This window comes from Sarcophilus harrisii, chromosome 2, assembly GCF_902635505.1.
Source record: "Sarcophilus harrisii chromosome 2, mSarHar1.11, whole genome shotgun sequence".
NCBI lineage: Eukaryota > Metazoa > Chordata > Mammalia > Dasyuromorphia > Dasyuridae > Sarcophilus > Sarcophilus harrisii.
Genome location: NC_045427.1, coordinates 38,468,048 through 38,540,136, shown reverse-complemented (window position 1 = coordinate 38,540,136; position 72,089 = coordinate 38,468,048). Strand labels below are relative to the sequence as shown.

The following is a 72,089-nucleotide window of genomic DNA, read 5'->3' as shown; positions in this document are numbered from 1 at the left end:
TTGTACCTATTTCTTCAGATCAGGAATTTGATTTAACACTGTCAACCACTGAAAGAAGGGGAATATAAGAAAATCTAACTTGTAGGATGTGCCTTCTTGTTAAAAATATTTTTAATGTAATTATTTCAGCTAATGTTTAAGAGTTTTTCGTAATGGCATTTTCTAAAAAATACACTTACCAATTAATCCATTTATTTACACTCACTATTCACTTTGGCTGTATTCCACCCTAAGGAGGATAAGAAAAGTAAGATATACTTCTATATACCAATGTTCTATATGTTTGCACCTAACAACAGTGCACTTTGCTGGCCAAGATGACTTGTTGGCCTAAGTCTGATGGCCATGTAAATAAAGTACCCAAAAGATGGTAATTTTACTAAAATTGTAAGAAAAGGCTCTGATAAACTTTCGAATGGACTAAGGATATTATTCCAGATTGTATTCAATGAATTTTCATAGCAAATACATTTAGTGCCAACTCCTGCTTGTTTGCTGGGGTTAGGGCTCACTATTTACCTTCTATAGTTGCATTGGAAACTCACAGCTAGTCTGTTGGATCCACTAGCCTTGGAACTAGGGATGAAGTTGCTGTATTTGTCTAAGAACTTCCCACTAGATTCCCTAGGAGCATGGAAATGTCTCTGCTCTGGGTCTCCATGAGCTACATGAGCTACACTGTGCTGAGTTGATTTGCCTTCCCACTTTCTCCACCCCACCCCTGCCCAATTGAGAAAGATCTTTCCAGTTCTTCTAAAAATACATTCTCTGGAAATTTGTTCACTCCAAATATTTGTGGGTGTTGTACCCAAAACTAATCAGACAGTTGATCTGATGTTGATTCTGAGGAAGTCAGAAGAACAGACCTGTCTACTTTGCCATCTTGGATCCATCCCATGGATAAAATTTGAAAGTTCTGAATCTTAAAATCAATTAATTAATTAGACTGGCCAATAATCCACAAAGTAATGGTCAATGGTCTTCTCAGTGACCAAAGACAAAAGACACCATTTCATGTCACTTAATCTGTTTTGTTTTGACCACCCTGGACAAGCAAATGCCAACCAACCATGATTGATGCATATTCCATTAGGTTCTAAAAGTCTTCAGCCCTTTCTCCATTACTTTCATTAAAGGAGGAGGTCTGGTCATGAGATTTAATAGCCTCCAAAATCTAGTCAGGAAAACCATGTTTTGGTTTAATTTCTCCTTTGTGAGCCATATGTCCAAACTTAATGATGAGAATAAGGTCACTGGAGTAGTTTCTAGATAGACATTGACCAGCTAGTTTGGCTTTTGCATATGGGAAAACAGGCCAGAGAATTTCTGATGGTTGGAATATGATCCCAGCCAGTTTCAGGAAAGTTTTACTATGTAGCTAAAGGAAAAAATAAGAATTTAAGAGAAGGGAATAATTGTAAATTAATATTAATAAAATAAATTTAATCATTTCCTTCATCACCCACCATATGCCCTTGGATTCACTGAGAGAATGCATTCTCTTCAATAGATAACTGTAGACGAATATTCATTAGAGACTTTAACTATCAGGTTAACTATTTTACAAGTAGAAGGTCAAAGGTGACGAGAAGAGAGATTGACGAAATCGACAGAAGATGGGGCTGCCCTTTGGCAAGCTGATCTCAGAGAATAATGATCTATGGGGAGGAGAGGAAGGTCAAGTGGCTCTTGCTCAGTACCCCATTCTTACTGTCCATGTCATCAGTCCATCATATCTCAGGGCTCAGACACCTCAATCACCTTTGTGATTTCTGAGAGCATCTCCTAATGAACCTCCAATGCTCTGAAGATTCTTCTTGCATTCTGATCAGACTGATCCTCAGAACAGCTGCTTCTAGCAGATCTGCTTTCCAGTGGTCAATTGCAGAGATTCCTTTTTTTTTTTTTCAAATCTCGCAAAGCAGATCTCAAAAAATGTGATACATTTGAAATTTGCTTTGACAATAACTAGATCCTGTGGTAAGAGCTAACTAAAATCTAATAGCTCATAAGATCAGTTTCCATGCCCTGCTGCATCTATTCTTATTTAAATTAGAACTTGATTTAGACACTGCCAACCAATATAAGAGGACTGACTTAGAGAATGTGATCTTTAAAAAAAAATTCACTCTAGCTATTCACTCCAGTTATTTACTCTAATTCATTTTTTGGCAACTATTCCTGCCTTAGGAGAATGAGATGGGTAAGGATCTAATTTCAGATGCATCTAAGTAACAAAACTCTTTGTAGGAGGATAATTTGCAGACTATGTTTGATGTCAACATAAATGAATGACCAAAAGATGGTAGTTTATAGAAATTGTAAAGAACTCTGTAATAAGCTATCTGAATGGACTAAGGAAATTATTCCAGATTGTATTCAATGAATTGTCTTATAGCTGAACACCATGTTCAACTGAACTACATTCCTTTTCTTTAAGACAAAATTGAAAAACTTGATTTAATTTATAAATAATATAGTAATGAGTTACACATTGGTCCCAAAATCACTATAAGGACCCTACCTATATATCATAATAATAATAGGCAAACAAGGCCAAGAACTTATATCTATTTAGTTGTGTAGGGTATTGAAAGAAGTATAATTCCAGACTGAATCATTTTGATCTTACTAGGTATACCTACATCATATATTAGCTTAGATGGCTTTAGCCTTGGTCTGTAGATAAAAAAATTGAATAGTGTCATTTTTCTAGGCCATCTCCAGATTTTAGAAATTTGCCTAGAAGCAAAAATCACAATTATAATGAGGAAAATGATCTCCTAATTTTGTTAGTTATATAGGCCAAAATTTCTGAAACTGTGGGTTGCTATCTGATATGGCTATATAACCAAATGAGGGGTGGAAAATTTGAATTAAAAGGCATCAAATATTTGACCTAGATTTAATTTTGATGTAAAAGTAAAAAGCTATATTATCTGTTTGTATGCAAATTAGCATTTGTCTTAATAAATGGTAAAATTATTATACAAAGAATTGTTTTCAAATAAATTTGTATTACTTATTATCAGCATATGTTTCCATTATATACCATATACTCAGGTGTCTAAAAATTTCTCTGGTGAAAGAAGATTGAGGGAAAAGTTTAAGATACTTGATGCAGAGAGCAAATTATATTAGTAAAACATCATAGAATCCCCACATGGGAAAAATTTGCTATTCAAGAGGAATGCATATTGGGAAATTGAGTTAGGAGACTATCTCAGGCCACCACTGAGTCACCTCCCAGATTCCCTTGAAACAATAGAACTCACTGAAAATCATAGAGGCTCACTTAGCATTTCTTGATTGCAGAATTGAGATAAATGAAAAGCCTGAGGGAAGAGTTTCTGGAATTAATAAAAATTTAGTAGTATTTGATTACAAAAAATGATTGCCAGTGGCATCTTCTGTAACCAAAAATAAAACCATGGAGATCACTGAATGCTTAAATACTTTTGGAAAGGGTTGCCCTGAAATCAACTCTGATGGTGGGGAACCTTCAAATGAGGAGGAGGCCAAACCTTCAGCTCCTGATGCTGATCATGAAACTCACCTCCCCAGACAAAAGGGACCCATCCATCCAGACCACCGGATGCTCCTCACCTCCATTAGCGATAAACTCAGTGGAGAGCCAAGGATTAGAGCTACCAATCATCCTAATTACTTTCTGTTTATACTCTAAAGAGCAGTAAAATCTTCCAGTTTGATGAGGTCCTGCCCAAGACTTAGGAGTATATTCCTGAGGATTTGGGGCATCTCATCTATTAGCAATTTGATTCAGAAACTAATTGCTTGACCTAGAAGCTGATTGCTTAATGAGGAAATAAAGAGAAAAAATAGGACAATCCTAATTTAATAATGTTGTTAAAAATAATAGAAAAATGATCACTCGTCTCACTACTATCACTACTATTGCAGTCCCATAAAATTTTAGTTTACATAGCAAGTTGTACTAATAATCCTTAGAGACTAATTTAAATTACTCTCATATTGCTACAATAAAATCAGTTTGTCAACTGATTAAATAATATAACATTTTCAAATATTGTTTTTCTTTTCACTCTTTTCCTTCTTTCAATTCATTCATAATGTAATCTAAAAGAAGGTGCTTTCCTTACATGTGTTACACTAATTTACCAACTTTCACGATTTAAGAAAATGTAAAAACTTGACAATATTTACAGTATCATGAAAAAGAAATTCAGTACTAATCAGATGATATTAATTTAATTTAATATATTTCCAAATCTCCTGGCACAGTGTGAAGATCGTGTATTTTTAAATCAGCAGGAGTCAGAAATTCAGGTTAGGGGAAAATCGTCAGTCTTTATTCCTCAGTGAAGAAGGATCGGAGGGAAGAGAATCGGGCGATAGCAATTGTGCAGCTGAGTCAAGAAGCGCTCGAACCGCAGCTTCACACAAATCCAGCAGCTCGGAGTCTCAACCCAGGCCCAATTCTCTCCCAGCTTCTTCCTGTCCTCTCTGCCTCCACCCACCAAAATCGTCATTTCCTATACAACACATCAGGACTTGCACGGAGAGTGGGCAGGGGCCATTCTTTATCCAATCATGTATATGAATAGAGTATAGCCCAATTACTATTTGGCCTCACGTACTTGGGACCTCAGTGCATCAACTCAAACCTCAGCCCATTACACACAGGAAATCATTCATCCTATCACTTGGAGTTACTCTCCAGTTGAGATGGAATCCTTCCTTGACAGAAGCTGATTTGTACTATGAGCTGATTTACAAACCTCCTTCCAGTTAGGTATGAAGCTATCTTTTTCCTTCTCTGACTCTTGTAACATTTGGATTTAAGTATGAGAGTTCTTACATTATCTTACCAGCAGAGCTAAAACAAACTGCAAATAATAAATCTTAAACATTGTATCAGATGAAGCAACAAAGAACACTTTTGAGATCTTATTTTAATCCCATGAAATTAAAACTTCCCCAAACAGTATCTTTTAAACTGCTCTTGAAAGCTGATTTCTAAACTAATCGAATTAGGCAGATTGTTTTTCTGTTGTTACCAGGTTTCAATATAAGTATCCAATTAATGTTACAGGAACAGTTCTAGAAAATACATCCAAAGCTTGAATAACAGAGATTCATAATGTAATTATTAGGTTAGGTCAAAGTTCCAGGGAGCAGCCACTTTTCCCCAGGTGAAATCTTGAATTTTCCCAGAAGAGAAAAAGAGTTCATGATTCTCAATTTGTATAGAATATTCAGTGAACATCACACTAATCAGCCTGTTCAGAGGGCTTAATGTACATAATGTGTTTAATAAAAAGATATCAAAAAACATCAGGAAAGGAGGGCAAGCATAACTGCAGGATGTTTATGTGGCCTCTCACATAGAAGATGGGAGAAGGGTCATCAGCCCTTCAGCACAGTTACAAAGACTATAAGCCTGAGGTAATTCTGCCTGACAAATTCCTATGTAAGGAGGCAGGATGGGGAGCCCTAACTGCACAGGAAATACCTTTCCTAAGGTAAGATTTAGGGAAACTTGGATACTGTGTCCCAAGGCTTGCTTTGTTGAGGGTGGCAGACTGGCTGATTAGTTTCTGGGGGGAAGTAGAGATGGGGAGCAAGAGAGTCAAAGGGAGCACTTATCAGACTCTTCAGGGTCTGCTCTGGACCCGATTTCTTCCAATGGTAGCTCTCTTAGATGCTCAGCGAGTTGTAGGATTGGTCCTGATGGCACTAAAATTCAGAGAGCAGGAGCCCTGGTTCCATTGACCTTCTCCAGACCTTCTCAACATGGACTGACCAGTGGAACCCAGGGGCCTGGATTCAATATTCCTGGATCTGTGGGCTCAGAGGGCCTGAGGGCTGGGCCAATCCAAACTCTTCCATTTGCTACCAGGTGGTCTGAGCTCGTCCCATCTGCCAGATGAGGGTTGGTCATTATTGCTCCATCTCCTCATCTAAGATCTTTTCAGCTGGGAGCCTGGGATATCAGAGAGAATTATTGGCAAGTTGAGGGGTGACGGCAGCTAGGGGCAACCGTCTGCAAGGGGCGACGGTCTGCAAGGGGCGACGGTCTGCGAGGGGCAATGGCAGTGAGGGGCGACGGCAGCGAGGGGCGACCGTCTACGAGGGGCAACCGTCTGCGAGGGGCGACGGCAGTGAGGGGCGACCGTCTGTGAGGGGCGACGGCAGCGAGGGGCGACCGTCTGCGAGGGGCGACCGTAGCGAGGGGCGACGGCAGCGAGGGGCGACGGCAGCGAGGGGCGACTGGCAGCGAGGGGCGACGGCAGTGAAGGGCAACCGTCTGCAAGGGGCAACGGCAGCGAGGGGCGACCGGCTGCAAGGGGCGACCATCTGCGAGGGGCGACAGTCTGAGAGGGGCGACAGTCTGAGAGGGGCGACAGTCTGAGAGGGGCAACCGGCTGCGAGGGGCGACCGGCTGCGAGGGGCGACCGGCTGCGAGGGGCCATGGTCTGAGAGGGGCGACGGTCTGAGAGGGGCGACGGTCTGTGAGAGGCGACGCTCTGAGAGGGGCGACCGTCTGCGAGGGACGACCGGCTGCGAGGGGCGACCGGCTGCGAGGGGCGACTGGCAGCAAGGGGCGATGGCAGCGAGGGGCGATGGCAGCGAGGGGCTGCGAGGTGTGACCATCTGCGAGGGGTGACCGTCTGAGAGGGGCGACGGCAGTGAGGGGCGACAGTCTGAGAGGGGCGACCATCTGTGAGGGGCGATGGCAGTGAGGGGCGACCACCTGCAAGGGGCGATGGCAGCGAGGGGCTGCGAGGTGTGACCGTCTGCGAGGGGCGACCGTCTGCAAGGGGCGACTCTCTTCAAGGGGCGGCAGTCTGCAAGGGGCGACGGCAGTGAGGGGCGACGGTCTGAGAGGGGTGACCATCTGTGAGGGGCGACGGCAGTGAGGGGCGACTGTCTGCAAGGGGCGATGGCAGCAAGGGGCTGCGAGGTGTGACCTTCTGCGAGGGGCGACCGTCTGCAAGGGGCGACTGTCTACAAGGGGCGACCGTCTGCAAGGGGCGATGGCAGCGAGGGGCTGCGAGGGGTGACCGTCTGCGAGGGGCGACCGTCTTCGAGGGGCGACCATCTGCAAGGGGCGACCATCTGCGAGGGGCGACCGTCTGCGAGGGGCGACCAGCTGGGAGGGGCGACCGGCTGTGAGGGGCAGCTGCAGCATTTGTAGGAGATTCCTGCCAAAGGAATGGGACAAATGTTAGGAATTTTCTCCTGCCCTGTGAAAAGCTGGCACTAACTCAGTGTTACACACACAGAAATGAGAGCTACAAAAACATACAAAAAGATCCCCGAGGATATCGACTTACAAAACCACAGAACATCATATATTTCATCATACTTTTCATTTAATTTGTTACCTATTTCCCAGTTTGACCAATAAAAGTATCATTTACCTTCATTGGAATCTAAGAAAACCTATCCTAGAGATCCTTTAAATAATTGCCCCAAAACTCAAGAAGGAGAGAGATCCGGGACTGATAAAGGGTCTTTGTGTGCACAACTGCTAGTCTTTAACTAAGGGGACAAGTAGGCTGCCAATAGGGATTTCTGAGATCAGGTGAGAACTCCCATCCCAAATCCTTTCCAGAGCCTACAAACAAACCCAGTCTGAGGAACTCCTGATTGGAGGCAGCTTCGGCAGGACCAGCTCCAGCCCATTTCTGTAAGGCCAAAGGTAAGGGGAAGCCCTGTTTAAATTTCTTGGGCTTCAATGAACCCACCTTGTATATCCTTGGGGTTAGGAGGTTGAGGATGGTTGGATGGCAATCCAGTTCCTGGAGGACCTTGGGGTTGGAGATCAGGAAGATGAAAAGGAGAATGGTTAATTTCCCTTAAGATTCTGACCTAGACTTGAAGCTGTGTATTTTATAATGGAAGTGTTTGCTGAAGAGCTTGCCGCAGGGGACTGCTAAACTGAAAGGGAAGGAATTGGGATCCCTGGGTCTAACAAGAATTACCTGATCAAACATTTCTTCTCCTGCACTTCAAGTTCCCTGTCTGTAGAATGGATGATCAGCCAATGTTGTTTGTCTTTCTGTGACCTGGAGCCAATAAGCAGGGGACCCAGGTGTACATCTTACCTCTGCGCATTCTTTTGTGTCACTGTGACATTTTAAGTTTCTGACTTGGGCATGAAGTAAATATGCTCCCTTCTTGACTGCAAGGGAGTCTGTGGAGCTGTCTCTAGATGTGGAGTCGTCTCTGGATGTGGAGCTAAGGAGCTGGTGGTTCTTTTGATGCTTACTATTTAGAGGCTCTCAGATGTCCTTTGCTTTCTCTAAGGATCAGATTTCTCTTCATAAATGTGGGTGTGGGAGAAGTAGGTGGACCCAATAGGGCTTCTAAGGCCCCGTCTGGATCTTTCTCTGTGTTCCTTAGGAAAAAAGCATTATGGCTGATTGCCATGGGTAGAGAGACAGAGCTCACCTGCAGTAATATGGAAGGTGCCATATTTTAGTACTGAGAGCATTAGGGCATGTCCGGAGGAGGGCATCTACAGGAGCAGCACCTCAGATTCCTGTTCTAGGGGTTGAAGGAGCATAGGATCTTTACCTTGGAAAAGACTTGTAGAGACACAGCTATCCTCAGATTGTGTCCATGAAAAGCAATGTACTTCCTCCTTCTGTCCTAAGGGCAGAACTAGAAGCAACAAAAGGTAGAGGGAAATCAAAACTTGATGTCAGGGGGAACATTCTGTGTCTGAGACTTAAAGTTTTACATACCTTCAGGACCCTTCAGATCCCTTCAGGACCACAAGAAAATGGATGATGTACTTTACAAAATGAATTGTTTGGTTCTTGAGGAACAAACAAGTAGAACAGCCCTACCAAATTCTCCTGCAGAACCTTCAGATACCATCTCTTCTCTTTGTACATTCTGGATTCCTTGATACTCAAAGGGATCCTCTGGCCTACCCTCCACATTTCCATTGAGTCCTCCCTCCTCAGGGGCAGTGATGGAAGGCCAAGGCATAGAAAATGTGCTAGCTCTGGCACTGATGAGCAATGAGCCTGCTCACCCATTTGCATGAACAAAGCAAAGAGCACTCTACTGGAAAGAGCCCACTTCAAATCCTTCCCTGATTCCTGGCACACCCATGAATGTGGAGAAGGCATTCCCCTCTCGGTGGAGCCTGGGGCTCCAGATGTCCTTTGACATCTCAAAGTCTGAAACTACTGAGACTTTCCAGTTTTAGAAAAGGTGCCCAGCTGTAAGGCAAGAGCAGAGAGAAGTGCTAGTGTCAACGAGATTCCATTTTCATACCTCTCCCTAAAATTTTGACATTGGTCACATCAGAATTTTCTTGGGCGTAAAGGTGTGTAATGATGCTCCTGAAAGTTCAACTCTGATTATTCCCTTCATGTCAGACTCCAAAGGAGGAAGGCACCCAGTCCAAAAGGTGATAAGAAATGAAAGGCAGGCTAAATCACTGTTTACAACCTAGCTTCTTAACCTGTGGTTTGGGATCCCGTATGGGTTCTCGGTGTGGGGATTGGAAGATAATTTATCAATGAATGTTTAATTTGTATACCTATTTTATATACCCGTATCTATAGAATCACAAAAATTTCTCAGCCAAAAAGGGGTCACAAGTCAAAGTTTAAGAAGCCCTGGTTTAGAGAAATGGACATTAAACGAAGTCTGAGGTACTACATTAATCCTTTTGGATTGGCTAATATGACAGAAAAGTACAATGATAAATGTTGGAGATATTGGAAAATTAGAATGCTAATCCATTGATGGAGTTGTGAAGTGATCCAGCTAATCTAGAAAGCAATCTAGAACTGTGTCCAAAGAGCTATAAAACTTCATATCCTTTAATACAAAAGTACCACTAACTTGTTCTGTATCCTAAAGAGATCACCAAAAAAAGGGAGAGGCCCACATTTACAAAATATTTATAGCAGCCCTTTTTGTGGTAGTAAAGAATTGGTAATAGAGGAAATGCCCATCAATTAGGTAACAGCTGAATAAATTAGAGTATGTGCATCTAAATGGAATACATTTGTTTTATAAGAATGAGCAGGCAGATTTCAGAAAAACCTGGAAAGATTTAGATGAACCTCCTTCGAGTGAAGTGAGCAGAATCAGAAGAACATTGTACACAGTATAAAGCAACATTGTGTGCGATGATCCATTATATGGCTAAGAGCTAAATCTAATACAATTCCAGTGGACTCATGATGGAAAATACCAACCACATCCAGAAATAGAGCTTCTAAATTCAGATAGAAGCATACTGTTTTCACTTTTTCTTTCTCGAATTTCTCTTTTGTTCTGATTCTTATTTGATAATGACTAAAGTAGAAGTGTTTACTATAATTCACATATAATTTATACCAGATTGTTTACTCTCTTAGAGAAGGGAAAGGAGGGAGGGAGGAAGAAAAATTTGGAGCTCAAAATCTTTTGAGTTTTCAACAGTCATCTTTATATGTAATTGGGAAAAAATAAATAAAATAAAAAAGGTTTAAAAAATGCAGAACATGGCTCAAGGTGGAACCCAACATATCTGACCTGTTTCCTTGAACCTTCATCTTTCCACAGGATCAGAGGATAGCACCCAGGCCCTGGGTATACCCCCTTCACAATCAGTGTGGGGTGTCCAGAGTGCTAACCATTTCTTTTGTCTCCTACAGCCCGTGGAAGAAGGCAAGGACCTTAGCCTTCTATACCCCAAGGGGATGCATGGAGCCCAAAGTCCATTTGAGTCCTACCAAGTATTTGAACCTCCTCTGATACCCAGATTATGAGGGAAGCCAAATAGAGACCCTGTAATTTACAATATAGACAATTGTTTACACAAAGCAGCTTGCAGAGAAACTGCATCCAGTATCAAAGTAGGCTCTCTTTGGAAGACTTGTTCTGATCTAGCAAGGAAGTCGATGAGAAAAGACAGTATGACCCCATTCCCTGCCCATTTATGAGGGTTTGGAAAAAGTTCTACCCTGCACACCTGTCTAGTATAGAAGCCCTAGACATGAAATACTGTGTAGTCTGAGAATCTTAGGTCTAGTCTCTTCTCTCCACAATCACCAGGAAAAGGACCAACATTTTAGAGGCTATGAACCCTCAGGTAAGTACTGGAAAAAGGGATTTAGTGCTGCTCTCCTGTTCAGACAGGACACCTTAAGGGAACCAAGAGTACTTGCTCTTACTGTATGACACAAGCAGACACCATCAGTCAATTCCTTTCCCTGGTTTCTGTTGGAATCCTAGTGTCAACTCAACTTGAAACAAGGTGAAAACTCAAGGGTAATGTCAGAATCCTGGTGTTAACTCAATAGAATTGATACTGTGCTTATTGGTTCACACCTTAGAGTGAATCCTTACAAGGTGATAAGTTGCTAATACTGATAGAATGCTTGTGTTCCCACCTTTAGAGAGCTCATAAATATCTAAGAACTCAATGGAGTTCACATGTTTGGGAGATTTCAGAGAGTATGCTGGGAGATATCCCACAATCCCACTCTCAGAGAAGTAGCATAAATACAGTTCCAGTGAGCAACTCAAGAGCAAGCATTGTTTCCATCAGTTGTACTTAGTACCTAGTTCAAGTTCTGGCCCAAAATAACTCTTTCTAAGATTAAATCAACTCCAATGGCTTAACACTTTGTAAAGATTCCAACAGGTTTCCCGTTTGGGAAATAATACATAAAGTCCTGTGGTCCATCTGGAGTTCCTTTGGGGTCTGGACTGGGTGTGGGGAGAGCTGAGAATAGGCCTTCAACCATTTCTATTCCTTTACTTTTCTTGTCTGTCTCATAGGAGCATAAAGTTGGAATCCAACACCTGGGGAGGTGCTTCCTGCCTGCATCACATGCTATCCCAAGTAATAGTTTGGAATGTAACCTCCATTGTCCACTAAAGAGAACAGATACAGTAATCAGGTGATCCCATTTTATATACATTCCAAACAATGACAAACACCTCCAAGTTATACCCTGGTTAAGACTCAGTGCTTCCTCCCATCATCCTGAATCAAGAGACATAGGAGAACATCTCCCAAGATTTACCCCCAAAAATCCCATGGACCTCAAGCCTCATTGTCTCCATCCCCAACCAGTATCTCTTCTACATGTCCCAAATCAAGAGACATAGAAATACATTCCACAAGGTCTGTAACGTGAGCTATCATTGACTCCCAAGGTGTCTCATTTTGATCTGAAATCACTTCACGCATGAGACTTTTTTTTTTTTAACATCTACCATCACTCATCCTGAATCAGCCCATATCACTTCCTCATATCCAGAATCAAAATAGATGAAAACTGCTCCCATAAATCAATTTCAAAATATTCTTTCTACTATTAATATTTTTAACATCATGGAAGATGAAAAGAGATGTAAATTTAGCTTTCAAGATCAATTTCAGAGAATCATGTCTACTATTACCCCTTTAATCAACATGGTCTCTGAAGAGCAAGTTGTATCTTATATCTGTATCTTATTATAATAGCTTAGATGTTCTCTAACCTTAGCCTGTGAGTTAAAGATTAAATATTGTGTTCATCTCTTCTACTGACCATTTGTTGTGGTTATAGAAATTTGCAATAGAAGGAAAAATGGGGGGGTGGGGCGGGGAGCCAAGATGGCAGAGAGGACAATTTCTTTCTTTTTTTTTTTCCTGACCTCTTCCTACAACCTTCAGACTAGCTCATCAGTTCTGGACCTCTTTCCCTTAGATGTGATTAATATCAGAACAAATATTTAAGGATCTCTACAATTTGAAAAACCAGCTGAGGGTCATCTGCAGATGTTATGAACAAATTCCTTAGCACTTAGTTGTCTGTAAATCAATCATTTCCTATGTTTTCTTGGTTCAGTTACTAGCCTGCTCTCGCAAGGCTCTCCTTGAATGTTTCAGTTCCCAGGATCCCTGCCCTCAGTGATTCCTCTATACACATTTTCACTTCATATAATGGCTAAAGATCCTTAGGATGCAATCTGTTGGGAAGCAGAGGTCACTAACTGCAGGATGTTCAAGCTCAGAGAATTCCTTCAATGGAAGTCTAAAAGGACATGAGTGAGTGGAACAGAATTTCCCAGATGGAAAGACTCTTGAAGGTCAGGGTTGGAAGCCACATGGAGTATCAAAGAAAGAAATGGTATTGCGTACTTTTGGTCAAGGCTCTCCTTTCAGAAAGGAGTGATTAATAACCCCTTTTCCTGAGTTCCTGAAAAATAGGTTTTTATGTCCCTTTAGACTCCAATGAAGATGACTGATACCTGGAAGGGACCTTAGTGGTCATATCTGAAAGTAGATAATAATAAAAAGTAAGATGAAATACAGATTGCTACTGTGTGGTTTTTCTGAGCCAATGTACATATCCATGTATCATATAAAAGATCAGGGATCTTTTTGCACCTTTTTCTGGACCTCATTTCTAAGTGAGACATCACCAATTTAGTCCCAGCCTTTCACTGGGCAGGAGAAAATTCCTAGTATCTTTTCCATTCCTTTAGCAGGAAACCCCTACAAAGCCACTTACATCCACCGTGAGAAAAGTACTTAATTAGCACAAATTGCTGACAACTGAATCTAGCCAAAGCCTCTATGTAGGCATGTTCTCACTATTCCTATAAAGACCCCTGGAGAAAAAGAAGCTAGAGTAAATTTTTAAAATTTCCATCCCTCTCACCAATTAAGACAAGGAACCCTCCAAAAAGAAATTGTAAATAATCCAATCTACCCTCCCTTGAGTTTCCAGTTGAAAAGAGAATCCTAAATTAGCAAATGGTTAAGGGCAATAGTGTCCAAACTCATTGGACAGGGAAAGAACCTGAAACTAAACATGAAATTGTCTAAAAATCACCCCAGTAGCAATGGCAAGTTTAGATACACTCCCTAGTTTCTATGCCCACTGAACCCCAGTACACAGAAGTTTAATTCCAGAGCCTTGCTGGAGATTCACCAATCCATTTAATGCAATGGCTGATCTACAGAAGGGGTGATATCAATGAAACCCAGGGCTCCTGGATCCTCTGACCTTCAGTTTCGCCAAGACCAATCCTTCAACTCCCTAGGCATATAGTAGGGCCAACTAGCATACACTAAGTCCCATCTAGTCAGTCATTCAATGAAAGGAATTACATAACTCTCCCTTTGACTCCCTTGCTCCCTACCTCAATTCCTTCCAGAAGCTGGTCAGCCAGCCTGCCACCCTCAACATACCTGGGGACACAGCCCCAAGATCCCCAGAACCCGGGCTTCCCTGAAATTTTACCTTAGAGAAAGGGCCTGCCGGTGGCTTCTTCCAGATGCCTTCTCAAACAGGTATTAGCTCGGGCTCATAAAGGCCAGCTTATTGGAATCAGCCTTAGCTGATTTTTTAGTGAGGACTGAATAGACTTGAAAGGAACAAGGCAGATATACCTTCTCAAAGTTCCTTGGGGCCTTAGAGAAAAGATATATTTAGCTCCTTGAAACAAACTGTTAAGTACCTACTTGGAATCAGTCATTCAATTTAGTGTGTAACTCAATTGATTCTAAGTAGAGAATTTACTCAGTTCAATCAAGTGGGCTTGAACAGTAACTAAATGTTCCTTAGTTTAAATTCCTTTTTTTCTTCTTCTCCAGGTGCCAGACAGCAACTCCCCCATACACACCTATTCTGAAGGCTACAGAGAGGGGTATAAGGTAATTATTCTTTTTATCTTTTTCTACAATTTTTCATCATACTCATTTCTACCCCAATCTTTCTTTCATACCATCCAATTACTAATGGCAATCTTAGACATATAATTTATATTTCTACATCTAAAATTTAAAGTTTTTTTTCCTATTGAGTCCCCTGAAATTGGTCTTTAATATTGACATTATATTTCTCTTGAGTCTTGTAAATCAAATTTTCTATTAAGTTTCTATTAAGTATTCAGGTCTTTTTTGCAAGAAAATCCTGAAAGTCTGGCAATTCATTAAATATCATTTTTTTCATTATTATACTTAATTTTGCTGGAGGTAACATTTTTGGCTACAACCCCTATTCTTTTCCTCTTTGACATATATTGTTCCAAGACCACCTTTTAATGTAGCCATTGTTAGGTCTTCTGTGATTCTAACTATGGCTTCACTATATTTGAATTTTTTCTGGTTGCTCATAATTTCTCTTTCAGTAAAGGGTCTCAGAATTTGGCTATGATATTTCTATAAATTTTCTTGTAAAGATCTCTTTCAAGTAGTGATTGGAAGATTTTTTTTCCCCTATCTCTACTTTCCCCTTTTGTTCTAACACTTCAGGACAATTTTCTTTAATTTTTAATTTTTTTTGCACTATTGTATCGTGATTCTTTTTGTGATCACAGCTTTTAAGTAGTCTGATTATTCTTATGTTTTCTCTTTATCTGTTCTCTAGAAGAGTTTGATTTTTTTTCTCATGTGATGTTTCACATTCTCTTCTTTTTTTATTCTTTATATTTTGTTTTATAATTTCTTGGTCTCTTACAACTTCATTGGATTCTCCTTGTCCAATTCTAATTTTTAAAGAGTCAGGAAGGATTCTGGATCTTCTCTTTTAATTGGTTGACTTTCTTTTCATAGTCTTCTTGTTTTTCTTGGATTATTCTGGTTTTTAAAACATTTTTCCTCAATTTCTCTCATTTAATTTTTAAACTCTTTTTGTGAAAATTGGGTGAGGGTTTAGTTTCCATAGATACAAAACTTGTATCAGAAAAAATGAAATTGAAACCTAAGAAATGGCATCTAAAAGTTGATAAATGGAAACAAAATTTATGGAGAGAAGCCATAAAGAATAAGAAACACATAATGAGTTGTAATCAGGGGACTCATACTCAAATGAAAAGAAGATAAAAGCCGGAGTAGAGAATCATGTAGGGGGAATTAGATTCTACCGATAGACTGTAACCTTTGTAGTACCTAACCAATGGGGAATTGGGGGGAGAGACTGAATTATGTACAAATAAAGTGACTGCCAAGGAGAGATGTAATTAGGAATAGAAACTCACATGGGAAAATTAGGTGCTTTGAAGAGATTTATAGCCTTTGTAATACTCAGGAAGGAATCAGGAAAGGGACTTACATTATAGGAGACAGAGTTTAAAAAGACATGTCTATTGATTCCAAGTGTGTCTATTCTATAAGACACCTGCTGCTGCAATTGTGTAATAAAAGGATTTTTACCTTCACCCCTTCCACTCACATTTTGTAAGTTTTTCTATGAATTCTTTTTGGGCAGGTGACCATTTCACATTACTCTTTGGGAAGCACTTAGATCTAGATCAACTAATCCATAAGTATTAATCAATCAGTTTCTGGGATAATAGGTTCTGAGCATGGCTCTGGAGAAGATCAGAGAGGGAAATAATTCCTGCTCCCCATGAATTACCACTCTAATGAAGGCAACAAATGCATAAAACATACCTAAGTAAAATAGAGTAGTTTCTTATATATTTGCATATTTGGAAAAACAGTAGTTGAATGATGCTTTGTCCTATTCAGTGTTTCCTGTATACCTTACTGTAATCCTTAGTATTTCAAGTTCTGGGTATAGAGTAGAGAAATCAGTAGTCCCGAGTTCAAATCTCACTAGGAAATCAGCCTGCCACAATGGTCAGACAAAGTATATAAGCCTTGAAGGTTTAACTGCGCCTTTCTTGTACTCAGTTTTCCTTTCTGTCAAATGGGAACTTGAACAAGATGGTTTCTATTCTAATAAATCAATGCCTACAAAGTTCTGGGCCTACAAAGTCTAGCTCTGCCCCTGTTAATGGGAAATGGATTGGATGCTTCAGCACTTGATAAAGAAGTTTTGTTAGAATCCTTACAAAGTGATAAGTCAGTTGCCTAATTTAGCATGGTACTTAGCAAATTCTCTAGCTCACTAATGTATTTAAGTATTCATTGGAGTTCACACTTTTGGGAGATTCACAAGTCAGTATTCAGTATGAGATTCACAAGTCAGAAACCCATAATCCCACTCTCTCAGAGGAGGAGTCAACATTTGAGTTCACACCTCTAAAAGAGCATAAAAAGGAACTGAATTGGTGAAGTGAGTCAGTTCAGAAGAAGCCCACTGTCGGGAGGCAGAGCCAGATTCATTCATCCCATCTCACCCATCCCATCTGCCACCTGTGGTGGCAGGCTCTCCTTCGCTTCTCCACTGAAAGATAAGCCTCTAAGAAAGCTACCCGGGCCCAAGGAAAGAGACAAGACTTGGAAGGAGAAATAAACGTTTGGATTTTATCAGTTGGCTGCATTTGAAGTGATTATTACTCTGAACCGAAACTAAGGCTGCCTCCAGAAAACCTCCCCGAGAAACCTGCTCCCACAGAGAACTATCATATTATAGAAAAGAACAAGAACACCATAAAGTTTAGTGTTCCATTCCATTCAATTTTGTTTTTTATTGGAAAGCAATTGGGTTTAAATGACCTGCTCAAGATCACTTAGCTAATAAGTATCTGAGACTGGATTTGAACTCAAATCCTCTTAACTCCAGGGCTAGTAATTTATCCAATGCACTACATAGTTATCCCCCCTTTTAAATTTTTTAAAATTCCAATGGCACATAACACCTGCTTCTTATTTGACTGATTCTGTCCTATAATTTGTGTATGCAAAGTCAAAAAGGAGTAAGACCTTAAATTCTTGTGACTTATCCCATGCTGACTTGCCCAGCCTTGAGAAGCTGACAACTCAACCCTTACCATCCACCATGCATTCATATAGTGCTGATATTTATCCAAAGACTATAGAAGCTCTTAGGGCCAAAAGAGCAAAAACAGAAGACATGCCCTGCCTACCAGCTGTTTAGGCTTATATGTAGACTGTTTGAGTCTTAGGCTGGAAGAAGATAGTGAATGGGACTGATTGGATGAAACATTTCTCAGTATTTAGTCACATGGTCCCTGTTTCCAGAACTGGGAACCTGGAGAGGTCATTTGATCTCTGAAGGGATGAACTTTGAACCCTGAGATATAGGAAGTTGCATGAAATGACATGACATGACTTGTGGGAGGCTGTAATGGGCTGAGGTTTGAGTTGATGCACTAAGGTCCCAAGTATGTGAGGCTAAATAATAATTGGACTATACTCTATTAATATAGAAGCTTGGAGAAAGAATGCCCCCCCCCCCACTCTCTGTGCAAGTCCTGATGTGTTGTAGAGGAAATGACGATTTTGGTGGGTGGAGGCAGAGAGGGAGACAGGAAGAGAAGCTGGGAGAGATTGGGCCTGGGTTCTATACTCCTAACTGCTGGTCGTGGGGCTGCTAGTCTAGCTAGCTTCTTGACTCAGCTGCACACATTGCTATCGCCGATTCCCTTCCACTTCTGATCTTTCTTCACTGAGAATAAAGGCTGACGATTTTCCCCTAACCTGAATTCCTGACTCTGGCTGATTTTAAAATACGTGATCTTCACAGGAGGCAGCCAGCATTGGTGACCATTGGTCAAGGATGATTACGTCCTTTTAGTCTATCCAATGAGAAGGCTCCAGTCTTTTTCTTTTAAACCCTGATCAAGCTTGAAACTGGCCAGATTCCAGGAGCACATGGCAGAGTTGGGATGGCTCCTAGGTGTGTCTAGGCCTCTCCCTGCAGGGATTAAATAATTGCTTTCTCTTTGTACCTGATGATGTCTCTGATTAGTTCATTGAGAAGGGGATCTTGCACCCAACTTGTCCCAAGAAATAGACAAGTCCTGCATGAGGAAACTTCCAAGCCAGAAGAAGCATTCCATAGCAAGAGCTATCACATAGGGATGGTGCTAGTTTACCAAGACTTAGAACTTTTGAAGGAAGACATTGAGTAGGGAAGAAGGTCATCTTTTACCCATCTTCTCCCTTGGAAAAGTTCCTGGTGATGAGAGAGGGAGACAAGAGGGACTACTTGGAGAAGTCTGAGACTTGATAAGATTCAGTGTGGACCTGATGTAATATGATTTTGTGGTCCCCTGACCTTGTGCTGGGGGGAAAGCAGGAGGTTCTGTTCTAATAAGTCATAGTCCTAAATCTAGTTTTGGAATCTGCCTCAGGAAATTCCAGTGCCCAATCTGTCTGATTCTGACCACTCCTTAATCAGATAGCTGCTAGCCTCAGGAAGCTCTCACAGATCAAACTCCTGAGACAATAGCGAATAAGACCACTCCTCAATTAATTGCTGACTGGTAATCTTGTCAGTAATAATCTGGTCATTTCTTCCTACCTATGAGCCATAGAATTAACATACTGATGATTGAAAACTGGATAAATGTATTTCCTTGCTTCTGTTTCTCTGCTGAATTTCCCTTAGAATTCCAGCCCACTGTTGTAATGGCATTACTATTACTATTGCAATAAAACTTTGCCCTCTGAGTAGATGGGTTCAAGACTGCAAATTCTTTTTTTTTATTATTATTATAACTTTTTATTGACAGAACATATGCATGGGTAATTTTTTACAACATTATCCCTTGTACTCACTTCTCCAACTTTTCCCTTCCCTACATCCACCCCCTTCCCTAGATGGCAGGCAGTCTTATACATGTTAAATATGTTGTAGTATATCCTAGATACAATATATGTGTGCAGAACCAAACAGTTCTCTTGTTGCACAGGAAGAATTGGATACAGAAGGTAAAAATAACCCGGGAAGAAAAACAAAAATGCAAAGTTTACATTCATTTCCCAGTGTTCCTTCTCTAGGTGTAGCTGGTTCTGTCCATCATTGATCAATTGGAACTGAATTAGATCTTATCTTTGTCAAAGAAATCCGCTTCCATCAGAATACAACCTCATACAGTTTTGTTGTTGAAGTGTATAATGATCTCGTTCTGCTCATTTCATTCAGCATCAGTTCATGTAAGTCTCTCCAAGCTTCTCTGTATTCATCCTGCTGGTTATTTCTTACAGAACAATAATATTCCACAACATTTATATACCCCAGTTTACCCAACCATTCCCCAATTGATGGGCATCCATTCATTTTCCAGTTTCTAGCCACTACAAAAAGGGCTGCCACAAACATTTTCGCACATACAGGTCCCTTTCCCTTCTTTAATATCTCTTTGGGATATAAGCCCAGAGGTAACACTGCTGGATCAAAAGGTACACACAGTTTGATAACGTTTTTAGCATAATTGAAAAAAATTGGGGTATATGTATGCAATGGGATACTATTGTTTTATAAGAGATAATGAACAGCCAAATTTCAGAAAAGCCTGAAAAGACTTATATTAACTTGAATGGGACTGAGTGGATGAAGTTTTCTCAGTTTGAGACTAAGTCACATGATCCCTTAAACCCAGATCTGGAAGATCAGGTCTTGGACCTTGGGTTGCAGGGAGTCACATAGTCTCTAAAGGTCAGACCCTCAGGCAGTTACAAGAAGTGATGTGACTTGTGGGAAGCAAACATTGGTGACCATTGATCAAAAATGGTGTTATATGATTTTAGGGAAAAGTTCAGATTCGCTCCTATAAATGACACTCTCAGACTCAATCAAAGTGAAAGTAAAATTTAATTATACAATACACAGAATAGAATGCTTACAATAAAAACTAATACAGCAAATAATACATAAAAGGCAAAAAATAATGAGGATTATGATTAGGATAGAGGAAAGAGAGAGAGAGTGATTCTCTCTCTCTTTTTTCAACCAAAGCATAATCTGGATCCAGGTCTTCCTGATTTCAGATTCCGACATTCTGTTCAGTGCATCATTCATTATTTCTATACAAGTAGAGTATGTAGAGGGCAAGAATGTGGAAGGAAGAGGGAGGTTTAATGTTGTCTCTCATCACCGATTCGAGGAAGCACTGGAAAGTGGCTGGGGGCCCCATTCTGCAGCCTTCAAACTCAATCGGGACTTTTCCCAGGCAAATCCTTATCTCCGTGGGGGAGGTTCCGAATAGAGAATGCTTTACCCGCCTTTTATATGAGTCAGGACAAAGAAGGCTTTGAGCCAAATAAAGACATATAAGACAGAGAAGTACCAACAAGGGCTCCAGGTGGTTGTAGTTAAATGTTGCATTGACAAGGGAGCCAGTCTTTATCAACGCAACTGTTCCAAGGAGTGGCAAGTTCCTGGAAGCATGTATTTGGAGCTAAAACACATATAGTATGTTCCCAGCTTATAGGTTAAAAAATGGTCAAGTTCTCCCAGGAGAAGGAGCTTACTCTTATGGGTTAGAAAACGGTAAAGTACTCACATCTTACCTTGATTAGGTTCACATGGGGAAAGGCATTCATATGGAGATTGGGTTCACATGGGGAAAGTCACATTCTTACAATGATTTGAAATGAACTTACTAATAATATGGAGATTTCTCATTCAAATGGTTATGTCCTTTTAGTCTATACAATGAAAAGTCTTGGGTCTTTTGCTATTTAAACACCACACACACACACACACACACACACACACACACAAGCCGGAAGATGGTCAGGTTCCATGAGCATATGGCAGGAGCTGGGAAGGCTCCCAGATGTGTGTCTGGGCCTCTCCCTGCAGGGACTAAATAAATGCTTTCTCTTTGTACCTGAAGATATCTCTGATTAGTTAATTTAGGAAAGGGGGTCTAGCATCTGTCCCACACAAACTGATGCTTATTGAAGTGAGCAGAACCAGGAGTACATTGTACAGTAACAGTAACATTGTGCAATGATCAGGTATGACAGATTTAGCTCTTCTCAACAATGTAACAATCCAAGACAGTTCTAGGGGAATCTTGATGGAAAGTGCTTCTTCATCCAGAGAAAGAACTATGGAGTCTGAATGCAGATTGAAATATACTATTTTCGCTTTTGTTTTTTTCTTTTCTTGTGCTTTTTTCTTTTGTTCTGATTCTTCTTTCACAACATAAATGATTGGAAATATGTTTAACATGACTGTACATGTATAACCTATATCAGATTCCTTGCTGTTTCAAGGAAAGGGGAGAAAAAGGGAAAGGAAGGAGGGGGGAAATGGAAATCAAAATCTTATAAAAGTAAATGCTGAAAACTAAAAAAGTTTTTTCTAAAACTTTCTAATAGAAGTTTTAAATGAAGAAGAAAAAGAAGAAGGGAAACTAAAATGCAATTAATTTTTTTTTAATTCTACCTTAGATATGTCTAGCTTTGTAACTCTTGGCAAGTCACAAAACTTCTCTCAGCCTATTTCTTCATCTGTAAAATGGGAATGACAATACCCCTATTCTCAGGAGTTGTTGTGAAGATCAAATGAGATCATCTTTGTAAGCATTTGGCACAGTTCTGGATATATAGGAAGTGCCTAATAAATGCTTAGTTCCTTCCTCAGACACAGTATTCCATTCATTCCCTCCATGTCTTTGTGAAATGGCTATCCCCCTTCCTGGCATGCAACACCCCCCCCCCTCAATACTGCCTGTGAGCATCCTTAATTTCCTTTCAGATCTTGTTCAAATCACATTTTCTACTGGATATATTTTCAAGTCCCCCCACCTTGCTTATGTGTTTCTTGACTTTATTACATAACAAGTATATACATACAGAGAGACAGAGAGAGAGAGAGAGAGAGAGAGAGAGAGAGAGAGAGAGAAAATCTCCTTTGTGAAGGTTAAGCTCCTTGAAGGCAGGGAAGAATAGGCTTTATATTTATTTTATTTTTACTTTTCTTTGTATCCTAAGTGCCTAGTGTATATAATGAATGCTCATTGAGTGTTTCACTCTTCTGAACTAGTCCATCATTGTGTTGTGCCACAGTTCTCTTTTAATGTCCTGACCCAGTTTCCCTAATTTCCTATTTCTTCCTCTTTTTTTTTTTCCTCACGGAAAGGAATTATCAAATAACCATCCCACATATAAATCATATACATATGCATATACATAATAGACTAAAAATTCCTCAAACATAACAGCAATGGTTACACAAGTTTAACAATTTCCATCCCAAGTCTTAAACACACAGTAATGCAGCTAAAATTCTAACAATTCAACCACTTTCCCATTCCCCCATATAAGTCCAAATTACAAAGAAAAGTTAGAACAGTCTGAGATAGAAAGTCTGGTTCACAAGGACTGCTACAAGATATGGCCTCTCATTAGTTATAAACTTTAACAAAAAAACTTGAATATCCAGACACAATATCTGGTAACCAATAGATGACCAGACTAAATACTTATTTACTCAAGTATTTAGGATATAATGATTACAGATAACCAGATTGGAAACAGCAAGCTATGACATAATTGAATTGCATTAACAATTTCTTATTGACCATTGCTCTGATTATAGAAATTAGTTACAGGAGGAAAAAATTCAGTGACATATTAACTACAAACCCAAAAAATTTACCTCCAATAACAAATCCCATTAACCAAAGTTTCGGACAAATCCTAAACAGATATTTACCATAACTTTATATTTATACAAATCAGTTTGCTCCTTTTAGCCAAGAACCAGGGGGCTACAACTTGGTTTAAAAAATGTCTGGAACAGTTTAGAGGGAGGGGGGAGGAGAGGATTCCATGTGCCCACCCTTCCCCCCACTCCACCTCCAAAGAGACAGGGGTGGGGGGAGGGAAGTCGAACTAAACTTCACTCTAAGCTAACTAAATGCTCCAATAGCTGAAGTAACCACAGTGTGGGGCAAGTTTAAATCTTTACCTTTGAAGACAAAAGATCCCTACCCCACCCAACCTTTAAAGTAGCAGAAATCAGTGGGGGAGGGGGGAAGATTCCATAAAACCCACATGTACAAACAAGTTACACAGAACACAGAACATACATAGACTGCGCAGCAGTTAAAACATTTAACACAGACCAGGGGCTATCTGGAAAGAATAGCCCTGAGGGAAATTGTCAGCTTCAGTCTTCCCTTCCATAATCCAAAGGGAGCCTGCCATTTTTTTTTAGCCAGATGGTGTCTTAAAAAAAAAAAGACACCCAGATTTATACTCTGGAATGCCCAGAGTTGTGCCAACTGGCACACAGAACCAGATGTGTCTTAGGAGACACTCAGGTAGTGCCAACTGCACCCAGTTCGATACTACTTCCCAGAATTTTAACACCTGTCAGTGTCTTGTTATTCTGAGAACCCAGGTGCTAACACAAGCAGATAACCAGATAGTGCCCAAAGAGGCACTCAGAATCAGATCAGACCAGGTGTCTAGGAGACACAAAATCAGAGGGTATTATCCAACATCCTGAATAATAACCTTCTCAGAATTCAATGCCTGTCAGCATTCTATTATTCTGAGAATCCAGGTGCTAACACAGATAGACAGATAAACAGATCAGATTGTGTCTTCCAACACTTGGACTTACTCTCCCCTAGCCAAATCGAAAAGTATCCCCTGTCAGGTGTGGCCGAAGCTGGTAAACTACTCTCTTCCTGGAGCCTCTGGAGGAATTCAGAGGACTAACCTTTCCCAAGAAAAAGAAAATCCAGATCCCCAACTGTTTCCAGGCCCAAAGTAGAGACTTGAAATGTTTCTACCCCTAGTCCCGGTCTCAGTTTCTAATATCTCTCTGGGGAGCTCCAAAATGTAATGCCGGAGAAACTGAGCAAGACGGAGATTAGAGAACAATTTAATAGTTTATTAAATGGAGAGATTTACTGGGACCAAATGATCCATGTTTGGTCCCAGGGCTGAACTAGACTGTCATCTCAAAGAATCCAGCCTTGAATGTAGGATAACAAGATTGTTTTATAAGATAACAAGAACAATGACATAATGGGGAGGCACCTGGATGGGGATGACCTAATTAGGGGAGGCACCTAGGATGACATAATGGGAGGTACTGGAGAGGCTCCTGATATTCTAATGATATCTAAAATGGATAAAGACCTTTATCCCATCAAACATTAAAAGGGAATGATTATAACCTGAGGCAGAGTAACTGAATAGGACAATTAGGGAAACTGGGTCAGGACATTAAAAGGGAACTGTGGCACAACATTATGAGGTATCTCCTTTGAACCTAGTCCACTGATCAACTAATCTATTTCTTAGCCAAGACCAAATGGTTTTGGTAACTGCTGCTTTATAATATGGTTTTAGATCTGGTACAGCTAGGCCACTTTCATTTGATTTTTTTTCATTAATTCCCTTGAAATTCTTGATCTTTTGTTTTTCCATATGAACTTTGTTGTTATTTTTTCTAGGTCATTAAAATAGTTTTTGGGGAGTCTGATTGGTATAGTGCTAAATAAACAGATTAGTTTAAGTAGTATTGTCATTTTTATTATATTTGCTCATGATTGCAAGGTATCCCAAAAGAATTTGCAGGCAAAAGAATCTCCTAGTCAAGGGACAAAGCTTTTTTGCAAGATAATATAATACTATTACAAAGCAGACTGAATTCTAAGGAAATCCAGTAAAGAAACTGAAGCAAGGAGATACACTTATACAACTTTCAATTATAGTTATGTTAATTCTATGACCCAAAGGTAAGGATAGAAAGCAATCTCCAGATGAATTGAGGGTGGTCTCCGAAATTTGATTATCCCTGACCAGATCATCAGTCAGCAATGGACTGAGAAATAGTCTTATTCACTATTGTCTCAGGAGTTTGATCTGTGGGAGTTTCCTGAGGCCAGAAGCTATCTGGGTAATGAGTGGTCAGAATCACATTGGGTGTGGAAGTTTCCTGAGGCAGAAGACTCATTAGAACAGAAGCCCCCCCAAGGTCAGGGGACTACAAAATCACATTAAATCAGAATGAGAGAGAGAGAAGGGAAGAAAGAAAAGGGAGGAATAGAGGAAATGAGGGAAAGAACATAAAAGAGAGAGGATAGAAAAAAAGAGGGAAGAGAGAGATAGAGAGGAAGGAAAAAGAGAACAAAAGGAAATGAGAGAAATGTGGAGGGCACTTGACTAATTAATAACCCTTCCAAAGAAACTTCTCACCAATATCCCAAAGAGGCTTGAAACTAAGCTTTTAACTGATTGTAATCATTCTACATATTCTTTCTTACTTAGCATTCCATTTTTGGTGTGGGAATAAAATTCCCTATTTCATACCTCATTCTTGTTTTCATTCAGGGTCACTTCCTCTCCACCCCAGTGTTGGGAAGAAATCTTTAGACTAGATCCTGAATGTTTGTTTATATAGCAATTTAAGGTTTTTGTAAAATGTTTTACAAATATTATTTCATTGAAATAAGGGAAATGAGTGTGTACCACCACAAAGCAGTTTCACTCTGTTATTGTTTGCTTGCATTTTTGTTTTCCTTCTCAGGTTTTCTTACTTTCTTTCTAGTCTGATCTTTCTTGTGCAGCAAGATAACTATATAAATATGCATACATATTTGTATTTAACATATACTTTAACATATTTAACATGTATTGGACTACCTGCCACCTAGGGGAGGGGGTGGAGCAAAGGAGGGGAAAAGTGGGAACAGAAGGTTTTGCAAAGGTCAGTGTTGAAAAATTACCCATGCATATGTTTTGTAAATAAAAGGCTATAATAATAATAATAACAAATAATATCTCATTTTCTCTTGTCATTTCTGCTGGAATCTAAGAGAGAAGAGTTGAAACTAGGAATTATGAAGACTTATTTCCCTATTCCCTATTTAACTCCAGAGTTAAAAAACTCCAAAAGCAAACTCAGAAGATATTAACTACAGAGATAAATGAAAGGAGCCAGACCTTGTGTACTTGAGCTTTTGACAACATTGCTCGCCACTGTGCAGGAATACAAGGTGTCCCCAAAGGGCTAGATCTTAGGCATATCCTGTATATAGTAAAATAATGACATAGTACACACACACACACACACACACACACACACACAGTAGAGTAGTTAAATGGAAAGTAATTAAGGAGGGCACTAACAGTTTGGAGCATCTAGAATGGCTCTGATTAAAAGGTGAGATTTGAGTTGAGTCTTAAAAGAAAAGTCATGTGGGATGTTAAAGGTCATTGAGACCAATTTCACCATTCACCATTTTTATTTCATTTTTTTGGAAAACATTGTCAAAATTCTGAACTTAAGAACTCCCAAAAGGAATATTTCCATACACATAGGAGAACACATAAAGAAAATTCTTAATGAAATCCTGAATCTCCATTTATGTAATAAATTCTATAGGATTGTTTTACTTGTAGTAAGTGGGTTTCCTTCTAAACTTCATTACATCTTCTTTTATGCATTTTTTCCTGAGGCAATTGGGGTTAAGTGACTTGCCCAGGGTCATACAGCTAGGAAATGTTAAGGCCAAAGTGAGGCCAAATTTGAACTCAGGTACTCCTCACTTCAGGGCTGGTGCTCTATTCACTACACCATCTAGCTGTCCCTATGTATTTTTATAGTTATATAATGATACCTCACAGAAATTTAATAATTTCAAAATTTTTATATACTTAGAAATATAACATTTTATATAATATATTAGTGCTGGGCTCAATAAGGTAGTTAGATGGGCCATAAAAAGGGGCAATTGACAGAAAAAGATCTTTGTGAATTTAAATGGAATTGAAGTGGGCTCTAGTTGAATTCCCAAAAACACTCCCTGAGGCAACCAGGAAGGGGCATTAACTAGCCCTAGTGGGTCCTTCTGCTTTCCTTAAGTAAGTATTTAATTGCAGTGTGCTCTTGTTGAATTCTTTGTGGAATTCTATGCATTGACAAAATTATTGTCACCCCTACAATTATTGATCCAATCAGAAGGCCAAGTTATGATGTCAACCCCTGAAGTTGTTTTTCTCCTATAAAAGAACCTACTATATCCCACTTTTTCTTCAAACTCCTTTTAGGATCAACCAGCTTATTAAGCTTCACAATGGCTCTCTCTTTTTAGGAATTTTGCTCATTTAGCAAGTGTCACAATGGCTAATTCCATTTAGGGTTAGCCTACTTAGTAAGCATCACAAGGGTGAACTGCTTTTTGGGAACTTAATTTACCAGTCAATGATATAATAATAAAATCTGTGCTTCTTGATTTGGAGATGGTCTAAGCCTACAAATTCTTTTTAAGATATCTCACAAATATATTTTTGGAGTCCAATCCCCCACTCCCCAAAAATTATGTTAACATTTAAATATAATAACAATATAACAGTAAAATTAAAATGCCATATTCTATAATCATAATCAGTCAATAAACATCTAAGCAACTTCTGTGTGCTATGTGCTTAATCTTAGGGATACAAAAAGAGGGAACAGACAGTACTTGCCCTCAAGAAGTTTACAGACGGATAGGAGAGACAAGTGAACAAAATTTAATCATGTCTGATTCTTTGTGACCCCATTTGGGGTTCACTTTGCAAAGATACTGTAGTGGTTTCCCATTTCTTTCTCCAGCTCATTTTACATATTGGGAAACTGAGACAAATAGTTAAGTTTCTGGTCCAGGATTACACAGCTGGTGTCTGAGGCCAGATTTGAACTCATGAAGTTGATTCTTTCTGACTCCAGGCCTGGCACACTATCCACTATAGTGCCCCCTAGCTGCCCCTAAGCAAGTAAATATAAATAAATTATTAAGAAAGATTCAGAAAGATTGGGAAAGACTTCCTGCAGAAGATAGGATTCTTAGGGCTAAAAAAAAACCACTAAGAAAGTTAGTGGAAAATTAGGGGGAAGAGTATCCCAGGCAGTGAAGAGAAAATGCCTAGATGCAAGAGATGGGGCATCTTGTTCATGGAACAGTCAGGAAGTCCCAGTGTCACTGAATCAAAGTGTGTGTTGGGGAATAAAAAGGAAGAAGGCTGGAAAAGTAGGAGGCGGGGCTAGGTGATGACGAGTTATGAATGATAAACAAGAATTTTGTATAGGATTCTGAAAGCCATAGAAAGCCACCTGAGTTTATTGAGTAGGGATGGGGGAGATGGGGAAATGATAGAGAATGTGGGTGATATGGCCAGACCTGCATATATAGTGTGCTTTATTATCTTTCACAATATACACTATTCATAATTATAGATTTGTTATTACAAAAATATAATTTATAAAATAACAATGCAAATATATATATCTTTATGATACATTTCTAGAATAAATTCTTCATGCTATTTCTAAAACTACCCTATGCTTTCTTCTGAACTTCCTTCTGTTTTTGCTGTGCTCTATTATAATTATGAAATATTTATTTACATATTTTGTGATTACAGATCACCTACATTATAAAATTATATTTATATGATTTTCTCTTGTGTTGTACATTATATTATGATTATGACACATGAAGTTATATAATCATATTTTGGTATATTTTATTATCTTATTAGAATTACAAATTGTTTAATTATAAAATACTTATACAATTATATAAGTATACATATATGATAAATTCTACACGTCACTTTGAAAACTGTCCTGGGCTTCCTTCTCTTCCCTTCTGTGCATTTAAAAAAGTGTTAAGCTGTGTGCATTTAAGGTTAGTGTTCTTGGATATTGTCACTAACTTCCTCCTTACCACCTCTCCTCAATTAAAAACCAAGAGAAAGAAGAAACTTTCAATAAATAGCAGAATCAAAATCAAAATCCCCAAAACCCACTCCATTTTTTTACAGATGAAGGAATTTGAGACCTAGAGAGAATGAGATTTGCTGAAAGCTACAGAAAACTAGTAAATGAAAGAGAGCCATCTTCTGGTTCCAAGTCCAGCTTAGCTAGTGTTTCTATAGTGCTTTAAGATTTGCAAAACTCTTTTTACAAATACTGAACTCATTTAACCCTCACAACAACTTACCCTGGGAAGTAGGGGCTATTTTTATCCCCATTTTACAGATAAGGCAACTGAGGCTGAGAATACATAAGTAACTTGTCCAGGTTCACACAGCTTATGATTGTCTAAGGCTAGATTTGAACTCAAGTCTTCTTGACCCTATTTTCTGTGGGTTTTGTTGTTCAGTCATAGCCGACTCTTTGTGATCCCATTTTGGGGATTTATTGGCAAATATACCAGAATAACTTACCATTTCCTTCTCCAGATTATTTCACAGATGAGAAACTAAGGCAAATAGTGTTAAGTGACTTGGCCAGGGTCACCCAAGAAGTATCTGAGGCCACATTGGAACTCAGAAAGATAAGTCTTCCTGACTCCAAGCCCAGAGCTTGTGTTCTCTGGTGCCACTTAGTTGCCCTCTTGATTTCACCTCTACACTAACATCTGAACACAGATACACATACTTACCCTTCACACATGGGCGCACACACACACCCTTGTCACTTATTAGCTTTTCACAACAGGCAGCACTTGTGTAATGGAAAGTGCTCTGGAGCAGGATTAGTGATGATGGTGATGGTAATGATGATGATGATGATGGTGGTGGTGGTGATGGTGATAGTGGTGGTGGTGGTGGTGGTGGTGGTAGTGGTGGTGGTGATGGAGATGAATGGTGGTGATGATGGGGATGATGAGGATGATGGTGGTGGTGGTGATGATGGGGATGATGATGCTTTTTCTTTGTATCCCAGGTGCTTAATCTGGACATAGGAAGCCCCGCAGATGTTTGTTAATCCCCTCATGACCTAACTCACCCCAGGACTATCTCATGTCCTGAATACTGAGGAAAGAGTTGCTTCCCTTCACTTATCTATCCTCTTCCAGGGCCAACCTTGGGGTGTCAATTGACTTAAGGAACAGAGCAGTGACCCGAAGGCAAGCACTTGGACATGTGAAACCAACAGGTTCTAAAGCAATAGCTGAAGATTGAGGACTGCCCAGAAGTCCCAGGAACAAGAATACTGCTAAGCACTACCTATTTACCCTTTTACACCCCTCCACCTCAGAAGAATCAATGGCCAGCACCCTCAAAAGTTGCTTGATCCTTGCCTTCATTGCCTCAGAAATTCAGCCACTAGATCAGCTTTCAAACTCATCTCTAAGAAAGGGGAAGATGTAATTTCCTCCACAGCCATGTTCTCTTCTCCCCTAGGAAGGAGCTGAAGCTAGGAATACCCAAAAGAGCAGATAAGACCATGAAAAGTGGACAGAGGTTGAATTCCTACCAGGCTAAGCCTGGAAAGTTGGGGCTTGTCTGAGCTCCAAAGGAAAAGAGGGGAAATGAGAGGGGAAAGTGGCTAAGGGAAATCAACCTGAGTTTGTCAGGGAGGAAGTGTGGCATAATGGGAATAATGCTTGACTGGATACCTACATGCCCTTTGACATTGAATTTGACATTGAAATGTCCCCTTGGCTATTCCCCCGTACCCCAATTTTTAGCTAAGCTTTATTGTCAATACATATAAGGAATTGACCTTCTGATCTACTGGTTGGTCTTGCTGCCATATGTCCCTCCCCACTCCACTCCATCTTCCATTTACCTATCAAAGTGATGTTCCCAAATCTCGCCACATCACTCCCTGACACAGTGGCTCCCTATTACCTCCAGGATTAAATATAAAATCCTCTGATATTCAAAGCCCTTCATAATCCATCCTGCACTCATCCACCTCTTACACCACAGACACACACACACATATATACAAGCTCATTGAAGGTGGAAACTAGTTCATTTGTTAGACTACAAGGTCCTTGAGGGGCATTTCATTTTTGTCTTTGTGTCTCTAGAGGCCAGCAGGCACCTATCAGATCATTATTAGCTACTTGTCTCATTGACTCATTTTACAGATGAGGAAACTGAGGTAAATGGGGTTTAAGGGGAGCATCTCTAGGGAAGCCAGATTGGAATTCATGAATCTGTCTTCTGGCTCCAAGCCTGGCATTCTATGCACTATGGCGCCACCTAGTGTCCCAACAAGATTGATGGTGATTTAAAGATTGATGATGAGCTCTCCCTCCCTCTCTGACCTTGGGAGAATTTGGCCTGGCCGCTGGCCAAACCCGGCAGCCACATAATCCAGCTCATGTTTCTGTCCGATTTTTCTTTTTCATGCTCCCTTTGACAGCAGAGAGATAGCCTAGAATCTATCAATCAGCCAAGTAACTGATTTATTGGTAGTATCTAAGTTCTAAGCACATACTTATTGCCAGGAAATGGACTGAGTGTTTGGGATTTGGGACAAAATAAGGCCTTGACCTCCAGAAGAATGAAATCTAACTTGATTTTTTATTAAAACCTTGTAATCGGATTGCCTCATTCATTGCCTGCCGAATGCTAAGGCCCTGGGGATGTTTTACATGGATGATGAGATACAGACCCAAATAAATTCACCTCCTAGTTCATCCAAACACATGAAGTTTAAAAAAGGGGGGGGGGGCAAGACCTTCTTAGAGGTTGGGCACCACAATCAAAGAAGTCAGGCTCCAGCAGCATCTGGTACAGCCCATAAGCATCCTTCTCCTTCTTCCCCCAATTATTTTCCTACGGGAGATGAGATGGCCCTTTCTGCTGTACTGTTCCTTTTCCAAGAAAGTACTATCTGAAAGGGTAGCAGGCCCAGCTTTGCTCTTCTTCCTTTAATTGGGACTTCGGGAGTCCAGCAACCAAGAGAAGAGATCCAAGCTGGCGCACAGGGTGGGAGAGAGCTGGGTTTTGGGGGGAGATTTATGTGGAGAAAATATGGTGAAACAATGTCCCCTCAACTAGAGCTTCTAAAACTTTTTCCACTTGTGACCCCTTTTCATCTGAAAAACTTTTATATGATCCCAATATAAAATAGATATACGAGGTTCTTCTTAATAATGAAGTGATTCAGGCCAATTTCAATAGACTTGTGACAGAAAGACCATCTACATTTAGAAAGAGTTCTATCTATAGGGGCGAGTGTGAATCACAACATAGTTTTTTCATCTTTTTTGTTATTGTTTCTTTGCTTTTTTCTCTCATTTTTTCCCTTTTTGATCTGATTTTTCTTGTGCAAGATGATAAATGTGGAAATACGTTTAGAAGAATTGCTCAGGTTTAACCTATATTGTATTACTTGCCATGTAGGAGAGGGGAAATAGAGGAAGAGAGGAAGAAAATTTTGAAACACAAGGTTTTGCGGGGGTAAATGTTGAAATCTATCTTCGCATGTATTTTGAAAAATAAAAAGTTATTTTCTTTAAAAAAAATCATCATTTCACAGCCCCCACATCCAGTTACAAAAACCTATATCATGAACCATAGTTTAAGAAGCTGGGTTCTATCTGAAGCATAATTTTTTTAATATTAAAGTTTTTTATTTTTAAAATATATGCACAGTTTAACATTCACCCTTGCAAAACCTTGTGTTTCAAAATTTTTTCCCTCTCTTCCTCCCACCCCCCAGACAGTAAATAATCCAATATATGTTAAACATGTGCAATTCTTCTATACATATTTCCACAATAATCATGTCTGAAGTATATTCTTAATTGGACTGATGAGTTGAGTAAAGCTACCCTCTCCAAGTATTTTGTCCCTGAGAGATGGAATAAAAATCCCTCTTTTCCCTCATTCTTGATGAATCTTATGATCAAAAAGGCTTGAAGCTAACTCCTCTTTCACAAGTGATTGGGGGGGAGGGGAGCAGGGCACACAGTAGGTGATTTTAATACTTCTTTTAAAGAAAAGACCCGCAGTCAAGGTAATGATTGAAGATCTGACTGTTATACACATGAATATGCCTCATTGAGCTCCAGGGTCCTCTACCTAGCACCTCTAGAATCAAATACTAACTCCACTCTTTGGCTTTTAAAGCTTTTCATAACCTGGACTGATCCTCCCTTTACTTCCTTACATCTTCCTCTCCACCATGTACTTTATAACTCAGCTATACCATGATCTACTCAAAGTTGTTCAAATAAGAGATTACATCTCCTTCTTAGAACGTCTTACATTCATAATCGAAGGAAATGTTAATTTTCAGCAGAGGGGCTAGTGAAAATAAAAATTCAATTTGTTCTTCCCATCCAAATTCACAAACTTGGAAATTTATCCACAGACACATTGAAAGTCTGTGAATCTCTGGATTAAAAATATTGTCCTAGAGGCCTCTAAGTCAACAAACCTGGGAATGAGGGTCGGGAATAAGGGGAGAGGGCTTCTGGGAGAGCAGATTCTGCTCAAGATGGATGATCTTGAACATGTCATTGGAAGTGCTAAGCCTATTTCCACATCTGTAAAATGAAACGGGTTGTATGAATGGAGAAGTACCTTCTCTAACATTTTGGGAAACCAGCTTTCCCAACCACTCTCCTTCCCTGTCTGTACCCAAATCCACTATCCCAAATGGACCATCCCGGCTAAAGACCATGTCTAGGAGCTTCTACCCAATCCTACATGCCAATAGGATCCTGCTCTGTCACCTAGCTCTGAAACCCTCTTCCCCTTCTTATTCTCAGTCAATACTACTATCATTTGTGGAAAAAGCATGTCAATGAACTCTGTGATTTCTCTGACCAAAACTTCCTTCCCACTCTATCATCTACCTATATGGGATGCCCCCAAAATCATAGTGCAGTTTAGTTATTAAAGTGTAAATCTGCACTAAGAGCTTGGGGATACTGTGTATGTGTTGGCTCTCCTTATTAGAGCAAACTTCCCAGAAAACAAGGTGGTGGAGGCAGGGGGAAATAGGGGGAATGTCTTTTTCTGTATATTCCCAACACTTCTCCCGTAAATGCTTCCCCCCCCCCGTAAATGCTTAATAAATGACTTCTCATTCATTCTTCCTACCTTGATCAAAGACATTTCCAAACAGAAGAACTAGCCATACATAAATTACTTTTAAAAAAACTTTTTAATTAATAAAGAGGGAGGCAAGAAAGAAAGAAGTATTCATTTAAATAACTATTGCAGAAAAGAAGATCTGGATTAGCTGATGAGATCCGCAGCTCCCAGAATAGGATTCCATGATGATACAAAAGAAATAAATTACTTTGTTCAATACTGTTTGGCGTGACTGCATTTCCCCCCATCTTCTAAACACTCAGAACAGCCTCTTCCTCAAGATGGGACTAGCAAGGCCCCCCGTAACTCTGGGATTGGCTGGGGGAGGCAGGGCAGCAAAATCCACCCTGTCCTAGCCATCTTGTTCTTACTCCCCTTCCCTTGGGACTGACTGGAAGAAAGGTCTACACTGTCCAGCCCCATCAGGTCAAGTTTTTTCAGCCATCCTAGAAGGGCCTGCCTTTGAGCTCTTACCTAAAAGAGGCTGTGAGTACATGTGTGAGTGTGTGTGTCTGCCTTCCCAGGAGGAACTGTGGAGACCGAATCAGTGTTGAGTGAGGAGCTCTTTCTGGCGTTGGGGCAGCTTCACAGAAGCCTTTGCTCCCTCCCTTCCCAAGCTCCCCTGACTCTCAAGGGCTAAGTCTTCCCTTGGGGAGATAGCTGAGTTTAAGGCAGCCAAGCAGATATTAAAAAATGTGACCCTTGGCTGCCCCTTCCAGAGCTGAAATGGGCAGGGGGTGGGTGGAGACCCCAAGAGAAGGGATGAAGGGGAGGAGGCATGCAGTGGGGGCAGGCCCCCCCCTCCCCAGCAAGGCTCCTGGCTAAGTTGCATGGCTAGCTTAAAACAAAATGAAAAAACAAAACAAAACAAAGCACCCCCTCCTCCTTTGGTGCCCAAGCCAAGGCTGGCAGCTTCAGGTTAGTGACTCGGTGAAATGGAAGCAGATTCCGCACCCCCCAAGCCAACAGGCTTCCCGCCCCCGCCTGGCACGGTGGAGAGAAGTGGGAAGAAATGCATGCACCAAGCTGGTGAGTAGTAAGAATCCCTTAGCTAGAATTTTCTGGAAGGGTAGCTCCCCAGAGATAGTCGGAGTACAGAAACAGTGGGGTTTCCATCCCCGGAGATTTCTCTGCCTCGGGGCTTCTCCTTGGAGCAGGGTACAGAAGAGGGGGGGCCAAGGGCCAAGAAGGGGAACAGGAGGGGCTGAAGTGATTGTGAATTGAAGGCCTATTGGATTTGAGGTGCCTGGGATTCCCCCCAGTGCCCAGGGCCAGGATGCTTGCACCTCCTGCTCTAGGATCTCTCCATTGCCAGCCCCCAAGGAAGGGCTGACTTCCCAAATGAGAAGTTGGGAGCTCCAGCTAAGTCTCTCCCATAGGGAGGCAGTTAAGTGCTGATCCAAGGGTTGAGGAGGTTGAGATGGAAGAATCAGAATGAGGGCAACCCGTAGCCCCCTCGGCTCAGGGTTCCCACTATGATTGCATTTTGCTTCAGTGGGGTCTACTCTACCCTCCAGCCCTGAGGAAAGAAAGGAAATATCCTGGATCAACTGTGGGTATGTGCCTAGAGAGCTGTGGGGGGCTCCTGCTTGATTTCTTGGTCAAAGCTACCCACAAGCACAAGAGGCCAGAGCGCCATCTTTCCCTAAACCATTGGATAATGTCTGAAAGGATGTGGAAAGCTTTGAGGTGATCCTTTCCTCTCCCTTCCTCCCCAAAGAGGCCAGAAGAGGGTAACAGCAAATGGGAGAAGTGTCCTTGTCCAAGATGGTTGGGTGGGCTAGGAAGTAAACCCCCCAACCTTCTCCTCTGTGGCTAAGAAGGGCCTCCAGAAATAGGGATGCTGCTTTCTACTCTCAGGGGACTGCCCGCTGCAGCTTCTGGCACAGGGATTGTTTAAACCAACCAGTTTGCCTTATTTTTAAAATAATAATAATTCCACACCAAAAAAAAAAAAAATACCCCTATCCAAAAAGTATAGGAGGGGAAAGTAGCCACTGGCTCAACTCTGAAGGTTATTTTCCTCTGCCAGAGCCCCTGGGTCACAGCAATCATCGGTCCCAGGCATTGGATTCACCTGTGAGTCCTTCATGATTGGTTTGGAGAACAAAAGCCTCCACTCCATCACCCTGTGATTGGGACCAGAAGTCCGCCTTTCTCCAGACTTCTCATAATCGGTTGGGGGGAGGGAAGACAAATGCTCCTGATTGGTTTCACAGACTCCAAGTGGAGCCGCTCATGATTGACTAGGAAACTTCAACACTCCTCTGGGACAAAGCAGGTGCCCTGTGAGTGGCCTCCAGGCTGGAGCAAGAGAGAGAGCCGTGGGTCCCTTGTGCCTCTGGCCACAGCAGCAGAAAGGTACAGTTGGGTGGCCAGGGCTCAGTTGCCCCGATAGACCTCAATCTTGCTGGCCTTGGCCAGCATGTCAATGATGTGGGCTTCAAAGTCTGCATCGTGTACTCCCGTCTTCCGGAATTCCCCGGCATAGCGGTTATTCTCCCAGTAATGGTGCCAGTTGCCTCGACTGTCTGCCCCGAACCCATAGACGTTCACCTGAGATCAAAAGTAAAGAAGGTATGGATCAGCTGAGGGGCAGAAGCAGAGTTGGGTCAGGGGCTTGACTTTTTCCCTTCACACAGGGCTTTCTTGTCTCCAAGGGTCTTTGGATAATCTCACATCACCAACCCAGTGAACAGCCACAGGTTTCAGTAAGAAAAGATATACTAATAGAAGGTTTAGGCTGAAAGTGGCAGTGGGGACCCTGGATACCTTGTATGAGAGGGTCAATTTTAGCTACATTAAACAATGTCCAAAATTCCAGGTCTTGAGTTCAAATCCAGCTTCAGATACTAGCTGTGTGACCCTGAGCAAATTCCCTCTGCTTGCCTCAGTTTCCTCATTTGTAAAATAGGGATAATAATAGCATCTATCTCCCAGGGTTGCTATGAGGATGAAATGAGATCAGCATAAAGGGTGCCTGAGATGCACAATGCACATAAATATTATATAAATATTTGCTATTATTATTATTTATTTATTTAGTGTCTTAGGGATTTGCCGTCTCAGACCAAGGAGAGATCAAAACTAGTCAGTCCAATGTGACCCAGAATCCTCTGGAACCTGGAAAGATCAGAACGTGGTCTTTGTTTCCTAAATCTGGACCTTTCCTGCCTCAGAGGACATGGGGAGTGAGAGTATTCAAGGTCCCTTGGCTCACCCACCTCATCACACACATGTAGAGCAAAAAAGAGCACTAGCATGCCCGTGGAAGGATAGCGTCCATGATGCTCTGTCCACCTGTCATGAATATACTTGAAGAAGGCTGGGTTGTAGATCTGGACCTAGGAGATGAGAAGTCAACTAGTCAGGGGAAAGCTTGGGGAGTGAGGGGGAGGAGAAGGAAGGAGAGGGGTTTCCTTCTACCAACAACTTTTAGTTGACCCCGGTAGTTCCTGATGTCTGTGTCTGTGCCTTATCCCTCACGAGGTAAGTCCTTGATAAGGGCCACCTGAAGGTTATCAGCAGATAGGGGTCGAGGAGGCATCAGAGGCCCTGAAGTAGGGGTCGCATTGTCTAGAATAAGTACTTCCATCATTGGGGATGTACCAATAGTTCTTCTCTGTACCAAAAATGTTTGAAAATGGGTCTATCCCAGGATTTGACATCAAACTACTACTTCTACCCAGTAGAGGAAAAGCTAGAGAGCCAGGGGATGCAGTGGAGAAATTTCTGTCAGGAAATCTGCAGTTCAAATCCAGCCTCAGACACTGATTGGCTGTGTGATCTGGGCAAGTCACTTAGCTTTTGCCTCAGTTTCTAATATGTCAAATGAGAATGATAATAATAGCACCTCCCTTGAAGGGATGCTCGGTACAGTATACGGCACACAATAAGCACTATACATCAATACGTATTTTTCCCCTTCCCTCCCTCTAAGCAGAGTCAGCCTACCTTTTCCTTGTCCACTCGGAGGAAGGATTTCACAGGGGCATAGGTGCTGTAAACAGAGAAAGGTCATACTTAATATGGTCTAGAAAGAGCAGGGAAGGAAGTCCTCACCCTATCTCAGAACTCGTCTCCCAATTCTAATTTGCCCTGATCCACTGCCAGATTAATCTTCCTCACTGGAACTGAATACACTACAGTTAAGACTGAGAATCAAGAGACCTTTATCTGCTATTTACCCACCGCACTGGGGAGCTCCCTTCTACCCAGCAGGTTATAACATAGAAGTAGTCCTTGGACAACCCTAATTCACTCAACTAGCCCTCCAGATCTAGCCTCGCCACTGAGCCCTCCTTGGCTTTTCATTTGAATATGCTAGGGAAGGTAAAATAGGTGTTGAAAGAATCCATTGAACACCTTTTGAAAAAGACCCTAAAATAAAGACTCCAAGGAATATTGTGGCCAAAGTTCAGAATTTTCAGACTAAAGAAAAATTTTTACAAGCAGCCAGGAAAAAACAGTTCAAATACCGAGGTGCCACAATAAGGGTCACGCAAAATCTGGCTGCCTTAACATTAAAGAATTGAATGTGCTAGGGATTCCAAGACCCAGATCCCAGAGTGAGAAACTCCCCTACCCCAAAGCCTTTTTAAAAACCTCACCCTCCCCATTCCCAAGGATGGGGACCCCAAGGACCAAGGAGAAGGGTCTCACAATCGGATCTGTCCTGTGGACAGGGCACTGGCAATCCACAGCAAGTCCAGGGCCTTGAAGGGGACCAACACAAAGCTAACATTGGCAGGCAGGTTCTTGGCACTCTCTGGGTACATGAAGTGATGGGTGGTCCGGCTGCCAACATCTTGCTCAAAGCCCACTGTTGGGGCTTGGTTCATCCTGAGAGGGAGAGAAATGGGACAGAGAGTTAGGAGATCAGGCTGAACTCCAAAATTCTTACACCTGGGCCAGAGAGGCCCAACACAGGAAAGCTTTAATATGTCCCCCTCTTGATTCCTTGGTCCTGAAGGAAATGCTCTAACTGGCAAGTCCAGCCTAGTCATGGTCCAGGAACCATTTAACCATATTCCTAAGAGATCTGAATTCTGTGTGTGATTCCAGCTGGTATCACCCCCCAGTCCAGGCTCAGGTCTCTCCTTCTAGACAGCTGAACCAATCATCTCTCCCAGTTCCCAGCTTCTATTTTCAGTCCAGGTCTAATTTCCTTGGTTTCTTATGATGTCTAATTCCTAATGAACTTAAAAACCCTTCTCTTTTACTGACATCTGAAACCTGACTAGATGCTTGGGTTTCCCTTTCACTATCATTCTTTGAGGCTCAGAGACACTTTGACTCTCCTTGGAAAAGGCAGAAAGGCATCTCTACCCATTACCAATTAGCTGTTAAGTATATCTATATGGAAAAGAAAATGATTATTCATAGTTAAAGTGACTATGGGGAACAGTGTACCACTAGGCCAAAGTCAAACAAGGGAATGGCGAGATAATCGGGTACGAGCTTAGCTGGAGATGATGGTTGAACCAATGGAACAGATAGTCAACTTCATTTTTATTTTTCTTTCTGATTAAGGAACAAGTAAGAAAAGGCTGCCTTGGGTCAGGGGCCAGGAAACCTGCTGAGGCCTCTGGATGAAGAGAAATGCTAGACTGAGAGCAAAGGCAAGAACTCTCTCCTAGAGGACTGAAGAGAGAAATCACCAATAGCCACTTCACCTAAGGGATGGTGCATGGAAGCATGATTAGTCGAGAAGCTCCAAGATTCTGTTCTTAGACTGCAATGCTAGAAGGGGTTTCTATGGCAACATCTCCAGGATCTTCACTTTCTCTTAAACACTCAATGGCCCAGCAGACCAGAAGGGATTCAGACATCTTGGGTATTCCCCTCCAAGGTCATACCCTTGACTCTTGACCACAGAATCAGAGGCCAGAGCCTCCATACTTATGTTGGTTATAAAGAATCCTCCTGGGACTATCTACAATCCTAGAAAACTCTCTCCACTGGAAAAACTTGACTTTTCAAAATCCCACCAGGGAGAAGGGATTGAAGATGGAAATCAGACTGGGAGTTGGATTTGGAAATCTTACTCAATCTGGCGAGACCAACCCTTTAACTGGTGAGTTCCAAGGCAGAAGGCTCTCTGTGCCTAATTCAGGACCTCTCCTGGACCTTTGATTCAGGAAAACACAACATCAAAGAGACACTGACACCTCCTTATCCCCCATGGAGATAATACATAGAAAAATGGATAAGAGCTTTCTTCCATGGTATCAAAATGCTTAGCATATCTCTTGAATCATTTTTCAGTCATGTTCCACTCTTCATAAACTCATTTGAGGTTTTCTTGGCAAGGATACTAGAGTGAATTGCCATTTCCTTCTTCCAGGAGGAGAGATATAGCACATAATAGGTGCTTAATAAATGCTTAGTGCTATCCAGATGGTGGAATGGATAGAAACTGGCCCTAGAGTCAGAGGACCCGAATTCAAGCCCATTCTCAGATATTATGTGACTCTGGACAAGTCACTTCACCCTGTTTGCCCATTCTCAGATATTATGTGACTCTGGACAAGTCCCTTCACCCTGTTTGCCTCAGTTTCTTCATCTATAAAATGAGCTGAAGGAGGACGTGGCAAATCAGTCCAGTATGTCTGCCAAGAAACCTCCCAAAGAGTAGGACATGACTTAAACAATTCAACAATGACAACAAAGAAAGGCTTTCTGCCTGCCTGATGGGAGAAACCCTTTTACCCACACTCCTGCTGTTCCAGGATTAAAGCAATGGCTTTAAAGGGACCATATAGAAACCACCTGTACCATCATTCCCCAGACCCTCATTAGGTTTTACATCAGATGCCTCCTCTGGGGACCCAAGGCATGTTCCCAGATGCTAATAGTGAACAAATGGACACTTTAGTTCAAGGGTTTTAGTTCAGTGGAGGAAAGGGTGGAGAGCTTCAGATACTCTGGGGGTATCTGGGAGATCTGTTAGTGGCCCATCCTGACCTCATACTTTTCAAAGCTATTGTTCTTGTGTGGAGGATAAAATTGGGATAATAATAGCATCTACTTCATAGGGTGGTCATGAAGATTAGATGAAATAACATGTAGCACTCTGCAAAAAGTGCTACATAAATACTATTATTGTTATTACGTTGCCCAAGATTCTTTAGTGTGTGTCACAGATGGTATAGAATTTCCCTTTCCAGTCAAATGTGTCTGCCCAAGACTCCCAGAAGTGCTCCTCTGGCGGACAGAGAGAGGCTGGTGACTGCACAGCTCTGCCTCACTTAAATCTAATTCACCTGCCAGTCAAGACATCAGCCTGCTCGTGTCATTGATCCCCTTCAGGAACGAAGGATGAACAGCAAAAAGTGTTCCCAACTCAAACGCTGAGTGCCCGATGATTCTTCAGAGCAAAGAATAATAATTTGAGAAATACTGGCGTGGATTGACAGAATCGCTCCAATTCCAAGGCACTGGCCTTGAGTACTTTTTGACATGGGCAGCTAGGTGGCGCTTGGAACCAGAAAGACATCCTTGAGCTCAAATCTGGTATCAGACATTTACTAACTAACGCCAAGCAAGTCACTTAACCCTTTTTGCCTCAGTTTCCTCATCAGCAAAATGAGCTGGAAAAGAAAACGGCAAACTAATCAGGTATCTTTGCTTTGGCAAATAAATAAATAAATAAATAAGAGCCTAAATGGAGTAACAGACAGTTGGATATGATGAAAAATGGCTTAATCACAACAAATCTTTACTCTCTCTCTGCAGGAGAGTCACAGCAGGGAAGGGCAGGGCGACAAGCGTAATAAGACCCTCAGCTCCAAGGCAAAAAGGGATTTAAGGAAACTTGGGGCTTTCTAAATATCCCGATTCACTCAAAGGAACGCTCTTCTGGCAGAGAAAATGGAGGCCCCTCTGTGTTCTCCTGAGTGAGGGGAAGGAGAGGCTTAGATAGACACATTGCTGTCTTGGTGTTGCCATGGAAACAAAATCCTGCAGAAGCCTTGAGACAAGGCTCTTCCTTTTTCTTCCTGAGGATTTCAGGCTTCCTAGGATGCTGATTCTAGGAGATGTCTGGGAGGAACAGAGAACTTTCAATCTATTTATCCTTCTGACTCCTCCCGTGTTGCCTTCCACTTTCTAACCCCAAAAGGAAAATAGTAATTCAGGAGCAGATGGAGAGCACTGAGGTTTGGTTAAAAATAGGGCTTGGAGGTAATTTTTTTTAAATATTCAAGTCTCTGCACATGTCTAACCTGTATCAAATTACTTGCCTTCTCAATGAGGAAAAGGGAGAGAGAAAATAATTTGAAACTCAGTTTTTAAAAGTGTTTTACATGTAATTGGGGAAAATAAAATATTTTTAAAAGTAAAAAATAAAAGTAATAGAAAATATTTAAGTCTCAGGAAGGTAAAAGGACAAGAGTGTGCAATAAAGGGCCTTGACAGATGCTCTCAGTAGGACTCAGCAAGCAAGACTGGATAGAGCAGCTGGCTCTTTTCAGCTAACTCTGCAGAGGCTTAGGAATTTGGGCTCAGGCCACTTTCAAGTTACAAAATGAACTGCTCATACCCGCCGTACTGGGCAAATAGCCCAAAGAGCTAACAGGGGGAAGAAAAGCCCCAAATGCACGCAAATATTCAATGCAGCACTTTTTACTGTAGAATCGAATGGTATTGTGCCATAAGAAATGATAGAAGTGATAGCTTCAGAGAAACCTGGGAAGGCTTGTATGAACTGATACAGAGTAAAGTAAACAGAACCAAGAGAACGGTTTATACAATGACAATGATAATGTGAAGGAAAACAACTCTGATCAGCCATAATTCCAGAGAAGTAAGGATGTTTAGAGCCGGGGGACTAGATATAGTCGATATGGGGAGCTGTTTTGGCTAACTTTGCTCATTTGTTAGAAGGAATTGTTTTAAAATTTTGTGAAGGGAAATTGGAGAGGAGAATGGGAAGGAGGGGAAGAAACAAGGAAGGAGAGGAAAAAAGAAAGGAAAAGGAGGAAAGAAAGAAAATGAGGAAGGAAGAAAGGAAGGAAAGAAAGAAGGAAGAGAGGAAAGAAAGGAGGAAGGGAGGGAAGGAGGAAGGGAAAAGGAAAGGGGAAGGGAAAGGGAGAGGAAAGGAAGAAAAAAGGAGAGAAGGAGGGGGAAAACAGAGGAAGAGGAATAAAGAAAAAAGATGAGGAAGGGAGGGAAGCAGACAGATAAGAATGGAAGGAAGAGAAAGAAAAAAAAAAAATCCAAAACTTTAAAAACCTGGACTCTCAATACTTCTGGTTTCACAGTTTGGAGGCAATTTCAAGGGAGGGGGGCAGAGATACAGAACTCTCTAGAATCCAGTTGTCTCCTTCCCTTTCCTAATGGCTACCCAATTGCCTCAACTTCAACCCAGTCTCTAGGGAGATTCCCCTTGACCAACCTCTCTCAAGTGCTTCCCCTTGGTCCCACCGTCCTTTTGGGTAAAGCTCACCTCATGATAAAGTTGTGTCCATCGACGTCCCTCCCATAGCCAGAGCCACGCAGATTGCCTGAGTTTCCGACCACAGCACAGCGCCGGCACTTGTGGGGGTCCCGGAAGCGGTAGGGGTTCTCCCCTGGCACAATCTGGAACAGCTTCTCCAGCACCTCATTGGTGTTGTGGGATTTGAACTGGGGTTGCAGCATCTGTGGAGATGGAAGACAAAGAGCTGCAGCCAGGGAAAGCAGGCCAGCTTCGGAGAGCTTGGGTTTCTGTCCACCCTTGTCTCTTTCAGTCTCCGGCCATGTCTGGTGCCTAGAGCCTCCTCACTTGGCATTCTCCATGGGCCTACTCTTTCACAGGCCGTGCCAAATGCCTGCCCCTCCCTCATTAGTATTCGCCTGCCCTTGTATTCTCTCTTGGGGCCCTGCTCTCTCCTGATAAACTACCCTGACTGAAGCGTTAGTGGGTTAATGTGCTACTCATTACCAGGTAATGTACTGGCATTGGAACAGGTGCCTTAAGCCATTTTCAAGACACCAGCCTCAGTGTCATTCGGATCATAGGACCAGGCCCCTGCCTCCTCCACAGAAGGCCTTCAGGGCCACACAGGAGATGGGACCTGCAAAGGCTTTCATGTTCCTTCCCAAAAGTCTACAGAAAGTACTCCAGGCCAGTGGATAGGTACAGTGAGCTCAGAACTAGGGAATAGGAAAAGCATGGGGAAAAGGGACGGGAAAAGGGAAGAAGAGGATGAGCAGATCCAAAGATGCTCTGGGTTAGCACCTCAGGATCCATGGCTGACCCAGAGCCCTGGAGCCAGTGGGTAGAGGCTAGGTTTAGAATTTTGGGGCACATTTTTCGCAGGATACAAGACCAGTAACCAGCAATGTGGGGAGAGGGCTCCCACAACCAATTACTTGAGCCTAGCTCTGAATATAAAAAGTTACTGAAGGGGCAGGTGGATAGCACAGTGGACAGAGCACTGGCCCTGGAGCCAAAAGGGCTTGCGTTCAAATATAGCCTCAAATACTTTAACATTTCCTAACTACAGGACCCCAATTGCCTTGTCAAAAAAACAAAAAAGGAAAAGAAGTTGGTTCTTTAATTTGCATTATTTTTGCAAATTTGCATCAATTTGCAAATTATTTTTGCATGAGAACTTATTTTTTTTTTTTTAGGGGAAGGGCAATTGGGGGTTAAGTGACTTGCCCACAATCACACAGCTAATAAGTATCTGAGGCTGGATTTGAATTCCTGATTCCAGAGTCGGTGCTCTACCCACTATACCACCTTGAGGTTCCATTGAACTTTTTTTTTCTCTAAAACTATCAAATCTGAACCTCAAACTCATAGTTCTTCAGAGATGGGGGGGCTGGGCCACTGAGAATAAGCTGGGAAATAAGGGGGGCAGGGTGGAATCTGGCTGCATTCCTCTCTGAACACTAGGGAGGAGGGGGTGGGGCTGTCAGGGACACACGAGAATGATTCAAGAGCTCGAGGAATGGACTTAAGAACAAGAAAATGAACTCAGTCTGGAGAGGGAGCTTGGCACTGAGTCAAGAATTCCTGAGCTCATGGGAGAAAGGGAGGAGGGCCCAGCCCCCATTGAGAAGCATTTGAGAGGGGACGTGTTTGGTGGTTAATTGCCTGTTCAGAATACATTAACACATGGTGGCGCCCAGGGCTGTCTGCTGCTGCTGGGGAAGCTGTTTTTTTCTAGGCCCTCCTTTGCCACAGGCTGGCAGTGGGATTGTGGGCAAGAACCCTGATCGTGGCCACAAGCAATATCATAAAGAGTTCCGAGCTGGCAAGGTCAAAGATGGCATCGTGGGCTGACTGACCCCTGCCTCTCCTTGCCCATCATTAGCAGCTCTCAGGCTCGATATACAGAGGGCATCTCTCTATCACCAGTCATACCGACAGGGCTCATAATTCTGTCCCCTTGTAAGAGAAGAGGAGGGAGAGAGATGCTTCTCTGCTTTGAGTATGCAGTCTGAAGACGGGTTCAAATCTTGCTTCTGCTAGGCAAGCCAAGATATTCCAGCCTATTTCTTAATTTGAAAATGGGGATAAGAGCTAGCACTTCCACAGGACTTTATTGTAGAGGGCTGAAACTCTGAAAAAGGTGTGCTGGAATCAGACAACCGAGCACTTAAGGCTAATTACCTATGTGTTGTGAGACAATGACTCTATTAGCATATGTTTGGATAAATGATAAATGTTTGGTGTTAAGATAATCAGAAGCAAGGATTGTGGGGCTGAGGGAGAGAGAGGCCAGAGAATCACTTTGTGGCAGACAAGGAGGAGAGAAATTGGTGAGTTTGGACTCAAGAATCCAGGATACATCATTGGCAAGCCTTGTGGCAATTTGTCTGCCTCCTTCACTTCTCCTCCTAAAGACCAAGGACTTTAATTTATACTCTGGCTGACCCCAAGGCCCTTCAGGGAGCAAGCCGTATTTTACACATGGAGTGTAATGGGCTGAGGCTTGAGTTGATGCACTGAGGTCCCAAGCACGTGAGGTGCCACAGGTAACCCTAGAGAACTTCTAAATTTAACCCTTTATACTATTAACTTCTTGATTTTTGACAAAGATACACTGGCTCCGGCAGACAGGTTTTATAACCCATCAGAAGGTCAGTGTCCAGTGCGAGCAGCTCCACTATCTTTAGAAAATCACCAGGTGATGTGGAGAGACCCAGAAAGTGGTGAATGGAAGGGATCAGATAGGCTAACTGCTTGGGGGAGAGGGTTTGCTTGTATCTCTATAGGTGGAGAAGGAATCAGATGGGTATCAATGAGCCGTATTCATCTTGTCCATCCCAGAGATACAGCCTCATGTGCTTGGGACCTCAGTGCATCAACTCAAGCCTGAGCCCATTACAATGGAGAGTTGGGGCAAATGAAAAGACTAAACAACAATCACAAGTATGGAAGCTGATCCTGAGAAGTTATATGACTTGGTTGGGACACAAACTAGTGTCGTAAGGCACAATCTGAGTTTGTACTCGACTCCCAAACCAGACCTCTGACACTGTTCCACCTAGCCAGGAGAATAATGGTTGGGACCAGCTGCTTCATAGGGCTATTGTGAAGAAAAGGTTCTGTGATCCTTAAAATGGCCTATAAAAGTGAGCTAGACAAGGCAGCCAAACTCGAAACTGCCCGGGAGAAGATGTTGGGACTCAGAAGCCATCCAATATCCTGTGCTAAGCCCCAGTCCTACCAATGAGCCAATCAGTTAATACATTTATGGGCCTACTGTGCGCCAGATATTAGAGATTTAAAAAAAAAAAAAAAGCAAAAACACTCCCTGTTCTTAAAGAGCTCAATATACAACAAATAGTTGTGTGCAAACAGGATGGACATCAGGGGATGTCAGAAAGGACCAAGATTAAGACTGGCTGGAGAAAGGTTTTGAGGAGAACACGTTAGTTGGGACTTGGAAGCCAGGTAAATATGGGGAGAGCCAGCAGGACCAACCAGGGAACTGCCAGGGTCATCAAATGGAGGAACAGAAAGGAGGTCAGTGTCCCACGGCATATGATTGGAAAGGGGAGGGGGGGCCTTAGGTTAGGAAGGGGTTGAAAGATAATCAGTTTAGCTTGGATATGCTGAATTTAAAATGACTACAGAAATGGTGTCATTCAAATAGACACTGTATATAAGGATCCCCGTTGTCTACAGTGTTACTTAGAAAATTGCACTTTTGCAGTATGTTCTATTATATTGAGGGTTATAGCTAGAGTGCTGGGGAATGGAGTCAGGCTGACTCAGCTTCCTGAGCTCAAATCTGACCTCAAACAATTGCTAGCTGTATGACCCTGAGCTAGTCATTTAACCCCATTTGCCTCAGTTTTCTCTGGAAAAGGCTGCCCAAAAAAAAAAAAAAAACTCACGAAGAGTCAGACATGACTGAAAAACTGAGAAAATTACTTAGGGTTCAATGTAAAGGAAGCCAGGATTCTCCGAGGCAGAGGGGAGGACAAATAGCACAAGGAAAGAAAGGGAAGAAGGGGAGAAGGTCCAGGTGGGTGCCCAAGATTCGGAGAACCCGCTAGTCCTTCCTTTCCACTCCATTCTAGGGTCTGAGAAGTGTGAAAATGCTCTCAAATCAAGCTGCCTCTTTTCACGACTTGTCCGCCCAGCTCTGACCCGGCGGTCAGGGGCTAGTGGGTTGGAACCCTAAGTGGTCCTTTGGTCTGAAACAGCCTTTCTGGCATCCTACTGGTGATTTTGAGCCTGACTTGGCCTGAATGGGAAGAGATGCCCTTGGTCCTGCCAGTTCAACTGCACCAGGGACCACACTTAGCGTGGCTCCCTGTAATCTCAATTTGCTGTACTGCCATCTGTGATTGGCCATTTCCTTCTCCTCATCCTACACAGGCTGTTGCCCCGTAATAAAACTGGGCCAGACTTGAAAGGGTCCTAATAAGATTTCATTCCATTCAGTTAAATAATCCCGCAGATAAGAAGTGCCTACTAAGTGCAGGGCCATTCACTAACTAAAGATGAAACTACCCTCAGAAGCTTCCATTCTATCAACCTGGATGTAAGGTACACACACACACACACACACACACACACTCACACATGCACAGACACACAGCACATGCATGCACACTCATGTGCATCCATATGTGCTCACATGCATTATACTCACACACAGCTCTTGCATGCACACATGGACATACTACAATGCATGCACACATGCACTCACTTGTGTATTGCATACATGCCCACCCATACATGCACTTGTGCATTCATATAGATGTGCTCATGTGTGCAGCAATACTCATGCACGCATGTACATTGTACTGCACACACGTGCACTGCTCATACATGCACATATGGGCACACTCATGTGTGCACGCCCATGCTCATGCACATGTATGTGTACTCACATACATGCACATGCATGCACACACCCATTCCTACATGCACACATGTTCACATTCATGTGTACATACATATGGATACAGACACACTCATGCACACACAGGCGTACACACACACAGCTGGTCCCTTACCATCCACCACCGCTGGACATCTAGGGGAAGATCCATGTTCTCTTTGGTCCAGACAGGAGAAATGTTGCCATCGTAGTGACTGTCAAACCAGTCGGAAGCCCCCGTGTCCCCCATGCAGCGGCGGCAGGTGCAGCTCTTGCTCAGGAGGCCCCCCTTGTTGAGGTGCTGCAGGCCCGCGTAACTTGGTACCAGTTTGACCCGGTGCGTGCCACCAAGGCCTCCAGAGTCCAGGTAGGGCAGGGTGGCCATGCTGTGGTGGGAGTAGGTGAAGAGGAGAGACATGACAAACACCAGCAGGAAGGCCGTGGAGAGAAACCAGAACCGCAGGGAGCACTTCATGGCTTGGCCTAGGGGGACGGGACCCCCTGCTGGGGCAGGGGTCACCGGGGTCCCTCCTTCACCAGCTGGCCCCAGTGCTGCCCACCTGGTCTGGCTCCACAGAGAAAGAGCATAGAGGCCTGAGCCGTGCTAAGGAAGGGGAGACCGATGGGGGGACCCCGTTCTCTCCCTCAAAGGTGAGAGAAAACAAAGCAGGCAATCGTGGCTTCCTCTGCAGCTGGTGGAGACTCCGATGGCGGCTTCGTCTGGACCTGCAACTAGCTGGGCCACAGGGGCTGTGCTTCTCCGGCCCCCCCACCAAGGGGGAGGTCAGTCCATTCTAGCCCTCTAGTCCCTGGGGATCGCTGGGTACCAGCTCTGGGAAACCTCCTCTTTGGTGATTTGGAATAGTCCGGTCTGGGGCAGCCGGGGTCCTTGTGGCTCATGGGCAGACTCTGAGGCTGTCCCTCCCTCCCCTGCTGCAGGGGAGCTGGCTCTGTCCCCCTGGGGAAACCAAGGATTCCAACCAGAAGAGAAAGCGCAACCCGTGGGATGAGTGTGGGGAGAAGGGTTCAGAGAGGCCTTGGAGAGCCAGAGATGCAGCCCCTGGCTTCACTTGATTCTGCTCCTTCTGGACAAGGAGAGGGCAGCACCAGGAGGGCCTTGATTCTTAGGAAAAGGGAAAAACAAAAAGAAATACCAAAAAAAAAACCAAAATCTCAGCAAGCTGACATGCTTTCAAGGCCACGCAGTGGAGGGTGCTGACATTCCATGCTATCTCACAACTTCCACCGAAGCCTCCCACCTCTGGGGCTGCAAACTCCTTTGCCCTGGCTGCCTGAGAGACTACACAGCGTTCATTCCAGATGCCTGGCTCCCAGGAACCAAACAGCTGCAAGCCAGCTGCTGCGGGCTCCCCCGGTTATTGGCAAGTGGGTTGAACGCCCCTCCACTCTCTTCTCGGTCTTCTTCCCAGCAGTGCTGGCCGGGGTTCAGCTGCCCCTCTGCCCATTCCTGCTCCCTGGGGGCCGTGTCCTCATCTGGAGCCGTTTTCAGTAATCCCCTGGCAGCCTCTGCCGCTCAGATCCAGGTCTGCTGAAATTGCAGAGAAGAAAAACACTGAGACACAGATAACATTCTCCGCCGCCACCTGTGTCACCCTCTCAGTGCCCCATCTCTACCCCCATTGCCAGTCCATGTTGTTGCTCAGTCGTGACCCCATTTGGACTTTTTTTGGCAGAGATTTGCTGTTGCCTTCTTCTGCCCATTTTACATATGAGGAAACTGAGGCAAACAGGATGACATGACTCGGCCAGAGTCACACACCTTATAAGTGTCTGAGACTGGATTTGAACTCATGAATTTTGAAATTTGAACCCCATAGTATGGTGTGACAGCGAAAGGCCAGGTTTGGAGTCAGGAGAGGCCTGAATTCCAATCCTGTCTCAGACACCTACTATCTGTGAGATCATGGGTAAATCATTCAAATGCTCTGTGCCTCAGTTTCCTCTTCTGTAACATTAATGGCTTAAATTAAACGACTTCCAAGTCCTCTACAATTCTAAATTTATGACCCAAAGGAAAAAAAAAATTAACACCAGAGGGAGCTCCTTACACCATATAGGAGTCATAGATTTCACCTCACTTTATATTAACTATGCCGTTATATACTAGCCAATATATCAAATAAGTCCTAGAGATGTTAAATGCCGTGTTTAAGGTCACACAGATCAATGGAGCATTATTAATGATTATTATTGATCTCTGTTGGCACTGTGCTACAAGAGATAGTCCTTGGTTTGTTGCTTAGAAAAAAAGCAACTCAAAATAAAATAACTAAGAAAAAAAGCATCCCTAGATGACAAAGGATCATTTAGGAATGTCCCACCTGTTCCAGGGCTGTGTGTTTTGGGGAGGGCACCCCTAGTGAGGAAAGAGGGTTGGGACTAGTCCAATCCAATCTGCCCCTCCATTTGCTTTTGACATAAGTTAGAAGACTGCAGTCAAAGTTTCCTGGGTCATGCTGGAGGCCAGAGGTGTAGTACACAGACCACCAAAACAGATTTAAATGTATTTCCCAAGAGGATTCTGGGAAGATGGCAGAGTAGGTGAGAAAAATTTTGGCTCTCCAAATTTCCTCCACAAAAAAATAAAATAAAATAAAAGACAAATATCACCTAAGAGTAACAGAAATAAATACAAGGTAAAGCAATAGTCTTCCTAAGACAACTTGAGAAGGTTTCAGGAAAGGTTAGACCTCCAGGGGCAGAGGTTCAGCCAGAATAAAGCAGAAACACAGCCTTGAGGGCAACTGGGCCTGGGGGCTGCTTCGGCCTTAGGAACTTTCATCTTTTATCTTCCAGACCTTCCACTATTGAGGGATAGAAGGCACAGATGTGCTGACCAAATGCACCCCAGGTTGTGGCTGCTAGGAGAAGGAGCTTGCACACACCTGGGGAAGGCAGTAGCAGAGGGGCAGGGACCCGGCGGGCTATGGGAATTGGCAGGAAAGCAGAGTCCCTGGTTTCAGCTCTGGGCAGATAGCCACCAAGGGAATGCAGAGAACAAGATCATTTGGGGGACAGCGTGCCTGTGGACCCTAACCATGGCTTAGAAGTGGAGAGGAGAGCCCCAGAAAAGATCTCAGAAAATAACAGTAAGAAGCACTTGAAATTCAGGATATCATTTCCCTACGTCAGGATTAGAACTTGATTATGTTAATAGCTGCTAAAAACAAAACAAAAATAGAGTAAGTAAAGAGAAAGAACCCAACCGTAGATAGCATAAGGATAGAGAAGATTTGAGTTCATGAGGAAGACAATGGAACTGAAAAAAGCCATTCTTTTTACAATGATACATGTCAAATGGTCCCAAGCACAAAAAAAGTTCTTAGAAAAACTCAAAAAAAATTTTTTTAATCAAATTAGAGAGATTGAGGAAAAATTGGGGGAAAATAAGAGAAATTTAAATTAATAAAATTATGAAAAGAAAGTCAACCAATTTGAAATTGAGAATCAAAAACTTAAGGAAAAAATAATCCCTTGAAAACTGGAATTGGGCAAGAGGAAGCTAATGACATTTTAAGACATCAACAAATCAATAAACAAAATTAAAAGAATGAAAAAAATAGACAAACCCAAAGATCACAACTTTTGGGATAAGAATTCACTACTTGACAAAAACTGCCGGGGAAACTGGAAATTAGTATAGCAGAAACTAGGCATGGACCCACACTTAACACCGTACACCAAGATAAAATCAAAATGAGTTCATGATTTACGCATAAAGAACGAGATTAAAGATAAATTAGAGGAACAGGATAGTTTACCTCTCAGACTTGTGGAGGAGGAAGGAATTTGTTACCAAAGAAGAATTAGAGATCATTATTGATCACGCACAAAATAGAAAATTTTGATTATATCAAATTAAAAAGCCTTTGTACAAACAAAACTAATGCAAACAAGATTAGAAGGAAAGCAACAAACCGGGAAAACATTTTTACAGTTAAAAGTTCTAATAAAGGCCTCATTTCCAAAATATATAGAGAATTGACTCTAATAAGAAATCAAGGCATTCTTCAATTGATAAATGGTCAAAGGATATGAACAGACAATTCTCAGATGAAGAAATTGAAACTATTTCTAGCCATATGAAAGGGTGTTCCAAATCACTATTGATCGGAGAAATGCAAATTAAGACAACTCTGAGATACCACTACACATCTGTCAGATTGGCTAAGATGACAGGAAAAGATAATGATGAATGTTGGAGAGGATGTGGGAAAACTGGGACACTGATGCATTTATTGTTGGTGGACTTGTGAATGGATTCAGCCATTCTGGAGAGCAATTTGTAATTATGCTCAAAAAGTTATCAAACTGTGCATATCCTTTGACCCAGCAGTGTTACTACTGGGCTTATATCCCAAAGAAACATTAAATAAGGAAAAGGGACCTGTATGTGCCAAAATGTTTGTGGAGGCCTTTTTTGTAGTGGCTAGAAACTGGAAAATGAATGGATGCCCATCAATTGGAGAATGGTTGAGTAAACTGTGGTATATGAATGGAATATTATCGTTCTGTAAGAAATGACCAGCAGGAGGATTTCAGAGAGGCCTGGAGAGACTTACATAAACTGATGCTGAGTGAAATGAGCAGAACCAGATCATTATATACTTCAACAACGATACTGTATGAGGATGTATTCTGATGGAAGTGGATTTCTTCGACAAAGAGAAGATTTAATTCAGTTCCCATTGATCAATGATGGACAGAAGCAGCTACACCCAGAGAAGGAACACTGGGAAATGAATGTGGACTACTTGCATTTTTGTTTTTCTTCCCAGATTATTTTTACCTTCTGAATCCATTTTTTCTTGTGCAACAAGAGAACTATATGGATTTGCACACATATATTGTATCTAGGATATACTTTAACATGTTTAACATGTATAAGATTGCCTGCCATCTAGGGGAGGGGGTGGAGGGAAGGAAGGGAAAAGTTGGAACAAAAGTGATTGCAAGGGACAATGTTGTAAAAATTATCCATGTATATGTTCTGTCAATAAAAAGCTATAATTAAAAAAAAAGAATGAAAAAATAGAAAAGAAAGCATCTCATCAGGAAAACAACTGATCTGAAGAACAGATCAAGGAGAAATAATAATTTAAGAATGGTTGAACTACCTGACATTTATGATAAAAATAATCTTGATACAATTTTAAAAGAAATTATCAAAGAAAATTACCCTGAAATTTGCCTTTAAAAAAGGCAAAGCAAAAAGGAGGGGAAAAAATCCACTGAGCCCAGGAGGAAAACTTATATAGCCAAGTTTCAAAGCTCCCAGTTAAAGAGAATATATTGGAAACAACAAGAAAAAAAATTAAATATCATGGAGCTACAATAAGGATTATATAAGACCTAGCAACTACTACAGTGAAGAACCATAGCTCTTGGAATAATATATTCCAGAGAATAAAAGAGCAAGGGTTATGAGCAAGAATAATTTACCTAGCAAAATTAAGTATAATCCTGAATGGGATGGGAGGGAGGGAATGACATTTAATAACCTGAAAGAATTCAATAAGGTCAAATTGTTTAATATATCAATTCTTTTATAATTCGTTTATATTTGGATAATTTGAAAGAAAGGCTTGTGCTAGGCTGAGCATGATAGGGTAATTCTTTAAAAAATATTGGGAGAGATAAAAAGGAGTAATTATCTCATACAAATGAAGCATAAAAAGAAAAAGTAATATAGAAGAAGAGAGGACAGGTAGTGCTGGAAGCCTACTCTCATTGAGAATGGGTTAAGGTGAACAATTGTGTGTGTGTTTACGAGCACACATAAAAATCTATATTCACAAAGAAATAAGAGGGCAAGGAAATAGAATGGGCGGAGAAAACAACGGAAGGACTATTAGAGAGATGGGTAAGTTAAAAAAACAGGAGGGCAAGGTAGAAGTAAAGCAGAGGAGTGAGGAGAAATAGGGTAAATAGGATGAGAAAAAAGAAAAAAAGAAAGGAGCAAAATACACAAGTAATTATAGCTTAGAATGCGAATGAGACAGATTCATCCATAAAACAAATGGGAAGCCGATTAAAAATCTGAATTTAACAATATGTTGCCTTCAGGAAACATGAGATAAAAATGAGAGATATAGTCAAAGATAAAATAAAGGACAGAAGTAGAATTTATTATGTACCAAAAGCAAAGCTAGTAATTATGATCTCAGAAAAAGTTAAAGTTAAAATAGATTTAACTACAAGTGAAAAATAGAGAAATGTGTCAGCAATATTATTCAGTATAGCTTGAGACCATTTAAAATACCTAGGCGGTATAAAATACCCAAGTGTATACCTGCCAAAACAGATGTAGGAATTACATGAACATAAACATAAAACACTTTTTATAGAAACAAACTCAGATCTAAATAACTAAAGTAATTTTATTGTTTATGGGTAGGTAAAGCCAATATAATCTTTTAAATGACAATGTTACCTAACTAGTCTATTTATTCAATGTCAGACCAGTTAAATCACTACAAAATTATTTTCCTAAATTAGAAAAAATAATAACAAAGTTCATTTGGAAGAACAAAAAGAGAAACTTCAAAGAAACTAGGAAAAAAGATATAAAGGAAATAGATTTGGCAGTATCCGACCTTCAACCATATTATAAGGGAGAACACTGTTGAAGTGTAAAAAGGAGAATTTTGATAATTTAAGTTAAAATTTATATCAATAATACCTGTATTGCTGAGAAGAGACGAAGAAGAAAATGGGGGAAAAACTTTCATAGACAATCTCTCAGATTAGATAGGATGCGACTGGGTTGGAATACTGCTGTGGTGTAGGATGATGAGCTGGTTTAGAAAAATATGGAAAAACTTGGATGATGAAGGAAGATGCTATCCACCCTCAGAGAAACAGATGACAGGTAAAAAAAAAAAAACTATAGTATGTTCATACATATATGTGTATGAGTGTATGTATTTATAGATACTATGTATAAGTGTGCATATACATGTATAAGCACATGTGTGTACATACAGACACATACATGTACATGAAGTGTGTCTGTGTATATATCCCCACCCTTAATTTCTTTAAGGGAGGGGGAAGGAAAAATAAAGTAAAGAGTGCCCATCAGAGAACAAAAGAAAACCAATAATAAAGTAAAGCTGGGCAACTTTGAAAACAATGTGTAGTTTTCATTATATAGGTTTTCTTGAAATGAAAATTTATTTTTTTATATTGCATTCTCTCATGGTCTACTGTGTACATGATAATATTTTTTTATTTTCTTTTATCATTTCATATTTAAGTTTAAAATAAAATGTTAAAAAATAAAAAATGTACTTTTCATATGATTTTAATGGGTTGGTGTGTTAATTTTTAAAAAAAGAAATCTAAAAGCATGTACTGCTTCTAAGTCAATCTGTGGCCCATGGGCATCCTTATAGATTCTTTAGCGGCCTCGTTTCTCTCTGGGTTAATCCCCCAGCTCCTCCACTGAGCTGCATTAGGGACAGTTCAGGGGCTCCTGGAAGCCACAGCTGGCATCTATGCCGAGCACAGATGGGGGTGGGGTTATCAGTTAATGAGTGGGCTGGAAGAGGATTCCAGTTGCCCTATTTCTCTCCCTTAATCTTCAGTTCCTTTCACTACAAGTGCCTATCGTGGTGTTTACCTTAATTATCTGACCCATAGACTCAGCTTTTCTGGATAAACTCTACTGACTCCATGTCAAATTTCCAGCCAGCACAGTCAGCACACTCGGCCAACTGTCTCCCTCAGAGCTTCTCTCATCGAGTTTTGCAGCTGAGCAGAGTACTGCCCGGGCATCCATTGCAACCCAGCTCAGTCAGTAAGCCAGGACATACCCAGAGACCTATCTTTTCTCTCCAAGGCACAGCCATACCACAAACACCTGCCACCCAATGGATTTTCTTTCTCCCTGGGTAGAAGCAAGTATGGAGAAAGGAAGAAATTATTTCCCAAGAAACAAAAGGCCAAATTGCCTAGATGTCACCATGCTAGAAACTATCTTCTGGATGCTTTTGCTGTCATATAAAGTGGAGCAACAAATGGCAAACCACTCTTTTTTTTTGACCAGGAAAACACCAAAGAGGGTCACAAAGAATTGGACACAAGCCAATTGAACTGAAGGCTCAATGAGGTTAAATGCTTTGGCCAAGGTCACATAGATAGCAAAGAGCAGAGCTGGCATGTGAAATAAGTTCCACCATTAAATACAGATTAAGATGGGAAAATGATAAATGCCGGGGGAAATCACAGAGGGCGAATATGCCCCCAATGACAAAATCAGGAAAACATGAATGACTACCAAATGTGGGCCTCTTTTCTCAGTTCTGAAAGTATTTTTGAGAATGATCTATATACATGGATCCTTTCCCAATCTTCCTCAGTGTCAAGTCAATGCCTTCCCTCTGAGATTTTTCTCCAATTTATCTCATAGGTGTCTTGTCTCTACATAGTTATTTATTTATCATCTCCTCCATTAGAATGGAAGCTCTTTGAGGACAGACTATTTTTTTGCTTTTCTATATATTCCCATAGTGCCTATGCACTATGAGCACAGAACCTAGCATATAGTTTTGGGCTGATTTTCAGTTGATGTCTGACTCTTTACTCTTAGCAAAGATACTGGGCTGATTTGCTATTTCCATTTCCAACCCATTTTACAAAATAAGAACAGAGGCAGAGTGGCTTGCCTGGGATCACACAGCTAGTAAGTGCTCGTGCTGCATTTGAACTCAGGGAGATGAGTCTTCCTGACTCCAGGCCCTGAATTCTATTCACTGTGTAACCTAGCCAACCCTGGTTCTTAATCAATGCTTAATACATGCTTCTTTTTTTTTTTAACAGTTAGAATTTGGTTAGTTATTGAAGGCATCAAAATCATCCACTGCATCCTAGGTCATCTTGACTTTAGTCTTTTTTTTTTTTTTAATTTTGTTCTTTGGGGTTTTTTTTTATTATAGCTTTTTATATACAAAACATATGCATGTGTAATTTTTCAACATAGACCCTTGCAAAAACTTTCAACTTTTCCCCTCCTTCCCTCCACCCCCTCCCCTAGATGGCAGGTAGTCCCATGCATGTTAATTATGTTAAAGTAATGCATATTTCTTGATGAAAATATGAAAAGGGAAAAGACAGGCTTTCCCAAAGGAATTCCTCAAGCAGACCGTATCTTCACAGTCACATACAATTGCCTAAAAGATATAGAAAATACAAGATCCCACCATGTTGATTGTTCATTGATTTTTGAAAAGTTGACTCAGCAAAGTGCAGCCTTAAGAGCTCTCCACCAACAAAGCATCCCTTGCATACATTAAGATCATGCAAGATTACTTGACAGATGTGACCCCAGAGGCAGCTTTGTTCAAAGATCCTCTTAAGCATAAACCAGGAAGATGTATGTTTGCCAAAAAGGCTTCTGTCAGTGAAGGTGCCCTATATAGGGCATCCCTATATAGGGAATACAATGAACACCAGAACATTTTGGTGTATGTTACAGTCGCCTCTGACCACAGGGGTGAAATGTATGGAGCCCTTCTCCATAGAAAAAGAATGCTTTTAAATTCATAAAATACTTACACAGGATTACAAAGATAATGAGTTCTAATGAAGTTTTTGTTTTAAAAGAACAAGTTCCTAGCTCCCAGGTTAAGGACTCCTGCTATAAATAAATGGTGAAGTCCCCCAGATAACTCCTACTTGTAGATGGTGATCTGGTGGTAACTACATTAATCCCTAGTGTATGAGAAGATCTCAACAAAATTTATCACCCCTAAAGAGAGACGCTTAACAATTCATGTAACAAAGAAAAAAAACCACTCAACCTAAATATACAAAACTGCTCCCAGTAGTCATCAACTTTTCGTGGTATATTTTGTGGTATATAATTTCGTGGTATAAGGTGAAATATAGGAATTGTTTCAATTTCTACTTTTCTTCTGATTTGTAATGCAGAGAAACATTTCATATAGCTATTTTGTCTTTTGATCAGATATATGATTTCTTGGGGTAGAGAATTCCCAGTGAGGAACGTTCTCTTCCAGTAGAGATTAGGGACCTTAAGGTGATTCACCTAAAATCATGGTGAGTATATATTTACTCAACTTGATGCAAAGGACAATAGAGAAAACCAGGAATACAATATACATGTCAATACCAATGGAAAGACTACAGCCAACTGCAAAGAGCAATCAAAACTGAATGCTTGGAAATTATAAGGACCAAGTTTAACCCAAAGAAGATTTATGAAGATACTCCCCTTCCTTCTTTGCAAAGGTAGAGATTCGAGTTGTGAAACACTGCAGAAAATGCCACACTTTTGCAGTATGTTGGTTAATTTTGCTTTCTCTCTCTTCCTTTTAATCTTTTCTTTCCCAACCATGACTCATGTGGAAATATGTTTAAAAAATGAATGTACACCTATAAACTATATCAGAATGCTTGCTAGCATGGGGAGGAGGGAAGGAAGGAAGGAAGGAGAGAAAACAAATTTGGAACTCAAAATCTTAAGAAAATGAAGGTTGAAAAACCATCTTTACATGTAATTGGAAAAATAATATGTTCTTAAAATGAAATTTTAAAAAAAATTAGGGCTAGCTCTCTGGGATGGAATAGACAGAGGGATATATTGAGGAATGTGGAATAAAAACAAAAAAAATAGCAACAATTTTTTAAAATTCATACAAGAAAACCCAAATGGATGGAGAACAGTTCTGACCAATACTAGGGTGTTTAGCAGAATCCACACCCAGGGATTGGCATCCTTCCCCCTCCTCCCCAAATCTGAGAGGTCATCAGTACATTTATCTTGGAAAAGACTGCAGATAGCAATAAGCTGAAGCCAGACTGCACAGGAGGAAGGAGGCAGACTGAATTGCATTTGGGGAAACACACAGCACTTTTAACAACCACAAGCTTTTAAATGTCAATATTCTTCTGGTGTTGCTGTAGGGCTATAAATCACAGAACACAGCAATCTCAGAAGATTCAAAATGATAGACACACAGAGAGGGTATAAACAGGCTGCTATGTGTTATTGATAGTGTCCAATAATATCATCTGTTCCACTTTATAAATTTAATTTTTTAAAAAGTCTAATTTTAACAAATACCTAATAAATATTTTCATAGACATTTTTCTCCATTTTTTGAGCAAAAATCATCACTCGGTTAATGTATGATTGTGATAAGTTATGGGCTGGCCAAGGAGAGAGACAACCAGCCTAAGGCTTCTCCACTGAGAGGCCTGTAGCTATCAGGTAGCTAGCTTCTTTATGGAGGAGGTATGGATGGGAGCTCCACTGTGGGGTCAGGGCTAAGGAATGGCTTTCCAGAAGCCACATAATCCTTTCCCAATCCTGAAAGGTGGAAAACAAGCCCAGGCATAAAGGCAGAATCATTTTGGCTGGCAGAAAGAACCATCCTTTAAGCCCCAAGCCCAAATTCCGTAGGACAGATGAGGATAAGGTGATGCTTAACCAAAACTGACATCAGCTGTTCCCCTTCCCTCCTCCGGCTTAGTTTGCAAAAGTTGGTGGTTTGAGCAACTGGGAGTGGGTGGATTATGAGTGCATGGGAGAAGGGCGTGTAAACAAGCTTGGGGAACCAGCTGTTTGTAAAACGAACTTGATTGTCTGTGTTCCCAAGTTTTCGGCTCATGATGTGATGCCGAAGAAAGAAAGATGAAGAGCTTGATACTTGAGTATCGATACCTTGAAAGGAGGAAATGCAGCTGGAAGACAGGAGCGAGAGACAAGGCAGATAGCAGGCTAAGTGGAGTTTCACCTTTCCAAGTTCTTGGAAATGTAGCATAAGCATCACATTTTTCTTTTTCCTGTCATTTGAAAATCACAGATAATTTTTCTTTTTATAATCACTTCTATTTTCCAATACTTTCCTCTACTCCCCAACTCCTGAGTGCCATTCCTTAACAAAGAATAAAAAAAAGAAAGGGGGGCAGGTGGAGAAACAGTTCAGCAAACTTTTGTTAATTAAGTCTGACAACATATGTGACATCCAATCTCCATAGTTCCCCACTTCTGCAGAGAGGTGCATTCTTAAGCTTGGTCATTATATAATTACCCATCATTTAGTTTCTGTGGAAATACAGCTGGACCTTAAAAGAACAAGTTCTGGTTACAGTTATAGCACTAATAAGGCATTTAACTTTGAGCATGTTTCTAACTTCCCTCAGCCTCAACTTGTTCATCTATAAAATGGGAAGAATAACCTGCCTGTCTACTTTACAGAATTCCTGTGAAGATCAAATGAGATAATGTATAAAAGTTTCACAAACTCGAAAGCATGATGCAAATGTAAGGTATTATTAGTGTCATTGTTCTAAGAGCATTCCTGGACAGGAACTTCCTTCCCACTGCCTTCCCAGTTCTTTGCAGGGTCTAGGATCCGAGACTGACTGAAGGGACTGAGCTGGCTCCAGGCCACAAGCAAAAAGAAGTATTTGGTCATTAGGGTCCCCGACTTCCCCCATTTCTGTCTATCTTCTCCTTCCTGCTTACTCCTACTGGTCTTATCCCCCCACCTCCCAATTTTTGGCCAGCCCCCTTTTCCCTGTCAGAGAATGAGAGCCTGGAAAGAAATTCTCAACAGCACCAGATTAGATAAAGAACAAAGGCTGGCCGTCAAAGATCTGTGAGTAGATGACAGTGACAACGGTAGACTTGACCAGAGAAACAAAGGGAAGGGAGAACACCGAGGAGAGGTTTAGAAACGATTTTTCTGCTCCTAGTTTGCCAGTCTGTGGTACATCGGTGGTGTGGCTAGAATAGAAAAGCTCTCGGGCCTACCTCAGACAGCAAGTGGGGCAGTCCCATGGCAGCGTATCTGCCCGAGAGGGCAACGGAACAAGACCTAATGATCTCTTCTTCAGGACCGGAGTAACGGCAATAGAAGATCCCGGTCCTAAGCTGCCACGAAACGGACCAGGGCATTAACCTAAGTAGGCATGGCACGGCACTGTTCTAGATCATTGTTACTGAACATTGTCTTCTTGGCAGCCAGAGAGCCAGGGCATCAAAATGAGGCACAGGACTTGGCTAGGAGTCAAGGTGGGGGTAGGGTAGGGGTAAGGTCAGGCCACAGGCTGAGGAAAAGAAAAGCTCAATTCATCCCACTGCCCTTAGCATGCAATCCCACAGAAACCCTGGGCCACATCTCCCAACGTTGTCTCCCCCCGCCCCATCCCATCTCTTCAGTGCATTTTCACCTCGGTATGCCCTGACCTGAGGGACCCTCCCCCAAACACCTCTATCTTATGATCAAAAGGCTTGGTGCTGATGTCAAGGATCTATGTTCTGTCCCTGCCTCCCTATTGTGCCAGCGCCACCTGGGCTGTTCGCAGCCCAGCAGATCCCCTGCCATCTGGAGAGAGGCTGATGTCCCAAAAGCCTGCTCTAGCCAGGGATGCCGTCTGGAGCAAGCCCAATATCTTACGGGAGTCAGCTGAAAAGTCCCACACTCAACTCCCAACTGCTCTCCCAGTTCTACGGAAACCTGCTCCCATACATCTGAGAACTGGTTACTTCATACCCAATAGTGTGGTCATTTGAGCCATAGACATTGTGACACCTTGAAACAGGGCCCTCCACCTATAGCTGTAGCCACCCAAAGGTAAAGAAACGTTCTTCTTCATTATTCCGCCCCATATTTAACTGACCTATGAAGAAGGAAATAAAGTAGTCGAAATGACCACAGCCTTTGGCCCAGAATTCCCACCACTAGACTCATACCTCAAGACATTTACTGACATAAAGAGACCCAGGTGCAAGAAAAGAACCGTGTGACAGTAAAGAACTAGAAACAAAATAGATGGCCATCGATTGGGAGAAAAAAAAAAGCTGAATGACTGTGGTATAAAAATGTAATGGAATATTATGGTTCTCCAAGAGGCTGCCTAAGGAGAAGTATGGAAAGACTTGGATAAACTGCTGCAGAGAGAAGTGGCCAGGAAAACAGCGCCCACAATAAGGGTAACAATGTAAAAGGAGAGAAACAATCAAAAGTGAAATGTTGCAAAATTACAAAGATGAGATAAGAGAAGAAACTTTGCAGAAGCTGAGGCGTGGAGTCCCTGAGTATGGAACACTGAACATGAGGGCAGGTTTTTTGTTTTGTTTTGTTTCAGTCTGATTTTATTTTAATGTGTTGAGTGGTTTTGTTGAATTTTTTTCTCTTCCTTTTTAGAGACAGCTTTCTGAAAAGGAGGGGTTAGAATACAGAGGGAAATCTAGAGGAAATAAAAACAAAAGAGCAATCAAATATATATATATATATATATATATATATATATATATATATATATATATATATATATATTAAAGGAGGCAGGGAATTAGTTGCCCCAGGAATCCTGGAATGTCTCTTCTCAATATCAATCTCATCTTCAAAAATATCTTTATGCCCCTCCCAGACTCAAACCATATCTTTCTCATATCCTGCAGTGGCCTTCTTACCAAAGCTGGCCTGGAGCAAACTCAGGGAGCAGACACTCTGTTCAGCTATCAAGATGGCTCCCAGAAGCCCTCCTCCTCCTCCTTAGCCTTTCAGGATCCCCAAGCTACCCACTCAGAAGAGAGGATCTGCTAAAGTTATTGCCCAAAGGCTTTTGAGATTGAATGTTAGATTTGTTTTTCCCAAAAGGATTTGCATTGATCAAAAAACCAGAGGATACTTTTTAACCCTAAGGAACAATATTTTAATGGTATATTTCCAGCATCTGGAGAAATCCTCTTCCTAGAATACCTCCTCACCCTTAGCATATCTCTAGGAATTTATCTCAGTTTCCTAGGATCAATTCTACTTTTTGTTGTTATTGTTGAGGCAATCAGTTAAGTGACTTACCCAGGGTCAAACCACTAGTAAGTGTCAAGCCTCTGAGGCTGGATTTCAACTCGGGTCCTCCTGACTCCAAGACCAGTGCCCCACTGTGTCACCTAGCTGCCCAGCGCCTTCTCTCTTAAAAGGTTTGTCCCGGTAGCTGGCAGAATTGATTTCTCCCCTTCTTGCCCATTTGGAAAGTTTTTGCACACTCATTCCACGTGGATCAAGAATAAAAGTCAAGGTTGTTTAATAAAAACAAACACCCAAAGTTTGCTCAATAGTTGAGCAGAGAATGGAAAATTGGGGGGAGGAGATTCTAAGAGGAGTTAAAACTAGTGAGAGAATAGGTGAGCTCCAATTAAACTCACCTTTTTCCCCCCAGCTGATCTGGCTTCTCCACATGTGAAGTTTTTTCTTAAAGGACCAAACAAGTGGTACCAGGGAATTTCTGATTCCTGGCAACTCCCCACCCCCAGGAGCTCCCTCCTCTTGGGAGAAAAAGCTATAAAATCCTCTCTTCCAAATTGCCTAAATGCTCTGGCCAACAAATCCAGGCAGGCAGATTTTTGATAGCCTATGGCAAGCTGATAAATGGTTCCAATTAACACTGCCCCTCCCAGCCTCATTACGCTCCAGAAAAGGATGGCCAAGGGAAGGGCTAGAGATCCTGGCTGGCCAGAAGGTTTCTAGGAGCAGGCCTTTATAATGAGGAAAAAGAGGTCACTACTATCACCAACTCCCTTCCCCACCCACTGGCTTTGGATCACAGCTGGTGTTCCATGCCCCTACTAAAAAGCCCACTTTGGCTACAGAGACAGCAAGGCCTGAAGGGGCCTACAGAGGTGGCCAGACTTTGGCCTGCCACCAGCATAGCTGATGTCAGAGACCAGTAGGCCCTTGGATAGGGAACCCAGAGAGAACTTTGAACATTTTGATCCGTAAGGCCAGGGGGTTAAAACACTGGCAACAACTTGCTCAGTGACGAAGAGAGCCACCTACATCCAGGGAGAGGACTGTGGGAACTGGGTGTGGAACATAACATAGCATTCTCACTCTCTCTGTTATTTGCTTGCATTTTGTTTTCTTTCTCTTCCTTCTTGATCCGATTTTTCTTGTGCAACATGATAAGTGTATAAATATGTATACAGTTATTGGATCTAAAATGTATTTCAACGTATTTAACATGTATTGGACTACCTGCCAGCTAGGGGAGAGGGTGGGGGAAAGTAGGGGGATATTTGGAACAAAAGGTTTTGCAAGGGTCAGTGTTGAAAAATCACTCATGCATATATTTTGTAAATAAAAAGCTTTGATTACAAAAAAAACAAAAACAAAAACAAAAAAAACACATTGGAGACAGAAATAGTAAAGAGCCAGCTAGCCTAGAAGGCTCACCTCTGACACATACTGGCTGTAGGACCCTGGGCGAATGAGATAACATCCTGGTGTCCCCAGGCACCTAAGATTATAAATTAGCAGGTGTCAATTTGCTTTGATAAGGAGAGGAGCATTTATTAAAGGTGTTTATATGTCAGAGACTTTGCAAATACTCTCAAATCTGATTTCCACAACAAACCTAGGAGATAATAACAACTAACAGTTGATATTTATATCAACTAACATTCACTACCAGCTAATAATATATGACACACAGGGTTTGCTACATACCAGTCACTGACTTTACAATTATTATCTCATTTGATTCTCACAGCAACTCTGGGAAGTAGGTGTTATTATTCCCATTCTACAGATGAGGAAACTGAGGCAAACAGAGGGTTATGTCTAGTAAATGTCTGGAAGCCTTTCTGATTCAGAGCTTAGTGTCTCTTCCCTCTGCCAGTGCTATTATAATCCCCATTTTACCCAGTGAGGAAACTGAAGCAGATAGCAGTTAAGTGACTTGTATAGACTGTACTTAACTGAGGCAGAATTTGAAATCTGGGCTTCTTGACTCCAGGTCTAGGACTTTAGGCACTGTGTTTATAGCTTCCTCACCAAAAGTTCCTTTTACTGATGAAATCACAAGTCATGACCAAAAAATAATTTTCTTAAATGTTTTATGTATATATGTATTTTTTTCTTTTTGGGGGGGCGGGGGACAATTGGGGTTAAATGACTTGCGATGGGTCACGCAGCTAGGAAGCGTTTAGTGCTAGGTGTCCGAGGCTGGATCCCGACGCCAGGGCACCTAGCCCCCCTCCCCCCACCTCCCGCCCCCAATAATTTTATGAAAGGGAAATCAGGAACCCAAAGATCCAGCCCGCCCGAATTATGCCCCCAGGGGGGCAAGACTTTGTGAATCGGGCAGAAAGCACGAGGCTCTTAGATTTAAGGGTAGGAGAAAGCTCTGGGGAGAAAGTGAGGATTTGGATCGAGGGCTTCAAATTAAGGACTTTAAGAGAAATCATGTGACAGGCTGGCTGTCACCCAGCTCCTAATGCCCCGCATTCTCCCTCCAGGGCCCGCTGCCTGAGCAGGCTTTGGCTGTGACTCAGCAGCAGCTCATCCCTCTGGGGAGGCACCGAGTGAGGGGGCCAGAGACCCGGCGCCATCCGGGTCTCCCTTTGCCTCTCGGTGGCTCACGGGAGAAAGTCACTTTCCCTCCGGGAACCTCCTTTCCCCGCGCAAGTCTCTAATCAGCCTAAAAGCCAGCGTTGCAGAGTAGACAGTCCAGCGGTATTATCTCTTCTCTGATCTCCAGGTGGTAGCTCACTATTATTATCTGCGGTTCACAGATAAGGGGACGGGCTGAGAAAGGGGTTAGGCGGCCGGCCCAGCGTCACGCTGTCACTTGGCATCTCCCTGTCGCCAAGCCCAGTGAGTAATCTGGCTACTGTTCCAGCCGGCTGCCAAGACGCCATGGAAGCCCAAGGCACCTATGGATAAGCAGGGCCCGGAGAAGGCTGGCCCCAGAGCAAATGGATTTTATTTCTCTGCTGCTCCTGCTGTCTCTGCACCGATCCGGGCTGCCCAGGGTCTTGCATGCAACTCTTGCTGACATCCTCCCTCTTCGTGACTAACTCTATAATCCATTCCCTGGGACCCCGATGTTAGTTTGACAAATGCGGAGAAAGCAGAGAAGCTTCAAATGTCTTTTTTTCACCCTTCAAATGATTTTCTTTCTTACTTTCCTCGCTCTTCTTTCTTCCTCCCCTTTCTTTTTCTTCCTTCCCTTCTTTTTCTCTTTTCTTCCTTCCTTCTTTCCCTCTCACTCTCTCCTTTCCTTTCTCTTACTTTCTTTCTTCCTTCCCTCTCTCTTCTTTCTTCCTTTCCTCCTTCCCCCTTTTCTTTCTTTCTTTCCAGGAGCCCTCAATGTTTTAATCCAAAGGAGAGAGTCGGATGGTGGGAATCTGTCACACCAGTGAGTGGACACTACCCAGGCAATGTTTATTTGGCATTGGGTTAGCTTGTAGCCTACATAGGAGAATTGTGCCCTAGGCAGGACCTTTTCAATTGAGAGAGAATCTCCCAGGTAGGGCTAAACTTCAGAAAAAAACTTGGGGAAAGGATTGTCTCTTCCCTGCCCTGAACACCCCTTTCCTTTTTTCTGGTTCTCAATCATTCTTCAATGCCTCTTCCTTCCAGGTATGTGGTATGTTCTCTCCCAGTCTCAGTAAGAAACCTGAAAAACATTCACCAAGCCAAGTCCTAATGAGTTATCCCTTCCAAGAGTATTTGTATTTTAATGAAGAGCAAAGCTTTAAGCCAATGTGTTCTTGGCTTACAATGGCCTACTTTCAAGAGCAAAGAGAAGGCGACGAGACTGGACAGTAATATGGAAATAGCTAAGGATTTGTTGATGGGAACTGCTGCCAACCATACTTTAAAGAGAGCATCATGAGAGAGAGGTAATGGGATTTGTAGGAAAGAGACTTGTGAATATCAGCTCTGACGCGTATGAGGGATATGGTTTTGGGCAGATGGCTTCCCTGCTCTAAGCCTCAGTTTCCATATTTGTAAAATAAAACAATTGTCCTTGACTACCTCAAAGGCTTCTTCCAGTTTTCAGTTCTATGAGCTCATTCCAAAGATCCACCCGGCCATAAGCCTCTGAAGACACAAAGTCTGCCAACATTCTGCTCTTTCTCTTGCCAGTCCCAACATGAAACTCTGGGAGGGGAGCGTGTCTTCATGGGATACAAGAGAGAAGGCGTCAGATTCCTTGCAGTTTTTAAAGGTTTTCCCTGATAAAGGGACAAGAATTCACCAGCACTCACTCAGTTGCTGGAAAACAAGCTCAGTTTCCTGGAATTATTATGAGATGAATCCAGATCGTGGCCCTTCTCCCAGGAAGGCAAAGGGTCAATGGTTTGATACCATCATGGCCAAAACTGCAGGCAGGCTTTAAGGCCTCCATTCTTCCGCACTCCTGAGAACAAATGGACATGAGGGTAGGAGGAGGATTGGAGATAGACATGCTTCTTCAGATCAGAAAATCAGGAATTATTTTCCCATCTCTGGAACGACATAATTGCTGCATTTCACCACCGCACTTTGGGCTTCCCCCTCCTAAAGCTCGGGGCGTGATTCGGCCAAAATCTCAGATTTGGGCCGGACAGGTATTGACTTTAGGGAGACTGTTTACTGATTTAGGGTTCTGGGAAGGGATGCCAGGTGCCTTCCCAGGAGGATCCTAGAGGCAATGACACAGAGTTCAGGGACTCCAGGGAACCAGGCTTATCTCTTCATCACAGCTCAGTGAACCTTTGCAGCAACGTACTGAAGGGGGTTGGGAAAAGGGCTTAAGAGGACTTTGAGTGATTTAGCCCAAGGTCATATAATAACAGTAGCAGAACTGGAATTATGCTCTTCAGCTATAGGCTTTTTGTCCCTCCATAAACATTTATTAAGTACTTCCTGTGTGCCCAGCACAGTGCCAAGAACCAGAGCTGCAAAGAAAGGCAAAAACATTCTTGCCCACAAAAGGCTTAAATTCTAATAGTCTCTAAGGCAGTGAGGCAGCTGGGAAATAGTGATGTCAAGTCATCAGCTCCCTTAAGACTCCAGACCTAGAGGACAAAGGCTTCTGCCCACAGCAGAAATCACCTCCAACCTGCTTCATCCCTTCCCACCTCTCTTCGAAAAGGTTACTAGGATTAACTGAAGCCTGCTTTGATGCTAACTCCCCATCCTTCTCCTCTTCTCTCTCTAGCCCCTGAGCTTCATGATGACCTTTGAGAGAATAAAGTAACATTTTTTGGGGGGGAAGGGGGGCATCTTCTCTTCCATCCTGCTGAGGAGAGGTAAGCCTTTTTGTTGTGTTCTGGACAGAGATGGAACAAGACAATTCTACTTCCCAAACACATATGCAAGGATCTCAGCCTTTTTTTGCCTCTTAACAAACCAGTGAAGCCTGTAGACCCCCTTCTTAGAATAGTGTTTTTAAAGGCACAACATAAAATATATTGGATTATGATTGAAGAAAACCAGTTACATTAAAATATAGTTAATATAGAGAGACACACATACATACACATATATGTACTCACATACACACACACACACACACACACACACACACACACACAAGTTTAAACACCTCAGGTTAAGGACCTTTAATTGTTTCTCATCCTTCTCCCACCCTATCTTCCATCCCTGATACCTTCCCTCCGTCACCAGATGATCTCTGTTCAGGGCTTCCCAACAAAAAAAGCTTACATTAATATGGCTGAACCCAGCCTCATCTCTTCCTTGGGAACAGCTGGAAGCTACTAATACACTCCCCTCTTCTCCTCCCTGCCTTCTCCCTACCCCCAAAGCCCTATCCAGCATCCTGAGGAAGAGGAAAGATCAGGATAATGCTTTTAGCCAACATTCTCATGACTGAGCTCTGGGACCTGAGATTGGAGACTAATCCTAACACATAGACCAAAGAAAACAGATTCTGTGAACTCTGTGCTCCAGCCTGCTGGGCCTCAGGCCTGCTGAAGGGCAAAGGGACACCCCAGACTCCAAACAGATGAAAGAACAAGTCCTCCAGCTCACTTCTTACCTTTGCAAAAACTCATGCAAAGAAGTTTGCTCCCCTTATGCTCCAGCCAGAATTTATTCAATAGATTCATAGCTGGTTCTCCTCAGCAGCCCACTGGATGGAAGATAACCCCCTCCCCAATTACCCCATTCTCTGGAAGTCATGGTCTAGGGTCATCAGGAAGTTTCATCAGGAGGGATGTGAAGTGAGATGGACTTGAGTTAGTATTAAAGCCTCAGAAGAATACAAAGTGCTAAGGCAGTTAATCTTCTGGTAGCTTCCAGAGAAAGCTAGAAACGAGATGAAGCTGGGACTAGGGCATTTAGAACAGACCCTAGACCAGGGTTCCCCTCCCTCTCCCTCTAAGGAGTCAATGGAGACATTTCAGGGACATGAGATAATATCTGTAAAGTACCTAGCAGACTATCTGGCGCATAGCAGACACTTAATAAAAGTTTATTCCATTCATTCTTCCAACCGTCCATCTATCTATCCACAAGGGCTGTGAATCTGGGAGAAAAAAACTCACATCTTTGTTTTAATCTAGCTGGTCTTTTTTATAATCCAATTTTAATTTTATCCCTTTAAAAACATGATTCTTAAAAGGGATCCATAGGTTTCACCCAAGTACCACCAAAGGGGGCCAGGACACAAAGAGCTTAAAATGACAAAAGAAAACTGAATTTAGTGTAACCTCAGGCGAATCACAGGCCTCTCAATTCAGCATCCTCACTTACAAAATTAGAAAGCTACTGGGAATCACCCAGCACTCAGAGAGTGTTTTGAGATCAGATATTTATAACATGCTCCAAATTCCTTTCAGATAATAGGGAAACTTGGAGAGACTTGACATTTGCAGTATTTTTCTTATGAATTTAGTCTCAGCCACAAGCAAGGGGCTCAGAGTTTTCACTTTTACTTCCACTTTTATGTGTCTGCAATGTGCTTTGGGATCTTAAGTGAAAAAGCTGAGAGCATTCATTGACCCAACATCTATTTGTTGTTGATCACCTGGTGAGGGTGAGGATGACAAGAGCCTTGGATGACCAGATGACCCCTGTGGCAAGACTTTTTCCTCTCTGATCCATGTTTTCATTCATTCATCCATTTATTCCCTCGAATATTTATTAAACACTACCAATATGCAAAATCCAAATTTAGGTAGTTGGAATACAAAGATCCCTTTAAAGACTTGAAATTCTGCCACAGAGCTGGTCTTTTCTGACTTCCTCCCTCATCATTATTTGTCCCATAATTCATTTCCTTGTATCTAAATTTTAGGTGGACTAACTTGGGAAACCAAAGGAGTTCATTGTTTTGGGGCAGATTTGTTTCTTCTCCATACAAATTTTGAGGACTCTTCCAGAACACTAACTCTCCACCCCACTTCAGACCTGGTGAATGAATGGTACCAGAACCACCGAGTCTAGTCACTCATGCCTTCTCACTCATCATGTTCAACAAAAAAGGCTTCTCCTCTATACGGAGTCTTCCAAGAAGAGTTCTTAACCTGTGGGCTGAAAATTTGCTTTAAAAAAATGTTATAACTGTATTATTAGTTTCTTTATCCTCCTGTATATTTTATTTCATACACTTAAAAATATGATTCTAGGAAGAGCCTCTCCCAAACGCCATCAGAGGGGATTATAACCAAAAAACAGAAATGAAAAATTTCTACCTTAGAGGCTGGAGTCCCTTGCCACAAACCCAACTCACTGGATTTGGGGTTGGAATAAGCCTTTGGAGATAATATTTTTACCCTTGGGTATGCTTTGCATCCAGTAAGTGGTTAATAAATGCTTTTTCACTCATTCTTTATCTTATAGGCCAGGAAGCTAAGACTCAAACAAGGGCAAGTGAGATAATATCAAAGTTCAAACTGGTCCAACTACTGTTTCCTCCCTTGATTTTTGTGGTGATAGTGGTGGTGGTGGAGTGTTATTTCAGTCCTGTCTGACTCTTTGTGACCCCTTTGCAGTTCTGTTGACAAAGAGACCAGGATGGTTTGTCATTTCCTTCTTTGGCTCATTTTACAGAATTAAGTGACTTGTCCAGGGTCAAACAGCTAGGAAGTGTCTGAAGCCAGATTTGAACTTAAATGAAACTTCCTGATTCCAGACCTAGCATTCTAACCACTGTACCACCTAGCTTCACCGAACTTGATCTTTAGACATTTTGAGAAGGTGTGAGAGTTGTTGCTCATGTGCTTACTATGCTATTCTCAGAACTCATCCCTTTCCCCAGAAAGATGTTTCTGGCATGACCTTAAGGTAGATCATCGATAGCTGAGGACAAACCCAGGGAGAGTTCAATACTCAACACTCTAGCTATAGATCACTTCCCCAAAAAGGTTCTTTCTCACTAATTTTGGTTCCTCTTCTTCCAAATACACAATAGCCCACCTTTCCTCTTGCTCCCAAAATGATATTTCTTCAGCCCTGGTTGTTTAAGGTAGGAGTGTGTGATCTTATGTGTCATGATCC

General features: G+C 41.9%; 1 protein-coding gene across 3 annotated transcripts; it reads right to left on the bottom strand.

Moving 5' to 3' along the window:
• Window positions 1-35,143: 35,143 nt before the first annotated feature.
• ST3GAL2 (ST3 beta-galactoside alpha-2,3-sialyltransferase 2) lies at window positions 35,144-63,679 on the bottom strand. Of its 3 annotated transcripts, none has more exons than XM_012540851.3 (7): window positions 63,657-63,679; window positions 48,935-50,344; window positions 43,914-44,107; window positions 39,128-39,307; window positions 38,420-38,465; window positions 37,690-37,809; window positions 35,144-37,021 (listed from the first exon to the last, which is right to left on the bottom strand). In XM_012540851.3, the coding sequence occupies exons 2-7, from the start codon at window positions 49,271-49,273 to the stop codon at window positions 36,848-36,850; spliced, it is 1,053 nt and encodes a 350-aa protein (XP_012396305.1). In that variant the 5' UTR covers window positions 49,274-50,344; window positions 63,657-63,679; the 3' UTR covers window positions 35,144-36,847. The 3 variants fall into 3 exon arrangements, with proteins under 3 accessions (XP_012396305.1, XP_023351333.1, XP_031805837.1); XM_023495565.2 differs by lacking the exon at window positions 63,657-63,679 and adding an exon at window positions 61,604-61,937; XM_031949977.1 differs by lacking the exon at window positions 63,657-63,679 and having other exon boundaries at window positions 48,935-50,347.
• Window positions 63,680-72,089: the final 8,410 nt, after the last annotated feature.

Bases quoted from the DNA above. Each gene is read 5' to 3' on its own strand.
- ST3GAL2 (XM_012540851.3), bottom strand. From the start codon at position 49,273: ATGAAGTGCTCCCTGCGGTTCTGGTTTCTCTCCACGGCCTTCCTGCTG. The intron at 39,308-43,913 runs GTGAGCTTTACC...TCTCCCTCTCAG, and splicing joins GGACACAACTTTATCATGAG to GATGAACCAAGCCCCAACAG. The intron at 37,810-38,419 runs GTAGGCTGACTC...CTCATCTCCTAG, and splicing joins TCCGAGTGGACAAGGAAAAG to GTCCAGATCTACAACCCAGC.